This window comes from Phalacrocorax carbo, chromosome 8 (assembly GCF_963921805.1).
Source record: "Phalacrocorax carbo chromosome 8, bPhaCar2.1, whole genome shotgun sequence".
Lineage (NCBI taxonomy): Eukaryota > Metazoa > Chordata > Aves > Suliformes > Phalacrocoracidae > Phalacrocorax > Phalacrocorax carbo.
Genome location: NC_087520.1, coordinates 7,387,496 through 7,441,132, shown reverse-complemented (window position 1 = coordinate 7,441,132; position 53,637 = coordinate 7,387,496). Strand labels below are relative to the sequence as shown.

Genomic DNA, 53,637 nt, shown 5'->3' with positions numbered 1-53,637 from the left:
GGGCCTGGTACTGCCGCCTCCCCTGGCGCCGGGACACCCGGTCCCCGGCCCGCCTCGGGGAAGGGCCGCAGAACCATGACAGCGAACAGGCCCCGGCGTCCCGCGTCGGCAGCTGCGCCTCCTCCAGCTGCCACAGCCTCGGCTGCGCCGCGGGTCTTCCACAGCAACGGTGGGATCTGGGAGCCCCAGGGCCCTGGGCTGGAGAGCCGTGACCGTGGGAGTGATAAACTCCCCGTCAATCCCGACCTTGTGCGGGACTTGCTGCTCCGTCCCTATAAGTCGATGGGGCCTGATGGGATTCATCCGAGGGTACTGGAGGAGCTGGCCGATGTCACCGTGAGGCCTCGCTCAATGATTTTTCAATGCTTTTGGGAGTCTGGAGAGGTCCCGGTTGACTAGAAGCTGGCAAATGTTGTCGTTGGGGGTGGATAAAAGGAGCTTTTCGCGCTAAAGGATTCCTGTGCAGGGCTGCAGCCGTGGCCTCCTCCACCAGAAACAGAAGGAAGGCGGGGGCCACCACCTCCAGACTAGGGAAACACGGGCTGGCTTCCCCTGCCCGACCCCAGCCAGGGCCAGGAGACTCGTGTGGCTGCTTTTCTTTCATAACTTCTGAGCAAAGCAGACGAATGGATCATCTGCCCCAGAAGAAAGGCAAACCAAGCAGGGAAATTTTCTGACCTACCCTGCAAGGGCGAAGTAGTCCTGCAAAGGAGGAGAAAGGCCTCGGAGTTCACAGATCCTTCCTTACCAGCAGATGCTGGTCCCAGGAGCCTGAAAAGAGCAGGAGCCAGCTCCCAGAAAGCCACTGCTTTCCATTTGTGTCACATCCCATCCCAAATGTACGACATGAAGCAGTCAGAGATATATTTCACCCTATAAAAGTGACTTCCTTCCCGCCACCATATCCCTAAATGCTGCTGAAGACCCTCCTTGCTATGCCTTGCAGCTAGAAATATAGTCAGTGGACTGGCATGGGGCCATGAGTAGCATTAGTATCCTTCTCCCCACACACCCCAGCTATTTATAGACTAAGCCACATTGCAATCTGCCAGTTCATAAATCAGTAGCGCAGACTTTTGCAAAATTTAACATGAGACCAGTAACCCAGCACAACAGCCGTCCAAAATAAACTCTACCGAGGGACCCCAGGCATCTGTCCCCAGAGCAAAGGGCGGGACAGGTAATTCCTCTTTTATAAAAAGGTCAGTGCAACGACAGGGTCCTATGCACGCTAAAAGGAATGGCCTTGCTCCCACCATGCAACGGAAGCTCGCTAGGAAAAGCAGTCACATCATCTTCGGCTCAGTCTCCCTGGCAGGGCTCAGCCTGTTCAGTATCAATTCAGTGCAAGGGGAAGGGTCAGCCAAGGCCAGCCGACGTCCCAGGGTGCAGCTCCAGTGGTGTGGCAGGAAATAACCAGAAACACCTCCATTATTTTTCCTGCTACACGTTAGGCTTCTCAACAGGAAGATACTGAAGCCCAGCACGTGGTCAGGAAATATCACCCCCCACGCAGCTCTGCCAGCTCTTCTGAGCCCTGACGTATGGCACTGTCACCTTTCCTGGTAGCCCACAGCCTGCCAAAGCACCTGAGCTGCTCCCAGTCCCCACCATTGCCTCCTCCACCTTAACTACAGTTTTTAAGAAGTCCATTCTCCTTCAAAGGGACAAACAGCCAGGGAAAAAAAAAACAACCAACAAACCTCCCCAAAGCAGACACACAAACACCTTTATTGACCTTTCTCTCAACCTACTCTGAACTAGAGACCCCCCCCCAACCTCCCTCCCTCGATAATCCAGTCTACCAGAGCTCTCCTAAGCCAGTAAATCTCAAAACCTCAAAAGCCAGAGCGGAACAAGCTTTCTGAAGCAGCCCAGCCAACCCTCATGCCCCCTACCCATCTTTCTGACTCTTCCCACCTCCCTCTCTGCAGCCACTTTGTGCTGACCCTGAGCCTGTAAAGGCAGGCAGAGCACCAGGCAGGGTGCAGGCAGCTGTTAGGGATCCACACCGAGTACAAACTTTCTCCACCGCTTTCTCCTTAACCTTTTCTGGCATCTCATGCCTTCTGCTGTCTTCATCCTAACCAGGAAGGCATGGATCCAGCCACAGCCCCCGTGCATCTCCTCACGAGGAGCTGCAGTGTTTTAGCATCAGAAAATGGGAAGAAAAACAACTGGGAGAAGTAGGGCTGTATTTCAGCAATAAATACTCCTAAGAATTAAATCGCTGTCCCCAAAAGGCTACTAAAAGCAATTTGGTCGGCTTTAAAAACAGGCCAAAGTGTGTCTGAACGCCTGCTTCTCACGGCCTAAGCCAGTACATGTCGGCGCAACCAACAGCCACCAGCCCCAAACTCCTGTTGTGCTGAAACCTCCTCTGTGCAGCCGCCTGCCGCCTCGCTGCCCCCCCCGCGCCTCGGCAGCTGCCGCCGGCTCCGGGCCCACGGGTGACTTTGCAAAACCACGTCTTTGGTGGAGCAATGGGGTTAGACATGAAGGCGGCCGGAATGGTGCTGTCCGGAGAGGTCACTGAGAGGGGCCGGGGCTCTCCCTGCCCGGGGAGGCCGGGCGACCTCTGCCCCGCGGCTGCCCTTGGCACGGGAAGGGGCGAGCCCGGGGCCGGTGCGGGGCCGCCGCGGCCGGTGTGAGGCCGCCGCAGCCTCGGCAGCCCCGGGGGCGTTGTACGGGGCCGGCACTCAGAGCCCGGCCTGGCCCCCGAGCAGCCCGGCGCGGTGCGGCCCGCCCCTTCCTCCGCGCCGAGAGCCGGGAGCCGCCGCCGCCGCGCCGCCATGCCGGTGGGTGCCGGGCCCGGGGGGGAACGCGGGCGGTGGCGGCCCATCGCGGCCCTCGGCCAGCCCCGCACAGCGCCGGGGCGCGGGCCCGGCTGGGTGGGGCCGTGTGGGGCCTGTGTGGGGCCGGGGGAGGCGGCGGTGCCGGGCCCAGCGGCAGCGGAGCCGGCGGGGCGGGGAGGTCGCTCCCGGGCAGCGGGGGGAGCCGGCGGGGCTCCCCCGGCCCGCGGGGCTTGGGCGTACAGGCCGGCCCGGGGAGGGGGGACCGTGCGCTGGGACCCCTCCTGCCCCGTCCCCATCCCTCCTTCCCGCACACCGGCCTCCCCTGAGCACGCGGGGTATTTGGAAAATAATAAAAAAAAAAATCAAGAAAATCCTAATTACTCTGGAAAATCCAGATGGGAACGGCTGTTCCCGAACTCCTTTCCCCGGGTGAATTGTGCCGGTGGGGGTTTTAGCCTCTCGGTGGCGGGCAGCAAAGGGTGTTTTTGAATAGAAAGAAACATGGGTTGCAGGTAACAAATTAAAAAACCACAGCTTTTCATTTTTAATGAAAGTAAAAAGCATGTACAAGAAAAGGAAATTAGTATCTGTCTGGTGCCAAAGGTTGAACATACGATTAGTGTTACAGGCAAACATGTTTATGTTGACCCAGTATCTCTCGCAAGTAGTGAAGATAACACTGGGGCCCTGGTGGAGTGAAGGGATAAAAAAATGGCACTAATGTTCCTAAAATTTGAGTTTTGTTTATATTTTTTGAATTTATTATGTTGGGGACCAGCAGCCTTGTAAACACAAGAAGGGTAGGATGGGCAAGCACAGAAAACCTTGCAGACTAAGTCTGGTCAGCAGCTGGAGGAAGGAGGCTCGCTTCTCCTGGGCTCTCCAGGGCAAGTGGAGTGAGTCCAGCAGAGGCCCACAGAGACGGCAACCTCTGCTGTCCCTGAAAATGGCCCTGCTCTGAGTAGAGACCACACAGTCTCCGAAGACCCCTACGGTTATGCTGTGGGGAACAGCACAAGGACACCACAGGGAGAAGTACCGAGAGCTCTTGGTTTTGCTGAGCATCCCTTAGTGAGTGGCATGTGTGGACCTTTGGTTGGGGAGGATTTGAACCCACCTGCCAAAGGAAAAAGGCAAGAGAGGGGGACCAGTGCTCATGGTGTGCTGCCAGCTGCATCCTCCCTGACACCTCATCTGCTTCTTTTCAGAAACACGAGTTCTTTGTGGACATGACCTGTGAAGGCTGCTCCAATGCAGTCACCCGTGTCCTGCACAGGCTTGGAGGTGAGTCAGTGCTGGGTGTGTGACAGCCAGGTCGCTGGAGCAACGCCAGCTTGGGCAGGATGTCAGTGCCCTGGGATCCTCTGTCTTGCAGGGGTAGTGCTGTGGGTAAAAGCTGAAAGTGTCTGATTGGAAACCTCTGCCCCCCGCCCTGCTCTGAGCCTGCTGCTTAGTCGGTAACGAGTTGCTGATCATTCGCAGGACTCAAGTGCCCCTTGGAGAAAGGTCAAGGGAGGGAAGAGGTGGCTGCAGGTGGCTCTGAATCACCAGGGCCTCATCCTGAACCCTCTGGGAACCACACTGCTCATGCTGCTGGAAGGAAGGGAGGTGGATGTCCTGCCAGGCGTTGTTCCCAAGGACACCTGGGTGTCTTCAGCAGTCACAGAGAAGAGCTGCTGATCAGAGCATTTGGTGGTTGCCTGCACAGCCTGTTTTTAATACCACCTGGAAAATTATAACCTGTGCCTGCTTTGTGCTGGGATTACCTAGAGAGAAAGATCTGACCCACACTCCCCAGTTGTGAGGACCTGTCATCCTGCTCCACTGTCTCACCAAGTGAGAACAGTTTTCAGTCACTGAGGCGAAGGCCTTGCAACTTCTTCCAGACCCTGTTACCAGGTTGTGGTCATCCCACTTCCTCTGTGTGTGCTTGTCAGCACTTCCATCACTCTTCAACATGCTGGCCAATATCAGCCTCATGTGGTGACGTGGCAGAGCATTCAAAGCTGATAAATACTTAGAAGTTTTGTGAAAATACATGGCTGGATAGAGACTGCATGTCCAGTTCCTTTCACTTGGCTGAGAGTGCCTTACCCTTATTATCCACTGGGAAGTCCTCACGGGAAAGTGTCTTTTCCCTCCCTCCTACTAACAGCTGTTAGCTGGTGCTGCTGCTGAGGAAACCTGTCCTGACCCTGTCCTAACCCCTGCACTAACTCCTTTGTTAGTGCCTGTCCATGCTAAACCACAGCACAGGCTGAGCTGGTTGGAGATTATAGTGGTTGGTTTAAACTCAGCTCGTTCTGTTATTGCACGAGTGATTGTGTTGCTCCAAGGTGGGGTGAGCAGATTAAAGCTGTTGAAAATTGTGGTTCCTGATGCAGATCTATAGGAGATCTAGCTTCCTTCGCACCACTGCTTGCAGGACACCAGTTTGGTTTTTTGCTGGCTGGTTGTGGTATCAGGGTTTGCTGGCAGGAAGCACACGCACATTTGACTGATAGCCTTGGGAGCACAAATGTGTGAAGGGGAGCTTTCCCCGTGCTTTTCTGCACAGTTTTGCACACTGCTTCTAGCTGTGCAAAATTTTTTTCCTTTCCTCCTAGGGGTCCAGTTTGATATTGACCTGCCCAACAAGAAGGTGTGCATTGACTCGGAGCACAATGTTGACACCCTATTGGAAACCCTAAAGAAGACTGGAAAGAACGCTTCCTACCTTGGGGAGAAGTCCGCGCAGTAGCCTTGCCTGGTGTGAGGAGGCTAGGTACATACCAGGTGTATGAAATGCTGAAGAGAGAGATCTGAGCTTTTTCAAGCTCTCCCAGTAAAACAGGCTGCTTTCTGGGAAGCACAAAGTAGGAAAGATCTGCAGGTCCAGCTTCAGCAAACCCCTCATATTGGAGAAGCAGCTGGACCACATACGGCCAGCACCATTTCTGTGTGGGACCCCTTAGCTACTCTGCAAAGCCCACGTGATCCAAACTATGGCTGTAGTGGAGAGGTAGAACACAGCCTCTGTGCCGCTCGCAGGTGAACCTAGAGTTTGCCAGAGCATGTCATGCATGAAAACAATCCCAAAGACATTCACCAGCTGACCAGAGAGAGTGGTGGCCCCCAACAAAACCAGGGAGGGTGATGAGACACTAAGACCCCTGTGGGTATGTGATGCAGGGGGTTGTTAGCACAAGGGCCTCCAACATCTGATTCTGTTGATGTCGCTGTTAATCCTCTGCTGAACTTGAGGATGGAGAAAGAGCAGCATCCTACTACCCTCATGGACATAAAATGGTGGGTTTCAGAATAGCTCCCAGTGTACACAGCCCCGTAGCCAAATGGACATCTGTCCCAAAGACAGCCTGATTGTCGCAATGTGTCGATTTTCCTAGAGTCCCAGCACTATGAGGATATGTACGAAACACCTTCCTGACTGTGAAATGTTTTTGCAGACAGGGTTCATAGAAAAGAATGAAGTGGGAGGAGAGGGCTGCCCAGTCTCTGCATGTACTGTTCTTTATTTTCCAAGATTATCATATTGCATCTCTTAAGAGCTTGTTTCTGTCAGTGGAGCTTTCTAATCCAATGACATTGTTTTAAAATGATCTAGTTTGACCATCATGAATACCCAGCACAGATGACTGAAACCAGTTCATGCTGATTTAATTCCCAGTCAGTAAATTAAATCAGGGATTTACACCAGCAGGAATTAAACTGATACAAGAGAGAGTTGAGCTGATACCGATGTGTGTGTGCGCAATAGATCTGCATTGTTTTAATAGACTGACTTAACAGAACAGATTGAAAATCTGCAATTGGTATCATTTGAGCAAGCTCTCAATGCTTCTTAGAAATTGTTTAAAATCATAGCTTTAATCAAATAACATTGCTATCTAAACCAGAGAGAAACATGCTCTGAACTGATTAGTGCCTCAGATAGTTTTCAGCTCATAGTATTGACTGTGAGAGTTGTTTTCAACTTGCAGGGACTCGGGGGGGAACTATGTTCTCAAATGCCTGCAAAAGTTAACCCTTACAGCAAAGCCAGTCTCAAATAATGTGGATACATCCCCTTTTTAGCCTGGCCCTGTGTTCTCCCCACTTTCCTTGTATTACATCAAGGCAGCTGGGGAGTCCGCTCAGCTGGCTGACCTGGCAGAACATTTCTCTGGATGCTTTTGTTTTCCTATTGGATTTTAACAGAAGCTTTTTGACTTACCCAAGGGTCATAAGATCCAAAACAAAGGAGAGGGGTGGCTGGACTGCCCTTGCTAGTAGTTTGCTGCTAGATCACTTCAGCTGTCATGGGAAAAAAACACTAAATTTAAGTTTTACAGCACATTTCCCTCCATAGGGAATATTTTTAGGGGTTCCTCTATAAAAGGAAGGAGGAAAGCTGTAAATCACTGGCATAGAGCTCAGGTGGGTGGCCTTCCTTTGGCCTGTGACCGGCAGAGGGCATCTTTGTATAGCGTTATCTCTTCTGTGCCTTGGTATTTCATTTATTTATATATTTATTTATTTTGCAGGAACAAAAACATCACTTCAGCAAAAAGATGGCTTAACTGTTTGCATATCTCCCAACTTGCTCTGTGATTTGGCCTTTACTACCCTGCCAGATGTCGGAAGGCAGAGGGCTGGCAGGAGGAGACGGCTGCTTTAAAAGTGATGAAATCTAGAGGAGGAGGCTATATGTTGTTTCTAGTCCCACAGTAAATCGAGGTGCTGTTTCTGTCTTTCAGTGCATGTCTGTGTGTCTTGTGTGTCTTTGTACTGCTTTAAGTGGTTTTCTATAAAACAGATGGCTCTTAGGGGTTGGAAACTACCCATTACATGCAAGACAGGTCTCCCAGGAAATTGCACCTATCTTTAGAAGTTGAGTGCAGCCTCTGCCTGAGCAACATGTCTCAGGAGAGCTCAGCTTGAATGTCACTTAGATTCAGGGAATCTGTGTTCTTGGCAGATGTCTTTCCATCACAGAACAGACAAAGTTTCCACTTGGGATGCAAGAGCTGGGAAGAAGGGACTCTTGCAGCCCCTGTAAGTCAAGGGTAGCCAAGTGTCCTTTTGAGCTAGATGGAGCCACAAGGCGGAAGTCAGAGGACCTGGCAACATGGTTGAGCTCACAGGCCAACCAAATTGCAAGTAGGAGCAAGGACCACAGACTCAGCCTAAGTTTAGTACAGTGCTTTTTAGGGCACTGCATGACCATATAAATGTGATGAATCATTCCAGATCCTGGGCCCAGGTCAAGACACCTGGATCAGTCCCTTCTGCTGGCAAGTGTACCTCTTGCCTGCCCACCTACAAAATTTCAACGAAGTAGATAATCACATCATGGGGCCCTGATGCTGGGCAGGATCCCCGGGTGCTGCATGCACCCACAGAAACAGTAGGAGAATCTATGTGCTGATGAGAAATGCAGAAGGGATGGAGGAAATAGGCATGTGGGAATCATCTCCAAGGTCTCTATTTCTCAGCCCAGTGACCAGTGTTACGGGCTGTATTGTCGATTTGCCCAGCTTCTATCCATTTAATTCAGGTTTTCAGCCCAGTGAAAAGATTGCATGTGTCCGTCCCAGTCTGCTGTCTTGTTTCACCTGGGGGATACCTCCTATGCCTACCAGTCACATGTGATTTGTTCTACAGAGAGGAAAAGCAACTAAAGTTTGAAGGAAAAGACTATTCTCTGAGATTTTTCATACTTGTACATTGAGATTACTTTTGACATAGTTTATTCTTTCCTAGAAAGATTTAGTACTTACAAGTCCTTCTTTACCATTGATCTAGAGCACAATAAATTGCTGTGGATGCTCTTGCACTTGCAGGGGCTGGAGACTCTTTAAGTAACATGTTGCAGACACTTTTTATTACTTTTTAATTTAAGGGAAGCTAAAGGTTAGAAGTCTAACATCACTGCATTAAAAACATTCTTGCACTAAAATCTCCCAGTGGCAGGAAGTTTCCAGAGGCAAGGTCCAGAACACCAGCCTATTTCTGCTCAGATGCACGGTGTGACCCCTCCGAGGTTCCGGGTGAGCAAGTGAATCCCATTTCCTAGCCCCGCCTTGTTGGTCTGAGCTGATGTTTTCCCATGTTATTTATTGCTTCCAGCTTCCTCCCAGGCACAGCCAGTGCATCTGCCAGCAGCTGGTTGCCCAGTGGCTCTGCTCTGGTGGCAGTGGTCTGGGGGAGGATGTGTGCTGTCGATTTGGCGTGGAGCTGGATGACACATGGTGGCACAGCTGGCCTCGGAGCCAGCAGTCCTTGTGGCGCTTGCTCTCTGCTAGACTGGCAGGTGGGACCGACGATATTGTGCACACAGAGGATAACTCCCAGTCTGACTTACTGTAAACCAGGCTGCTCATCCTTGATGTCTGGGCTGCAGCTTACGCTATCCACAATCCCACGGCTGCTCTGCTCCCTTCTCCCTGCTCTGCTGAACCATCTGTTCTGGTTAAAGCCTGCTTATCTCTGAGCCAGACAAGGGAAGGCTTCTACCCACAACCAGCTGGGTGGTTCATGCAGATGCCTGAAGGTTCAGCACCCGCCTGCAGGGCCGCAGTCTCCCAGGCCTTCCCTCCGCCATGCAGTGCAGGTGGAGGGGATGGACGCTGCTTTAAGCTCTTGACTGCTGCAAAAAGGATGTTGCAGCTTTGGGTGGAAATCGGCTGGAGTGGCAAGCTGTGGTCATGGCAAGCCAGCTGCAGAGTGTGGTGGGAATGCACTCTGCCTGGAGGAGAGAGGAGCGACGCTTCGCAAAACCTGCCTGGAGCTGGTCTTCATCCACCGAAGCACTGATGTCTGGGCTGGGGACTCTTCCCCTGCTGCTTCCTGCCCTGGGCTTTATGAAATGCTTCTAGCTGTCCCTCACAGCAGGCAACTGTACACTAGGCTGCTGTGCTTTACCCTGGCATTAGTGTCATTTACAGCCCTATAATTTCCCTGTGTGCACAGCATGACAGGGGCTGGCCACAGCTGCTTCCCTGAGGTGTCCCTGCCACTTGCTTTCCAATGGAGACACTGTGTGCAGGGTTTGTGGGCTTTCATACCTGATGACTCGAGGCATTTGATGTCCTGCTCCTCACTGAGTGTCACAGAGCAGAGGGGACGGGGGTGACAAGTCTGCAGAGCCCATACCCTGAGGATGCTGATGAGAGTGGGCAGTTGGTAAAGCACCAAGGACTCCTGTTGAGTGCTGCTTCAGCACTTCAGTGGCCTGAGTGCTCAGACCCTCCCATCGCACCCCTTTTCCTTTCCCCAACCCTGTGGAGAAGGGAGGGGAGCTCCTAGGGTTTCTTCTCCAGCCAAGAGGAGGGAAGTGCTGTCATGGTCGAGAACCCCAGCGTTCCAGGCACCTTTAGTGAAAATACCAAAGAACCACGACAGCTCCTATTAGAGCAGGGCTGGAAGATGACGTCCAAGCTGCTGCTGGTTTTCTCCACCAAAAGCCCAGCAGGACAGCATCAAATTTGCTCCCCCATCAAACTTGCAGGCTTATCGGGGGAACAGGGTGTTTCAACCAAACCAGGCAATCTTCAGAACGCTCTCTTTCTGCCTGCTTTACTTTCCTCCGGATAAGATAAGGTGTTTGGGGATGATGACCTGCTGGTCCTGCCTCCAGGACAGTGAGCACAGGAGGCTCAGCACCAGTGCTCCTGAAGCAGTGGCTCTGCAGGAGCACAGGGTGCCTCCCGAAAGGTCACCCGGCCCATGAACACACAGCCAGAGCTGAGTAATAACACCCTGTGACAGTCCTGCTTTGGTGTGTGGGCTGCGTTTGGGCTGATTACAGCTGGGCTAGGGAAGTTAAGGAAGGATGGTTGACTCCGAACAGAGCAGCCCTTCAGGGTGGCTGTCTGAGTGGCTGATGGAAAAGCTCTGGGACAAAACCCAACCCCTTCATAAAGTCTAAACGGTTAAGACAATCAGTACCTAAGCAGAGTCTCTTTGCTCCACCACTGCCTAACTTCAAGATCTTCATTCATCAGGTTGGCCTGAAATTGGCCACCAGGTGGCATGCCGTGGAGAGGGAGCCCAACAAGCCTGCACAGATAATGTGGTCACAATAACTTCCACAGAAAACAATATGCCAGACACGGAGACTGTGAGGCCCTTTTCAGACGAGGAAATGCTCAGTTTGCAATGCAAACAGGAAAGGGCGGCACTTGGAAAAGAAGCTTTCCTGTACCACAGACACCATGGCTCTGCAGGGCATCCCAGTGATCTGCTGGAAGAGGGACGTGTCAGCCCTGCCAGCTGCAGGATGGTGAGGTGCATTGCCATCCATGAAGATGTCCTCCCGGCAGCAGGAGGTCACTTCTGGTTTCTTCATGAGTTTCTCAGCCCAGCTCCAGCTGAATTGTGAGAATCGTGAACTGCGAGAATCGTGAACTGCCTCTAACTGCAGCACCGGTACGAGCTGGGCAAGCCCAGAGGGATGGGCTTTAAAAGTTCGTTTCCCCTGCATCAAAATTATCTTTGCTTTCCCCCTCTGTGGTGGTTCCAACAGAAGGCATCTGCTTTTCTTACCTGCCTCGTTGCAATTGCACCACGGCGCTGCTTGCAGTGCTGCCGTGCTTCTGGGTGTCATTTTTCACCCAGTGTTACCTTCCCCCACTTTTTAAACCAAAACCTGATTTCAGTGGAAAAGTCTACAGCCTCCAGAGCCCAGTCCTTTATCCACAAAAGAAAAAGCTGCCAGAGCCGCCTTAAGCACCACTGGCTTTTCGGCGCTTTCTAATTATCAGATGACAGGCAGGGAATGATTTTAGCCAAAGGAGCAGTTGTACTCAGTTGAACCACCCAGTAAATGAGAGAATTTCCAAAATAGCACTGCAGGCTGCAGAGAGCAGACAAGGGAATGGAGATCCCCCTCGGTGCCTGCAAACGGTGATCCCTGATGGCTTGGAGAGGTAAATTGCTGTGAAATTTCAGGGTGGGAAAGAAGGGTTCAGTTTGCAACAATCTCAGGAATTCCACAGGCGTGGCGTGTCTGCGTGTTAAGACTGTTACACAGGGGTTTTGTTACCAAAAGATGGGGATTTTCTAGTCTTATTTTCCTTTTGAATGTTTGCTGTAAGAAACAACCCACCTTAGGCTTCCACCTTCGCTTGCCTGCCTGCTCCCAACCCAGGCATGGCAGTAGCAGAGCTGGGAGCTGGATGAGCACCATGACTCATGTGTGACTTACAGGCGGGATCATACCCCCATGCTTTTGGGATCAACATCTGCAACGTTGCCCTGCCCAGCTGCTCTTTGAACTAGAGCTGTGCAGCTGGACCTGGAGGTCCCCATTGCACTGGCCTGGGCGTTCATAGTCACGAACATCACCCTAAGTGGTTGTACATCTCTGCTGATGGAGGCCAAGCATGATGAAACAGGCAGATAACGTGGTCCCTTGGAGGGACTCAAGCTCCCAAACTGGTTGGAAAAAGCTTGGTGGGGCGCTCTGAACTAAATGTGCTGGTCTTGCATCTTTTCAATAAGGTTTACAAAGCCCCAGTCATTCGTGTCGTGAGGCCACAGCCAGGCTGAGGCCATTCTGGAGTGGGTGATGCACTGACCTGCCCTGATGCTTGCTCCACTGACATACAGGGCAACACCAAAGGCCCTTGCTGGTTCCTGCTCCCCTGTCAGCACACACAGATTCCCTGTGTGAGCATCATAGGCAGCTTTCCACATTGCAGGTTCCCAAACAGCAAAACACATGAGGACTTGACAGACTCCCCCTCCAAGACTGTGGCAGTGTAAATAAAAATAAAACCCAAACAAACAAAAAACAGGCTTAATTAAGGACTTCAAGAGAAGGAAATGTGCACATCCAGAGCACAAATATTTTTGTCTTGGACCTGCTTTCTCCAAGGGTTCAGCAAGGTGATCGAGGCTGGGTTACAGAGCAAGGGTAGCAAATAGTTCCCAGCCCCTCCGGAAGGCAGCGGCCACAGGACACTGCCGTTCTCCTTCCTTCCCTGGTGCTCCAGCCTTTGGCTTTAGCCTCCCACAGTATATACTGAAGCTATTCAACCATTTGGCTAAAAGCAGATGGGGAGGGAGGGAAAACAAAGTCAAATGAGAGGGAGAAAGGCAGCTTTTGTGCTTCCTCTGTTTGTAAAAGGCAGCCCAAGCCCCTTTTGGGCTAAGTTTTAATTTATTGGACTCCAGAGAGCTGAGGTTCAGAGCCCCACAGCTGCTGGTGGTGGTGGCATTTTGGGGCAGCAAAAAGAGGTAGGTAGGGAGCCGGCTCTCTTGGGTAAGGAGCTCGCTCAGAGGGGCTGTGGGATACATGGGACATGATGCAAGGTCCCAGGCTGGTCTGGGGAAAGCAGATCTGCTCTGTGACTGTTCTGCTACATGTACCTTTCCCAGGTCACCTGGAAGGGACAAGGGAAAGTGGTCTGTATAGGCAGGAGCCTTCAGCCTGGCCCTTCCTGCAATTGTCCCCCTGCTCATCATGGCTGTTCCTGAGTACCTCCCAAAAGACTGCTGGGTGCTACATAGCTGGGTTTGCATTTCCTCTTCACCAGTCCAGGCCAGTAGGTTGCTGTGCTGTCACTGGGGCAGTCCACAGCCAGAAGGGAGATGCTGCAGCATTTCAGAGTTCTCCACATTTCCCTGTTCCCAGCTGGTATGAAGTTCCCAGGGCAGGACCATCTCTCTCAGCCCATCTGATGAGAAAACATTGAAACACAGCTCGTTCCCTTGTGAATGAAAGGAGATGCTTGAATGCAGCAGGAATCCACTGTGCCTGATTACCCTCCTGCCCCATTTCAGATGAACCAAAGTCCCCCCTTCCAAAACCCCTGCTCAGCCGCCAGCAGAGCTTGGCCCACAGAAGCCAGCGTCAGCATGCTGCACAATGCCCGGCAATCACAACGGGGCCGCTGGCTTAATCTGTTGTGCACAGCTTTAAAAAAAACAACGCACATAGCTATTGTCAGGGTGACCCCACAGATTGCATCAGAACTCTGCATGGGACACAGGGCTTTCTCAAAAGCAGCCAGGGCTCAGTGCTGGGGTGCCTGGGGTGCTGCCTGCTCAGGACGGTGTTGTAGGGAGCAGCCCTCATGTCCCTGGGGCTCGCTCTCCCAGGCTTGGCAGACAAGCCACAGCATAGGCTTGTGCTGCGCCGCTGACCTACAAAGAGCCTATGGTCCTTTGGCTTTTGCCTCGCCTTTGTGTCTCAGCTGAGCTGGTGGGGGTTTGTTCTTCATATCAACCCTGCAAAGGCATGGGGCAAAGAGCTTAGGGTTTCCCTTTGATGGAGAAAACCCCAATTCCACTATTTGCAGCTATATTTCCCTTTATTTTTTCCTTCCCCACTTCCTCTGCCTCAGACCAGTGCTAAATGCTTTTGCTGTCCCAGGAGCAGCCAGCAAAGCAGGCGGCTCGGTGGGAACGATCCAATTTCCAGGGCAACCAGGACGGGACTGAGTCCAGGGCGCCCTCAACTCACAGTGCTGCTCTTATTTCTCTACGGTTTCCTCTCCATTTGCTTTCTTAATTCAGCCTCTCTTTTGCCAGGGGAGAAGCCAAAAAAGCAGAGATGTGGCACATCCAGAGTCCTACCCGCTGGCTTTACAACTGCTGGGGGATTTTTAGCTTTCCAGTTTCAGGAGTAGCCCTCCAAGCTTGCTCTGCCCTCAGGTCAAAGTACGTCAAAGTACAGTCAAAGCAAGAGCATAGGAAGCCAAGAGGCCAGCTCTGACTCTTTAAAGGCTCTGCGCTGAGCTGTTGGCTCCTCACCAAAGGTCCATGTGCTGAAGACAGGGATGTGTATCCCCAGCAAAGGATCACCATCCTTTGCCACTAGGACTGGCCACCCAGGGCCACCTCCACCATGAACCAGCTGGGGACAGCTGGAACTACAATTCCTGGTGTGTCCAGAGGAAAACCAGAAAGGTGGAGCCCCTGTACCCCACCAACCATCTGAGCTGAGTGTCTCCAAGCCCCTCCTGCTGTCCACTTGCTTCCCTCCTCCCTGGCAGAGCCAGCCTGCCCACAATTCCTCTAAACAGGGTCTCAGCATGCCAGTGCAGCAGTGGGTGCTCAGCCACGTGCCAGGCAGATCAGCAGAGAGGCTGCATTAGCAAGAAGCCAGCAAACCTTCCCTGTAAGCTGCCCCAGAGCTCCAATGAACTTGGGATAGATACTAGAAGAGTCACTTTGTGGCAAAGGGAGCTGGGCACGAACTGCTCTTTGCTATGGAAAACAATAGTCCCAACCCAACCAAATGCAACCCAGTGCAGGAGGGGTTTAAATTCATCCCTAGAGCAGGATAACACAGAAAACCTCCAGCTGTTATTTCCAGATTTACAAACCCAACGGAGGAGCTGCCAGTTGCTGCCAGAGAAGGAAACTTCTTTGTGTGTGTGTGCGCGCACAAAAATGAAAGCCAGGTGTTGCTCTCCATGCCCAGCATTTTGTCTCGGGCCCCGACTAGGCAGCGGCTCAGCCCCGCAGCCTGTGGGGGAGCGGGGAGGGGACGTGTCCCATGCTGAAATGGGCTTTCCCAGGTTTGCAGAGCAGAGCTTGCTCCCATGTTGGCAGTGAGGTCTGGAGCCTGCTCCCCAAGACGTCAGCCTGGAACCACGCTCCAGATACAGCTGTCAGTAGGTGCAAAAGAATAGGGGCCGGGAGAGGAAATCTCACTCCCTGTTAGACCCTCCGTTCCTTTCTTCCACGCAGACCTCCAGCAAAGTCAGGGGGAGGGATGCACTTTCTGATTCTACTGGAAAAGGTTGAACAAAGAGCGATTTGAGGAGGCAACAGAGAAAGAGATGTCCCTTCCAGCCTTTTCACCCTCCCTTTCCATCCAGAAGCAGCACAGATTCCCTCCGTACCACTCACTATTTCTAATTCCTTGGAGGAAGAACAGCATGGGGGGCCAAACCTTGAGCGAGGTGACATCAGTGTCAGTCCAGGCACACCTCAGGCAGCGAGGACCTTTCCTCTTCAGAGTTAACCAGGGGGAGAGAAGCAGGAAAGGGGCCCTTGGGCACAGGACAGAGCCAAGCTCCCTCGCCTGCTACAGGGCTGCCATTGCTGTGCACGGCTGCGTTGGCCTCTGTGTGTGTTAGAGAAGGAAATAGCTGAACATCCCCGTGGCAGGTATGGTGTGAGCTGCTTGGATCCAGCCATCCAGGTGGTCACCATTATGGTTGCCATCCATAATCCGAAAGCACAGTGTGTTCTCCCTCCTGTTTTGCAGCTGGGTATCTCCAGAGAGGCCAAGAAAATTCCCTGCACCATCCCACTCATCGGGAAAGTTGGTGTTTCCCTAATTTCCCAGTTCCCACTTTTTTAGCTCCCAAAGTGAACAATATATTTTTGGAGATCCATGCCTTTCACAATCCGCTCCGTTAACCCTGACAACAAAGCCTGGGCAAGCTCACTCCCCGGGGTGGTGTAGGCGGGCAGGTTAGCGCAGGGGAGGGGAAGCGGCAGGCACCTTTGGGCAAGTCTGAATCAAGGGGCTGGGGGGTGACATCACCAATGCTAACGTCTCACCTCTGTAATTTTCTAGTTACTCTTTGCAGATACCTGATACGATTAATGTTCTTTAGCAGTCTCAACATCACAGAGAAAAGAGTCCAGGGGCCTCTCCCCAGAGCTCCCATTTCAGGGAAGAATTTTTTCCATCAGTTTTTCCCATAAAAGAGAAGCTTAAAAGAGAGTTCTCCAAATCTAATGTTTTTTTAAACTGTGGTTCTCGTCCCTCCATCTCCTTAAACAGCTACTGATAACAGATGCAGGTCATACAGCATGCAAAACCACTGCTAATTTTAGTAGAAGATCCCGAGGGAGGGACCCAGCTCTGGGCCAGGTGCAGGATGGAAAGTCACAGCGCTCACTTAGGGCCCCACATGACCTCGCTATTTTGGGGCTGACCATGTCCCACCTTGCCCCAAGCCCACAGACATGGTGCAGCATCAGCTCTGAGCCTTCCCGCAGCCCAATTATTCCTGCCCCTGGTGCCGCTCCTGCCCACAATGCCAGCTCCTGCCAAACCCCGGCCAAACTGGATGGTGGCTTTTGAAGGGAAGTAAACAAGTTTCAGGGCTAAATTGAGATCCCCAGAATTCATCATACAAGCAGAGACCAAAGAGGTATTTTCTGCGTATGCCCTCATATGGCAGCTATATTTTCATCCAGCTGAGGCAGTCGTGTCATCTCAGGTTTCTTTTACCCTCTGAACAGTGAAATCCCATCAAACTCCAGGCAGATGAAGCAAATGATTCCTCCATTGACCGGCCCTTGCAAGGAGCAGAATATTTATGCATGGCCATAAAGACCTGAAATTGCTCAAGGTAGGAAGACTTTAAGGGACCTGAACTCCCCGGTGTAAAATCCAGGCTGGGCAGGGTAGCCTATAGGGTTTCAGAAGTGCACTTGGAGATGATCTGGAGAAAGCCAGCAAGCAGACACGGCAGGGAGGTCAGTGCTTTCACTGTTGGTGTTGGCCTGGAGCGGCTGTGTTTGTAAATCACAGCATCATGAGATGCTAAAATCCTCGAGCGCTTGTCAGCACTGCCCCTACCAGCCCAACCTACCCTCCCCCAACAGCCCTTCACGTGGTTGCTCCATGGCAGAGATGGCTCGGTCTCCCAAGACATCCTGCTCCAAGGTCTTGCTGTCAAAAAGCATTTCCTGCTGTCTCCCTGATAACTACTTTGCTTGCTTCCGAGCCTACCCATGACTGGCTTTTTCCTCTCTATGGGATCCTCCCAAACGCATGTTGCCAAAATCAATCCTATTTTGTCTCCTTTAAGGGACACCCTGTTTATGGAGCCTCCAGCGTCTGGCAGCCTGGCTCGTTCACCTGGTATATCTCAAGCTGGGACTTGTTCTGAAGTGAGCTCAGCTCAAGCAGAAAGTGGTAGAGCAGTAGACTGAAAAATGCCAATTCTAATGGTAGATATGTGCAGGCTCAGCCAGGCGTGGCCTGATCACACCAGGCACCCTGGACACCCCCGCGCTGTGCCCTGCCTGCTGTGCTGGGGTGCAGCTGCAGCTCCAGCATGGTCCGATTCCCATCCAGGGATGCTGTAATAGCTCATCCCTGAATGGTGCTAGAGGGGATGTGGCCTCTTGGGAACTCTCTGCACAGCGTGAAGCTGCATTTCCTGGCTTATGCAACAGCAGGATGGCCGGGGCTGTACAGCTGGCAGGGAATGGGGACTGTGCTGGGAACACCAAGCCATACACAGACTGAATTACTGCAAGGCAGGGCTGGCTGGGAGAGGGAAATATTTTGATAGGGTTTTGCCAGAAAGGAGGGTTAATAGGAGGACAATAAAGTCCTGTTCTTCAGCCTCCATGGGGAACTGCTAAACTTTCCAGATTTTAATTAAACAAGCAGTTCAGCCTCCCTGTCACCACCATGCCTTGCCCTCTCCAAGACCATCTTTCCCTGCTCCTCTTTGCCTCCAGCAGTGCACAATCCTGCAGCAAAGACAGCCATCGTTTAAAGCCCATGTTCTCAGCTACCACGCTCCTGCAGCCAGAAAATTATGCTGAGGACAGCATTAAGCCCTGCTGCCTGCTTTGCCTCAGCCGTGATCTCCATCCATGGCAGTTCTGCCCCTTCCCCGCTCAGCCCCACTGGGCATTCACCAGTCTGCCCACTGCATCATGACCCCAGCAGGGAGGACACCTAAATGGGCTCCCAGCAAAGGCATGGCCCAGGAAAACAGCTGATTTCACCCCGAAGATGTAAGGCTGTGGAGCTGATTAAACTAAATTAAAAGGGGTCTGATTAACAGTGATTGCGGAGTATGTAGCCAACTCGTCTGAGAATCAAGATTTTCTAAGAGGACCTTATGCTCATGGCCCAAAAAAGTAGAGGCATCTGACCCCAGAGAGCCTTGTGAACCCTGATATTTGCCTTTCTGGTCCTTTCCTCGCCCGTAGTTATTGCCGCTGCTTTCCAGATGGCATCTGGATGCCCTGGAGCTGGCACAGCTTCACCTGGGTACTCCCATCAAGGCTGCCTTTTATGAGAGACTTTTAGGCTGTGTTTATCCATGCAAAAGAGCTGCCACTGCAGCCCAGGAGCTTCCCTCTCCCTGCATGTCCCAGGGGCTTGACAGTGGATTCCTGTTTATTTCCTTAAGCAGCTCTATTCATAGCCTTAAAAAGCTGCCAAGCCGCATCTGTCAGGCCCAAGAGGACCCGAAAGTGCATCTTAGGTAAACACCAGGAGCAAGGTGGGACTGCCCAGAGTTAGTGGCATTTGCTCCAGTTCTCCCTCGGAAGCTTTACTGCATCTTCTGCAAGTCATATGCACATCTCCAACGCAAGGTCTCCAGCAAAAGTGAAGTCATGCTGAGACACCAGACTGTAAATCAGGCACACAACATCCCAATGTTCAGGATTAATAGAGAACAGCCCCCTGTAGCAAGGGAGAAGTCCTTTTAGAAAAGGCAATGGGGTCCTTTGGATATTGGAGGTATTGGACTGGGACCAAGCTCAGCCAGGCTGGATGTGCCCAGACCACACATAGGAGCTCAAAGTGACTGAAGACCTGCCCTGTCTGCTGCGGCCTGGTGTGACAGCTCCAGGCAGTTCTGTGGGGACTCTGCTGCAGAGCCACGGTGAGAGGCTACAGCCAGAGGGGTTATATCTACCCCCGTGTGTAGGTGGGGGCAGGCACAGCTGTGATGGGCAGACCTGATGCCCATGAGAGGCATACAGGGCAGTGTAGGGGTAGCTGTGGCACACAGAGCTCCCTGCTTGCACCACAGCTGAGGAAGGTGATGGATTTTATTTTTCCCCTGCTACTTTGGGCTCAGTTGGGTTTCAGGGAGGACAAATGGGCTTCTCCCAAGCCTGCAGCCCCACATGTTTCCAAGCGAGTGAGATGATCATTGCAGGGGTAGTTTTAAAGAGGTGGGGGACTGATCCCTTGCATGAAGCATGGGAAGTGTCTTCACCAGAGACCCCAGGGGACAGCTGTGAGAGCCCACGCACACCATGGAAAGAGCAAGCCATCCCACAGCAGGCTTGTCCTGCCTCCTACCTCTGCAGCCTGCTCCCAGGTTGTGACTCACCGCAGAGCCATGTACAGCTGGATATCCACCCCCTACCCCGCAGACCTCTGGTTTACAGCTGAAAGTCTGCAATGACATCCATTGCTCCTTCTCCATCTGCTTCTGGCAGAGCCAGCACCCTGTTTGCCTGCATCACTCCATTGGCCCAGCTCACAGCCAGTCTATCTGCAGAGCACTGAGGCTCGGACTCTCCTAGTCCAGGCACTGGAAGAGACTTTGGCTGAGTGTCAAACTGCTCCATCTGGACCAGGCACCAGTTCCCCTGCGAGTCGAGGGGCAGAGCCCATCCCACCGTGGAGAAGTCCCTGCCCCATGTAGGACAAAGACAGCCACACTCGGGCAAGTTCCCAGGACAGCTTTGTTCATCCTGCCCTGTGCAGGTGGTGCTTCTAGCGGCCATGCATCTGCTTAATATGAGTCTAGAGAGCACAGCCGATCTGCTTCTGAAATGGAAAAAGCCAGAAACCCTCCCACAGGGCCTGCTGACACACTCCCAGATAGCAGGAGAGCTGGGACATTCCTGGAATAAGCAGATTCCTGTCTGCGCTGCACTTACTCGTCTCACTTGCCTTTCCTGAGCTGGGTGCTGGGTTCCCACCCCAGCAGCCGTTGCCTTCCCCCCCGCTGTCCTGTGCCTGTGAGGAGCTCAGCCTCCCGCCACACACCCGGCGATGAAGACCTAGTAAATGACATTCCCGCAGCAGTTGCAGGGCATCCTGTTTATTTATATGCATTTTGGGTTCATTGTTTTGTAGCAGCATCCACCAGCAATTAACATAGAAACATCCTCTCCAGAAAAACTCGTTAGAGAATCCCTCCCAGAGCAGAGGCACGGAAAGGCTTCTCAGACGGACAGACCTGTGAGTAGGAGACAGAAGGATTATTAATCCTCACTTGTATCACTTCCACCAAGCTGCTCACTTGTATTTCTCTCCTCTTGCAGCAGAATTGTTCCCTTCTTGGAGAGCACTGGGGTTTTCTCAACTGCCCAACCAGGCTTCAAATGGGATGAAGAAATCTGGATTTTGAACTGGGGTTAGCTGGAGTTCAAACCTCAGCCTTGCAAATCTCTTGGCTTTGCTGTAAACTGAGCTCAAGCCTCTAGGGGTCTTGTCCTGTTTGCTGTTTCCATCACAGTTTGAGCAGTCACTTGAGCTGGGAGCAAGTGCCAGGAGCCCTGGGGTGCATCAGGTGTGCCTGAACCACCCTGCTGGCATGTGGTTGGAGAGCCAGCACTGGACCTGTGAGTCTGGCAGCACTGCAAGGGCTCCCAGGGCTGATGAGGGCCCTTGGGCAATCTCCTGCCTATCCAGTGCCCCACATGGCATAAGAAGACCTTCTAAGCATGTGTGAGGTCCAGTTTTCCTCCTGGCAGCCTGACACTAAGATCTCCTCTTTGACCACCCCACTAGGCCTTATAATTGTGGAGAGGACTTTTCAGGACTTCCTCTGCAAGCTCTCAGTCACTTCTGGAACTTCTTAAAGCTGCTGAGATTAAAGTGTCAGCCAGTTGCTCCAGGCTCTTGTTTCCCTCTCCGTGCAGTCCCTCTCCAGCCCACTGCTGACAACACACACCCGGGCCTGGCAGTGTGCCCCGCACAAGATGCAGGACCCAGCTGTCCCACCATGTGCACGGAGGACCATGAGGACCCCTCACTCCCACCCACCCAGCGCTCACCGCCGTGAGCTCGGGGGCTATTTCCAGATGTGACTGTATCACTGCGGCAGGCTGCTTTTTGTTTTCGCTCAAAACCAGTGTGTAAGCCGCCACGTATGTAAAGAAATCCCTGTTATAATTATCTTCCTGGCACTGTCATTTGTCTAAGCCTTTAGAAGAGGGCTTAGCTTCAGGCTACAGTGAGGAGCACTAAGCAATTGCCACGTTGTCAGTTAGAAAAGACGTGTTTTCTTTTCTTTTTTTTTTTTCCTCCCTAAAATTTTTTCCAGATGTCTTTTTTTTTTTTCCTTAGAAGAAGTACCAGCAGCTGTATGATTTCAATGTGAGCCATGACTAATCCAACGCAGAGTGCATTCAGTGAGAGCATTCAACTTCTCAGAGTGCAAATCAAGGAAATGTAACTTTGGCTTAGGTGACGTGTGACCTCTGGAGCCAAACTGGACCCATGAATGGCACTGAGCTGCACGTCGGAGCTATGGACACTTGTGGTGGGAGGAGAAGATGCTCCAGATGCTCCAGGTGGTTGGCTGCATTAGAAGGCTCCATGGGGTCTTAGACACCATCACAAAGCTGGCCTCAACATGGACCCGAAAGGGTCGTGTAGGGTGTTTATGGGTGTCTCTGTAAGTGATGTCAATATCCATATATCAGCACCCAGGGGTGGCTTTTGAGTGGTGTGTAGCCAAGTAAAAAAATGGGTGAAGAAGGCTTTCTTCTCTCACTCCTTGCCACCAGCCTCCCAAGATGCCTGCTCACAGAGATCGACCGTCTCACTGGGAAGTGATGATGGTTTCTCACCACCCTCCCCATCTTTCCCCTCCCTTCCCGTTCTGTTTTTTTTACTTTTTGTTTCTTGTTGGCCATATGGATATTTAGTCTTAGCTTGGTTTCTTTCACAAGGAGTGAGCTGATAAAATCACAAATCCCAAAGTAACAGACGTCCTACAGAGCAAGGAGCCAGCACAGCCTGGCAGGTTGTGAAGGCCAGTTCCTATGTTGACATCTAAATCCTCAGCAACAGCAGTGGGAAGAGTTAAACACCCAGCTCGGTGTCTCAGTCCCTCTCAAAGATAGCGTGTAATCATGAGGAATGAACCCAAACACCACACAGCCAAGACAAAACACGATGTTGCATTTTGTTATGGTCTTGGGTGTCCTTCACCCAGCATCCACCATCAGACTGCTGGTGCCCAGATGACTTGGCCTCAGTCCTGCTGGCTACACGAGCCACCATCCTTCCAGCAGCCCCTGGAGAGCATTCTTGCATCGCCCTTGACCAGGTGAGGGTTGGTGACACAGGTGGATCACAACCTGCAAAGAGCCGAACTACCTGCAGTGCTCAGGACAGCCTTCTATGCCATGGAGGGACTCTACAGGGACACCCAAATTCTAGCAATCTGACAGCCTCGCTTTTTGGCTGCTGGTTTCACATTGCAATGCAGCGCCATGGCCATGCTGGTGCATAAAGATGCTGTCCGGTTCTGCCAGGGGAGCAGACGAACCTTGAATCCTCTTAGTTGTGGTGAGATGCAAGGAGAGAGGAGCTGGGTTTTCACCCTGAGCATAGAGGAACAGATGGGAAAAGTCAACTGCAAACAGCTTTGCTGTCTGGCTGCCTCTGGCTGATCAGCTGCCCCAGCTGAGTTATGATCTGTAAGGTCAAAATACTTAGTGATGTCCAAAGAGACCATCAGATTCAACTGACTGGCAATTTCAAATGTGGGTTTTGCTCAGTCAGTCCAGATCTGCTGGACGATGGCCACAGCAGAGAGGCCAAGCTGCTGAGGGTCACATCTACCAGCCCAGCATTTCTCTGCCTACTTGGAGCATATTTCAGACATGTCATAACTCTCCACATTCTCTGGATCATTCTTTCCTCTCCCCCCTCGCAAGGCAGTCCCAGACGGCAGCAGTGTTAGGAGCGAGGATGGAGGAGGGAGGACTCTCCTGCCTTCCTCTGCATCCCCCTGATGATGGGAAACACCAGCTCAGGGACTGAACTACCCCATTGTGAAATGACAGCACTTAACATTTTAATTGCAGTCAGCCAGGGTGCTAGGAGGTGCACAAACCACGCAGAGAGGTGGTGTTCCTCCCTGCTCTCCCTGTGCTGTCAGTCCGAGAGAGCAAGAGAACTGACAAACTCATGGCAGCAGTGCAGGCAGCTGCTGTGAAAATGACTCTGCTGGGAAGGTTGCGCTGTGGGCTGATCTGTCCCTGCAAGAGACCCCCATGATCTCCAGCCCCGCTTGATTTCTCTGGTCTATCCTTCAGACCCAGGCTGTGCCTCAGCCTGTCTTTCGGGCGGGTGGGACTGCCCACTGGGGAGAGAGGGAGAGGAAGAGACCGATTTGGAAAGATAGCAAGGAGGAGGAGGAGAGGCAGTGGGAAACCCAGCCCACCCTTTGGCTTCCTCCTGCCTCCTTCTAAAACCTGCAGATTCCTCCAGCCTGCCCAAGAGCCTGAAGTTTCCTCAGCCCTGTGGTCGGGACTGTGAGGTATGGCCCGAGACCTTCGCGTTTGCCTTTGCTGTGCTATTTCTCCCGGCATGGGGGTCCCAGTAGCCCCAGTCGCGGGGGTCCCTGGCCTGGGAGCCGCTCTCCCGGCCTGTGGCGTGCATCCGATGCTCAGCAGTACATCGCTTGGGGTCGGGAGGTGGACGCTCCCCACCCCAAGCAATGGATTTAGAGACCCCTCCTGACTTCTCTTTCTCCTCTTTGCAGCATCTCCGCTCCTAAACTGAGTCTGTTACTGTATCTCACTGCCGGATTACCAGCTTTAAAACTTTGGTGTCATCTGGCTGTAAAGCTTTAACCTGCCCTAATTTTCTCTCTCCTCCCTTTTTCCCCCTCTGGCCTTTCAGTTGTGGGGTATTTCCTTAGCAAGATGTGTGAGACCAACCTCTGGGCACATCAAACCAACCGGCAGAGCAAATCAGACCTAGTTACAAACCAGTCCCAATTACACCCAGCATGAGGTACGTTGGCAGGTGTTGTTTACTCACCAGAATATCTAGAGGAAGAACAAAAGAGCTGTTGACTTCATCTCAGCTTTTTCTTTTTAATGCAGCCACTCTTATTTCTCCTTATAAAAAAGGAGGAAGACACTCAGCTTTTTGTTCCAAGCAGACTTTGAAACCATTTCAAGTCCTGCTGCCCTGGTTTGCTTGACTGCAGCTGATCAGCTGTTAGAGAGATGGAGGTTGCAGGAGAGGAGGCACAAAATTTTTGGTTTTGTTTTTGTTTTTTAAGAACTTGGTCTCAGTGAGGCACAATTTTTAGGTCCACGCAGAAGAGCTGAGGGCCTGTTTCCTTTAAAGGCAGCCGCTGTCCTTCCCATCCCGTCCGGGTGACGTGCGTGTCAGTCTAACTCTGCTCTTTGTGTCCCTCCTCTGAGAAAGCTCCACTCTGTCGCATCCAGCCAAGAAAAGGAAACTTAACAGGATAGGGGCTGAATTCCCACCCAAACCGAAAGGCAACAGTTTCAAGTTGGAGTGAAATCAGGGGCACTGGGAAGGTTGCCAGTACCCTAAGCCCTCAGTTACCACTAACTTGAAACAGCCCTAAAACTCAGCAGCCCCGCAAAAGGACAAAAGTAAATCGCAGCTGTTTGTTAGGGTCGATCAGGAGAGTTTTAAGTGGAAATAAAAGGCTGTCACGTTCTGCGCAGCAGTTAAAGCCAAGCTATTGTCTGCCACATAGGCAGGAGCAGGGATGCGGGCGGTGTTGGGAGGGGGAAGAGGAGAAATAAACTTTGCAAACCCCTCCTTCCACAACCCTCTGCTCTTCCATGACTCAGCCCCAGAGGAATGTCGGCTCCCATGGAAACCCTTTCTAGGTCCTCTGGTCGGAGAGATGTCGGGGCTGCTATCGCTGAAGCGGCTGTGGCAGGACGAGCCTAGGGAATGCTTTGAAGATGGTTTGCATTTTTGCAGAATATTTAGCGGACGGTTTCTTCTCTCTCTCCATTGTGGAGCTGTGCGAGATCAGCTTTCTGTATCCGCCGGGAGCCAGAGGGACCGCTTGAACCTGGCATAGAAGTATCCAGGCTGCTTTTGGCACTGCCCCATGTGCAGTCCAAACAAAAGAAAAAGCTCAGGCAGGACAGCAAAATGCTGTATCGCCTGCCCTTCTGACTGAGGTCTGCAAAGGGCTCGGCTTTGCACAGCTGCTTGCAGCCCAGGTCTCATCCATGCCTTTTCTTCCTGTTATAGATGCAATTTGCAACCTAGAAAAAGGATGACAGCTTCAAGCCAGCACACAACTAGAGCGGCATATAAACTTGTGCCTTTATATCAATAAGGTCTGTAAGATCTGGAGCATTTAACAAGTGCAATCAGAGCTGCTCAACTCCCTGCAAGGGGAATGGGGTAATACAGTGTTGTGGTGTAGACGTGTCTTTAGTGACTCTGCAGGGACAGATGTGGTAGATAGATAGAATTTTTTTTTCCTGTGTTTTACTGGGAGTTTGTAAGTGTATGCATCAGCTAAAGGGAATTTCACTTCTATCTAAACCTAGCTTGGCTTTCTGAGCCTGTACACTGCATGCAAGGGGACTGTGCAGGTGGCAGGACCCAGGCTGGTTCTGCCTCGTCCTCTGCTCCTGCCCTGCTCCCCTGGGACCCAGTGCAGCTGCAGCACCTCTGCGTGAGCTGGCACCCCCAGCAGCACGGCCCTGACATGCAGGGGACCTGAATGGGGATCACGCAAACAACTCTGACTTCAAACTAAATTTTAGCTTGGGAGTGGCTGGCTGAGTAAAGCTCAGAGGTTCTTGCTTGCATAGGGAGGTCAGGGCCAGGCAGCGGGGTCACAGCCCTTGCATTGCATCTCTGTGGTGGCCACACTTGGTCACCCATCTGCACCTTGAAAACTGTGTCCTACAGTGGGGTCTGTAGGCAGAAGCTTCTTCTGGACTGATTCTGCCTTTGCATTCAGTCTGAGGTGCTGGGACATGCCAGACCCTGCAGAGCCTTGGAAGAGCAATGAGCAAGTGGAGGGTGGGCGCAGGAGACCCTGCTGCTCGGGCTGGCTGCCTCCTGCATGGCTCAGCTGGGGTGCAGGTGGGAGGCCGAGACATGGGAGGGTTTTTGCCCAATGATTACCCACTCCTGCTCTCGGCTGCTGGCGATGGGAGGTAGCAGCAGGGCCTCTTGCCCCGGTTAGTGGTGGAGGCAGATGGGGTTATTCCAGCGGCCTCAGGGAGGAGCTGTCAAAGTGGCCCAGCAGAGACTCCTCCCCACGCTAACGTGGCATCCCAAAAGGCTTATGCAACACTGGCCAGGGCCAGCGCCACATGGGCCACGCTCCACCATCCACGGACCCTCCTCTGGAGGTTGCACCCGCCCGGTTCTTGTCCTCCCGCAGCCCACAAAGGCCCCAGACTGGGTGGGAGGAGACAAGAGGTCCCTCAAACAGACCCCAGTGGCACAGACTCTCCTCCATGCATAACTGCAGGGTATTTTCCCCAGTAGGAGAAACTTATTATGGTGCTACAGGATTGGGGGAGGGAGGTAAAGAGCTTGCCAGAGTAGCCTGCTTTGAATTTATGGACGTGCTGAGGGTTAGTGTCAGACCTCTCTACATCCCGTGGCCCTCTTGTTAGGGACATGGCTGCAAAATGCAATGAGCAGCCAGTGCTGAGGGATAGCTTGGGCCATGCTAGAAAGGCAAACCATCCAGAGGGGTTTAGGGGAGCCACAAGACTGTGTTTAGACAGAGACTGGGAGCTGAAGTCCCCACTTAGGGTGCAAGTCAGGGCAAGCATTAGAAAGGCAGTGCAGGCCATGGGTCCTTCAGCCCATGGGTGCCAGGCGCTCTCCTCCATCAGCAGGAGGTAGGAGGGCAGGCCTGAGGAGGGGGTGGTGACTGTTGAGACTTCTCTTATTTTATATTCAGCAGCCCTCTCTGTGCCCACAATGTGCTGGTTTCCAGCATGCCTTGCAAAGTGCTGGCTTCTGTTGATTCTGTTACGATACAGAAGGACATAAGTCCCTGCTTGCTAAAACCTCTTTCCCCGCCCTGTTTTCCTCTCTCCAAGATGACTCCCTGCTGTGCCCCATTGCTCTGTCCCTCATGCTGCCCTCTGCCCTCCGTGGGGCTCTTGCAGAGCAGTACCAGGCATTCCTAGTGCAGGGCCCCTCACTGGGATCACCCTGAGCCCCTCAGGCTGGCAGATGGATGCTGACCTCATGGTATGGCCCAGCTGTCAGCTCCAAAGAGAATCTGCTTGGATAGCAGGACCATGGTGGGTCCACAAGGAAACCTGCATGAGTGACTTGCACTGTGGGCCAGGCTCTTCTGCAGGAGCAGCTCTGCGCGCAGGGCGTCTGAACCGTTATTTCAGGACTTCTGGCCACCAGGCATTCAGGAAAGACCATGCCTTTGCAAAACAGCCAGCGGCTCACAGACGCTGCAATGTCTGTGCACAGACTCTGCCTCCAGGATGATGTTTTTTTCAAATAAACTGTTTTCCCATTTCCAGCATGAGACAGCTCTGCAGACCTTGTTTGCTCAGACTCTTTCGTGCTCCTTCTTCCTCCAAACACAACACTGGCAGCTCTCACTGTCTGCTGGCTCCTAGCAAGCATGTAATTCCCTGAGCCCAGCTCACCGCATGCCCAGACTTTGAAATTCAGGGTTTTTTGGGCTTGGGAAAATGATCTGAGAGGGCCTCGGTCTGGGCTTGGGTTCTTAATGCCATCTTCCACGTGTACATGCACTGCCCTCTCTTCCAGGCTGGGCACTGCTGTGTTTCTGCCCAACAAGCATCACTGAACCTCAGAGCATCTTCCAAAGCAAACAACTCCCTTGGGAGAAGCCCAGGAGGAGCCTTTACAAGCCAGGGGATGGCAGCAAGGGAGGAGGTGGCCAGATTCACCAGTACTTTTCCACCTCCCCCGCAAACCATCCCTCCAGATGTGAAGAACCAGTGATCTTGCCTGGCAAATGCCAGGAGAGGTCTCAGCAGCCTCCAGAGCAAATAAAGGCAAGGGGAAGGGACAGCATGTACGGAGCAGGAGAGGGGGGAGCTGCTCAGCTGCAGCCTTGCCAGAGGAAATGGGCTCATCTCATCCATCCCCACCACAGCCCTTCTCTCCACAGGTCTTCCATCCCACCATGGCAACCAGCCCCACGACTCCATGCTCCCAGCTCTCTGATGTCCCTGGGAAGCTGCCCTCCATGCCCTGACACCTATTTTGCATGGGCACCCCGCCGGGGTTGGGTGAGGTGCTGAGATTGGAAGGAGGATTTCAGCCTCTGAATGTCTAGACCTTGCTAAATTAGGAAGCACAGCACAGCCTGGCTGGTGCCCTGGCAGCGCAGCATTGGCATGGTTTTATACCCAAAGAGCTGCCATGCACAGGGAGGAAGGGAAAGGATGGACTGGCAAATTCGATATTCATCCATTCTTGCTGGGAGAAAAGACGACACCTTCTCCAACACTTTCTGTCCCATCAAAACCATCCATCCACCCAGCCCCAGGGAGCTGGTGGGATGCGATGCCCCAGCCACACAGGTGGAGCGGAGGAGGGTGAGCGGAAGGGAGACAGCGGAAGCCTTGGCAGGGGGACAAGTGCCCTCTCTGGCAGGAGACAAACTGGGGGTGTTCTGCTCTCCCGGCAGGCGGAAGGGAGCAGGCAAGCAGGCAGCCCTCACTGTCAGGAGTGGGGTGCCACTGGCATATTAAGCAGACAGCTGAGCTTCTCTCTGCCCTCACACAGAGGGGCTCAATCCTGCCAAACAGGAACCGGGGAGGACAAGGACAGGGTGATTTCACCAGCTGCGCTCTCCTTCTGGCTCACATTGTGGCCGGTGTTAGCTGGGCTGCCCGACTTATCCTATGGACTCCCTGCAACAGCCCAAATCGGGAGGGTGCAAAGGGCTCCTGGAGCTCATCTCCTGGCAGGACACAACCCCAAGGCACCCTGGGTCCCTCAAACCCAGTTTGGGGACCCTCAGGTCTGAGCAGGAAAGGGAAAAACTATAGCAGAAACCCCAACATTTGGGGGTGCTGAGGACAGGGGGACTGGTCCCTGCCAACCCTAGAGATGTCTGTGTCCATGTAGGAAGGGGTTTTCTACAGGATTTAATTCTCAAATGTCCCATCTCATTGTCTTTCTGTTCTCTCTTTCCTTCCTCCACTTTCATTTTTTATCTGATTGACATATAAAATAGTAGAGTTTCATTGCCTGCACCTGGGTCTCATACCAGGGGCTTTTAACATGAAAAATAGGGGTTTTGATCCAAAATAACTCTGTGATGGAATGGGGAACTGCCATTTTGACTGCAATTTTTCTAAAGGCATCCAGGAAAACAACAGAAATCTAAACCCCCACCATCCCATTTGGCAAAATCAAAATCATTTTTCTTGGAAACATGATTTGGCTTAAGGTTTCAGCTAGAAAAGCAAGCATGTGGGGCTGTAACATTGAACAGATGAGGCAGGAAATGAAGAAAACACCCTTTTCTAAGTGTCTGACTGCCGGCCGTGAGCTCAGCCTGGAGCCGAGCGGCACACAGTGGCCTCCTTCCTCATCCCTCCTTTTCCTTTCCTTTATTCAGGGACTGCTGAAAGATGAGGGCCTGGGTTTTTTTCCTTCTCTGCCTGGCAGGCAAAGCCCTGGCAGCTCCGGTAAGTACAGGAGACAACGGAGCCTCTCTGCTGTGGGGGTTGTCCATCCAGTGTATCTGATGGGGATTTTCTTTTATAACAAATAAATCCTTGAGGGATGGTGGCAGTGGCGGGACTGTCCTCCCCACGGGCTCCAGCTCATGGTCATTTTTCCCTGCAGCAGGAGGCTCTGCCCGATGAGACAGAGGTCATTGAAGACCCCACCACAGAGGTAGGTGACTCTGCTCCTCCTCGTCACCCATTCCTTGCAGCACCCATCGCTCTGGGAAGAGCATCTCCAAAGCACAGGGGAGCAGGGGCAATGGGGGGGATGCTCTGTCCCCCGGGAATGAGGCCCAGCTCTTTTTGCACCTCTACCAGACACACTGACCTCTTTTGCAGGAGCCCGTGGGGGCTAACCCCGTCCAGGTCGAGGTGGGAGAGTTTGAGGAACCCACAGAAGATGTAGAGGAGATCGTCGCAGAGAGTAAGTTGCTCTTCCCCTTCCCTCCAGCAGGCAGAGGTATCATCCCTTCCCTGGATGGGGGAGATTTAGCCACCTCAAACAACTAGGGACTTCTTTGGGAGGGGCTGTAGCACAAGGATGATGCCAACCTAGATACACACTTAAAAGCAAAAGAAGGAGGTGCATGACCTCTTTCCAGCACTGGATTCTCTGTAACACCTTTTTTTACAACAGAAAAGTAATTGTGTTATTGTGCAGAAAGGAGGCCAGAATTAGCCCAAGAGCCAACATGGGCTTCTGGAAACCCTCACATCTTCCCAGTGCAGGGAGAGATGCTCGGGGCTGTCCCTGGTGAAGCCTCTGTCTTCCCTCCATGCTGAGATGCCCCAGGCAGCCTGTGGGAGGTGAGGATGGGGCAGGCTCTGATTTTGCTCCCTGCCCTCTCTCAGACCCCTGCCAGAACCACCACTGCAAGCATGGCAAGGTGTGTGAGGTGGATGACAACAACTCGCCCATGTGTGTGTGCCAGGACCCCTCCAGCTGCCCAGCCACCTCTGGTGTCTTTGAGAAGGTGAGGACAAATGCTGCCTGATGGACCGGAGCAAGGAGGGACCTCTCACGGGACATTGCCAGAGATGGTGGGGAGACAGTCAGAGTCAGGGTCAGGGTGGCAGGTCCCTATCCGGCCTTGGCCGGTGGTGACCAGGGAGCTGTTGTTCACCCCAGGAAAGAAGTTAAACATCTCCTTTGGAGGCTCTCCCTGCTCACCCCACAGCAAGGCTGGCCTTCGCTGTCCCTCACACAGCATCTCCCCATCCTGAGCAGGTCTGCGGCACTGACAACAAGACCTACGACTCCTCCTGCCATTTCTTTGCCACCAAGTGCACCTTGGAGGGAACCAAGAAGGGACACAAGCTGCACCTGGACTACATTGGGCCTTGCAAATGTAAGTGGAGCCATTCCCTTAGTCAAAAGGACTGCCAACCTGAGCACAGCCCCTCTGCCCATGGGCTGACGGAGAGCAAAGGGCTGAGGTGGGAGGGTGCTGGGGGTTTGGGGCTGCACATCCAGGTGCTGTGCTGACCACTGTATATGGCTTCCAGTCATCCCTGCCTGCCTGGACACAGAGCTGACTGAGTTCCCCCTGCGCATGCGGGACTGGCTCAAAAATGTGCTGATCACCCTGTACGAGCGTGATGAGGACAACAACCTGCTGACCGAGAAGCAAAAGCTCAAGGTGAGGGGCTGAGTAAGGAGCCTGGGAGCTCACCTCACCAATGGAGCCCAGCACATATGGGGAGCCTGTCCAGAATGACCTGTGGACAACCCATGTAAAGCCCCTCCCAGGGAGCCCCCTTGCACCCCATTCCCCTGCTGACAAGGTCTCCCTGGCCTCTCCTACAACAGGTGAAGAAGATCCATGAGAACGAGAAGCGCCTGGAGGCTGGTGACCACACCGTGGAGCTGCTGGCCCGTGACTTTGAGAAGAACTACAACATGTACATCTTCCCTGTGCACTGGCAGTTCGGGCAGCTGGACCAGCACCCCATCGATGGGTGAGTGTCAGCAGAGCAGGATGGAGGCCCCTGCCCTGCCCTCTTCCTGCCTGAGGACCGGGGTGATTTGGTGGCAGAAGGTGTCAAGGCTGGAGAAGTGACACAAGTGGGTGGCTGGTGGCAGAGGCACAGGCAGAGCCCTGTGGAGGCACAAACCCTGCACACATCTGGCAAGGGCTGGAGCAAACCAGGCTAGAGTAGAGGCAGTTTTACTTTCTGCAAATAGGTCTTCTGCAGAAAGAGGGGCCTCCCCCAGCCCCAGCTGCTCCCATCTCCTTTGTGTGGGGTTTCTGACTTCTCAGATTTACTGTCGTATGATAGTTCCCTAAAATATCTCAGTCCAAAGGCCCCAGGATAACTTCAGCAGCTGAAATAACAGCTGCTGGCTTAGCTGTGAGCTGGAGACGAGCATGAGAGTTAGCACACACACAGATATACCGGGTGGGGGCAGCCGGTGAGGCCCCCCAGCTGCTGGCTATTTTATGACTAGCAGAGCCGGTTGCAGGAGCAGATACCAGTCCTCGACCTTCATGACACTCAGTGTTGATACTGGGAGGGCACTGGGCCAGCAGCTAAAGCAGACGGGATTGCTGGGGCCAGCACCTTGCCTTGCGCTGGCCCTCACACCTGGCAGAGCATCTCCCCTCCTGTGGGAGGGTGGCTGGCGGTGGCGGGCAGCGCGTTGACCGTGCGGTCACCTTGGCAGGTACCTGTCCCACACCGAGCTGGCCCCCCTCCGTGCCCCCCTCATCCCCATGGAGCACTGCACCACCCGCTTCTTTGAGGCTTGTGACCTGGACAACGACAAGTACATCGCCCTGGAGGAGTGGGCCAGCTGCTTCGGCATTAAGGAGCGTAAGTACTGAGTGAGAAGGAACAGGGACCCCATAAAGCACCCCCAAAGTCCCCACTTGGGATGAAGCAATGCATTACAGCTGGTCCTGGGGAGGGAAAAGCAGGGGAAAGCGGGGAGGCGGGGATCACAGGAGCAGTGGGACCCTGGCAGCATCCGCCTCCTAACCTCGGCTCTCTCTTTTCCTTCCACAGAGGACATAGACAAGGATCTTGTGATCTAAACCCCCAGCTTCCTTCTCTGCTGCCAACTTTGTCTTGTTTTAACCTTCCCACTTCCTTCGGTTTTTAAGCCGCTTTTGTTTTGTTTTTCCCTGGGAACAAGGTGCTAATATAGATCTAAACATATGTAGTAACGGTGCTAAGAGAAATAACAGTCCTCATTCATAGCCTAATCTATCACCACTAGATTACTCACTCGGCTGTTTCCACATGCTCTTACCAGTCCTTTCTCTCTCTGACATGTCTACCACTGACTGACCCTGTTCCTCTCCTAAATATCCACTCTGTCTCAGTATCCGCTCTCGGATCAACTTCGCTTAACTCCTTGCTAACAGCATAATCGTGGACACACAAAGACCTCTCAGCTGATTCACCGCCCCCAGTTACAGGCCGCCAGCAAGGGAAGGCAGAGCCAGAGGATGTAGGAGGACTGGGCTTTTTGAGCAGAGCAGCTGTGGATGACGTTGTGGTCACCCAGCTCATGGTAGGGGGGATGGAGAGAGGGGAGAAAGACATAGAGTGGCAGGATTTTGTTTTCCTTTTTTTTTTTTCATTCCCAGGGCTTGAATTTAACAATCATTGGGCACAAAAGAAAAGGGCTAATCAAACAAATAGGGAAGTGCATAAAATTTAAAGTAAATAAAAAGAAATGCATACCATCCTGTAAAATCACCTCAAAAAATAAAGGTTTGGAAGTGCTACCTGCTCTACCATTGCTCAGTGACTGCTGTTGTGTTTTCTGTGCTGCAAAGGGAGATTGGGTGCGGCCGCAGGTTCCCCTGGGGTGCGCGTGGCTGACCTTGCTGTTGCAATTCTGTTGTAGCTGAGGTAAAGCTCTTGGCTCTCCCCAGATCACAGTGCCCTTAAGCACTTCCCACCTCTGCCTTGGTTGTGCTTAAATTCCAGCCCTGCTCTCCCAGGGAAGCTGTGTCAGGCTTAGAAGGGACATTTCTGCTCAGAAAGAGGCGTGCTTGCCACACACTCGAGGCAAAGGCTGTAATATTTTTTTCCTGTTGTGGATTTTGGGGTTTAAGGGATGGGTGGGAGGGAAAGGAGAAGGTATTTGGATTTTGCTTTATAGAGAGGGTCCTGACAGGAGTGAAGCGATGGTTAAGTCTCACAGGCTGAGAACTCTGTTTTTTACCTCTGAATGTTTCCTGTGCCTTATATTATTAAATTTCTGCCACAGTGTGAGCAACCTGATGAGTCTCTGTAATAAAAAAATCATGATTTGAAACACTGACAATAAACGAGCTTGCAATGTTCCTCTGTTTCATCCCATCCCGATGAGGGGGATTGCACACACATCACCAACCTCATGCATGCATTCAGGTTGTAATGCAGGCACCCCAGCCCCAGGGAAGAGTCTGGGCCAAGGTAAGCTGAGGTGCTTCTGCCAGTCACAGCCCATCACTGCACTGTAAATGGGTTTGCTGGGGCATATTGGATGGGTAATGCATAGACAGATGGAGCTGGAGCAATGGAGATAGACAAGGCCACTGCAGCAGCCACTGCAGACTCTCGCATGGCTGTAAGGCCCTCGCTTTCACAAGCAATAAAATGCCTGGGAAAGGTGAAAAGGCACAACAGTAGAAAAATAAACACCCCCATTTGCTCAGGCTAAAAATATCCACGTTGCAAGGGCTCTGGTTAAGCTGTGAGGTTCCCCTGTTAACAGCCACTTGCTGGGTGTGCTGTGCAGCAGGTGGAGCTGTAGGGTCAGATCCTGCACAGGTCGGACCCTGGGCATGTCCCATCCGAGACAGTCACTTTACAGGTGCTTTGCCAAGCTGTTTGTAGCCAGTGGGAAAGCTGGTGCCCAGAGGGGCCAGGCAAAGGTTTTTCATCCCTGCCTTGAACCCCAGAACTCGTTCTACCCAGCCACACTGCTTCCCAGAGCCGTTACCCAGAGGGGGATTTCTCAATGGAGTCACAGCAAATGCCTCCTCATGTCGGGGGGCTGCCACTGCGATTTGGTAGACCTGGCACAGCAAGGGGCACTGCTGCCCACGACCCCCGCCTGCAAGATCCAGCAGCCGTCAGCTGCCAAAGCACCTCTGGGCCAGGACAGCTGGCAAGAGAGGATTTGGGCAGGGGGGAGGACAGGAAGACAGGCAGGACTGAAGGAGAGCAGCTGCCCTGTGCAAACCTGCTTTCCAGTTGATCCCTCTCAGCCAGAAACTCCTGCTCGCGCCCTTCTGCCAAGACACAGCTACATTCCTTCCCACTCCAGCCCTCCCTGCCAGCACCGCCGGACAGACACAGGCAGCCTCACTCCTGTGCAAGGGAAAGCTTTCCAGCCCTCCTCTCCTCTGCCTTCCCCTCTTGTGCAGGAATCGGCTCTAAATCACAGCAAGCTCAGGAAAGTCAGCAGGCTCTGCCAGGAGACCCTGCTCAGGAAGGCAAAGGGATCCATCTCTAAGGCCGTGTCCCATCCCAGGGGACAATACTCATGTCCCAGCAGTCTGGCAGAGCCCGAAAGACTCAACTCAAGGGTATTACAAGTGCAGCTGTCCCGGCTTTAACTGAGCATCAAAGTGAACTCAGGAGGTTCATCTGGGCCTCCCTTAACCCTTCAAAGGTCGCAGCCTGAAGTATCAAGTTGCTGGAATTTCACTGCCTTGGGGCAAATGCCATACATGGGGTTACATCAGGACTTGAGGAATAAGCTGGCCTTTTTAAGCTTTCAGACCTAGATGGTCAGCAAGGGTGGAACAGAACAGCCCTTTCCCTGTTACAGCCGAAATCAAGCCTTCCAGTGCCTGCACAGCAGTAAAGAAACTCGCCTGTACTTTCCAAGTGGAAATTCTCCCTGTGGTTAGTGCTGACTGAGGACACAGTTTGTAAACTTGAAAAAAAGAAAAAATAACGGAGAGATCTGAATCCAAAACCAGCCTGACACAAGCACAATCTGACCCAAGTGCTACAGTGCATCTGCAGGTAGAGGTGGCTAATACTGCTGTAGTTACTCAGGGCAGCACCACAGAACAGCTTACTGAGCATTGTCCTGCATTTAACAGAAAAGATGGGAAAGTCAAAGATTTGTGTAGAGATTAGTGCTCTTCTGTCTGTTTTCCTGAGCCTTAATTTTACAAAGAAACAAACTGTGGCATAAATGCTGCATTAAGGTTTGTGGCTTAATTATTCAAAATGCAGATTATGCAAAAAGGTGGTGAGCCAGGAACACTCTGACTACTCCAATCACACAACTGGAGACAGCCTGGACTCCAAGGTTCCCTATTTGCAAGGTGTAGCTGCACCTGGAGATGCTTCTGCTCTAGCTAACAGTGCCACTAGAAACCTACGAGGTTAAACCCATCCTGCAACATGCGTGAAGGCTTGAGCCTCGTTAGCTAAAATCAGTTCTGCAAAGGAAGATATAACCGAGAGCTCTGACCCAGATTCTGCTGGCCCATGGTTATGGGGTTGATGGGTTCGAGCCCAGACTTGCTGCTGATGGGGATCTCATCATGAGCCGCTGTGTTTGGCGCGGGGTGGGTCCCGCAGCACTTGGCCCGGATGATGCCAGGACCACCTCCACCCCTCTGCCCTGCTCCGGTTGTCGAGCAGCTCCTGAACTGTCCCTATCCACTGCAGAGCCCTCTTTTGGCTTAAACCAGCCTATATATTTCAAAGATGGACAAACTCAGTAAAAACAAGCCCTACCTAGTGACGAGACAACACCAGAAGAAAACATGTCAGGGGATGCACGTCCCTGCGGCCGGCCGAGAGGGAGAGCAGGAGGGACACAGACACCCCTCTGCCCCGCTCCCGCCCAAGCTGTGGGAGGTGCCGCCTCCTCCTCCTCCTCCTCCTCCTCCTCCTCCTCCATCCCGGGCCGATGTCCATCCCCCGGCGCGGCGGCAGCGGCGCGGCGCGGCCGGCGGGGGGAGCGGCAGGGCAAGGCACCGAGCCCGGCCCCGCGGGGGGCTGCGCCGGGGCCGAGCGGGTGCCCCCGGCCGGGGAGGGCGGGCAGGTAGCTCCCCTGCTGGGGCAGGGGCTGCCGGGGCACAGGGCGGGCGGAGGGACCCGCTTCCGTGGGCGCATCTCCCAGCCCAGGGCTTTGCCCTTCGCAGCGGAGCAGCAGCAGCGAGATGTGGTCTCTCCAAATGCAGCCCTGGTCCCTTTTGGGGCTACATCTCCACCACGCTTGGCCATCCCATCCCGAGCAGGGACCACTTTTTAGCCTAAAGGACACATGACTTATATGATCCCAGGCTTTGTGTTTTGCTGATCAACCTGCCTGTCGCAGTACCATTCCCTCTAATTTTTGAGCCTACTGGCTAGTTTTGACTTGATTTGATGGGGCATAAAACCTCAAAGGCATCACATTCCTCTGGGTAGCATTAGGACAGAGTGAGGTCATGCACATATGGACAAGTACTTCGCTGCACAGTGACGCTGAACTCTAACAGGAGCTGGGCTAGGTCTGCTGCCCAGATGCTCTGGTGCCAAGGTAATTGCACAGTAAGTAATTATTTGTGTTGGGGACTATCCAGTTTCTGCATTGGCCATGGAGAAGTTACATTATTTTCTAGTTCATGGCCTACCACATAAACCATGGCCATTTCCCAATTAAGCCCACTTGCTGTCAGACTCAGTATTGTGCTCCCAAGAATCACAGGATCAGAGTTTCCATGATTCTTGAGAAACAACTTGCCCCAGGACGTATTTTTATGTGCATTCCCTACATTTTTCTTCATTTCATATTCCTTTTGATCACTGCTTCAGTTGAACCTGAGCAACTATACAAGCGTCTTGTTATTTCTTGTCCAAACACCTCGCTGATCATCTTTACTGCCTGGGTTTTGGAGACTTTGCTGCCGTCAGCTACAGGACCAAAATTCCCCATGCACAAAGCCAAGCCTGACCGCAGCATGATGGTGGCCATCTGCGGCCTGCCCAAGGCAGCCATGGCACCGCAGCCGTGCCTGGCGCGACACTCCCCAGTGGCTGAGGCTGTACTGGCCGCTCATAGGACATTTCACAGGTAGGAAGAGTGTAAAAACAACACAGGACTTCTAAAATGAGTATTCAGTGCTGACCGGCCCCATGGTTCATTTTTCCTCCCATGAAATGAGGGGTCTCCTGGAAACTGAAGGCTCTTTCTCCCCCAACACTAATGTCCCCAGAAGAGCTGCTTTGGCTGAGAAGTGCCTGAGCTAGACACTGGCTGGAAGCTGGGTTAATATCTGGGGCAAGTATCACCACATGTCTGCTCTTCCTGAAGCATCTGCTGTTGGGTGCAGTGATGAGTCAAGGCAGACCTTTGGTCTGACCCAGTCCTGCTGCTCTTCTGCACTAACTGCATCTGCAATCATGTTCTGTCTGCTTGGGCTTGAGCAGCAGGATGCATCCTGCAGGATTCCTATTGTTTCCCCTTGATCACGGTGTCCCTAACGGTATCCTTACCCTATCTATCATCAGATGATTCCTCCATCACTTGGGAGCCAGCTCCAGGTTTTAGCTCTGGTGCAGATTTTCATGCCCTTCAAAGAGCCGTTCCCTATTCTGAGCACTGCCCACATGAAGTCTGTTTGGTGAGCCTTCATCCTGCTCCACAGGAATAATTTCCTTTTCCTTTACAGCTTGCTCATTCAGGTTGGACGCTGGAGTATTTTTCTTAACATGTCTTGCTTGCATCCTTCTCCTTAGCCTGGCAGCTGGCATCTGATGAACTACCTGTGGCAGGAAGAAACATGCTGTAATAATCAGAGGGGAAATCTGGAGGGCCCTGGTTCACTCCTCCTCAGAGGCAGATGCCCATATCCCTTGCACGTTTACCATAACACAGGGCCTGCACATACAGATGTTCTCAAGCCAGTGCTGGCTTCAACCCCCAGCCGTGGAGGGTTAATTCCCCTGGAGATCCTGGCACACTGGACAGACTGGAAGGAGCATGAAGATAACATTCCCCCTCCATACACAAAGGGCAGAAGAGCAGGGGAGGAGAAGACCATACTCCTCTCCTTGGCTGCCTCTACCTAAAAACTGGCAAGGGTGAAAGTGCTCTGCATACAGCTCACACCTGCAAACCCCTGCCCATGCTGCTGCCCACACGGGAGGAGCACGCTGGTGAGTGCCAAGCAGCCTCTGCAGCCCCCAGCACTGCTGGGCTCAGCCCAGCACTCCCACGCCTCTGTGCCCATCCCTTCTCCTGCTCCCTCCACCCTGGCCTCCACACACCTATCACCACCATGTAGCTGCAGTGCAGTGGCAATGAACCCCTGGCAAAATAAGCCCTCCACCTCTGGATGGTTCATCTCCCCCAGGATGCTCAATCCTGGCTTGAAAAGCCAAATATAAGATGAGGAGGAACTCTTCTGGAGAGGACCTGTGATGGGAAGGCAGGGTACGTGTTGCTGCTCCAGCTGCACCAGCTGCACCAGCAGCCAGACCCCCTTCCACAGTCATTGCTGGGTGCAAGTGCTGAGCTCTGGGCTCTGCTGATGGCTCCCCTTTTCCTCTGTGCTGGAGCTGTGGCTGGCTTTCCCTGCTTTTTGCCTCCAGCTGTACCTTTAACATGTGTGGGCAAACCCAGGCTCTTGAACGCAACTTGGTTCAAGGCAAAGGTGTTGGGGCACGTTCCGTTTGGGAGAGGAGGAATGGTTGAATTGCTGGGGAAAGGCCAGCCTTGGGCTGCCAAAGCTGGGAGAAGCCTGGCTTCCCAATCCAGCCCTGTCTGGAGAGGCTTGTGAGCAGACTCAAGGAGGAGCCAGTGAGGGATCAGCTCTGCCTAGCAGGCACAGGAGCAGAAGGAGCAAGGTGGGGATGAGGCAAGACCCGTGCTGCAAAAGGTTCCTTCTACGAGAGTGCCAAAGGATTTGCAAAAAGAGTGAATGAACCCACCTTGGCATCCCTGCAGTTGCTTCTTTGTAAATGTCTCCTTTTTTCTTCCAGGTGGGAGAGCAAAGATTTTCCCCTTGTGTGCAGACAGAATGGAGACTGCATGGCAGAGCCATGCTTAATACGCACATGTGCACACACACAGAGACACAGGGTTTCTTGGGTTGTCTGACAAGTTTCCTCTTCCTCCTTCTTCTGCTCCCTCTCTTGCTTCTCCCTGGGCACAGCTCTTCCTTGCATAGCCCCTTGCATCCCAGTTGCTGTTACACCAGAGTAAAGCTGAGTCCAGGTGGTCCAGGTGGCTGGGACTCTTCATGACAGCCCCACAGAGAACAGGAGCTGGGCTTGTTAACCTGAACCACAACCCTGTGGGTGCCTCTGTATGGGAGTCATCTGTTCAAACCCTGCAGCCAGCCAAAACCCATGCCCATTTCTGCAGACCCTCTCCCTGTCTCCCTTCCATCCCGCTGAGCCGGCTGCATGGGGCTTGGGGAGGCAGCTGCCCCCACACTGCCCTCTGCGCAGGGCTGGAGAGCTCCTCTCAGTGCCTCAGGCTCTGCGGGGTTGGACACCCATCTCTCCTGCCCGTTCCCCAGCCTGCCTTCTCCAGAGCCCACAAGGCTTCCCAGGAAATGCTGGAAGGGATTTTCTGCCTCTGTCTGCTGGGGTTTCTGGGAGCCAGAGCAATCTCCCCAGTATCTCCAGATCTAAATCACTGGAGATGTGCCACAGTCAGTAGCCACCCCAGGTCTACTCCCGGCTCTCTAAAGTGAAGTCAACCTTCCCCCAGAGCTAAACAGGAGGCTCTGCTCCCTATCTCTTTGGCAAGCCTGTTGCTCACCCACAGGCCAATGTCAGCCTTCATTGTCCTGGCCTCATCAGTCTCTTCTCCCCCTCTCAGCCACCCAACAGATGCTGGGAAGGAGCAGGAATTGATCTCTTGGGCTTTCTCCTACAGGCACCTGCCTGTGACCTCTCGCTGCCTCTCCCCAGAGATCTGCAGAGGAGCAAGGGTGAAAAACCTGAGCACAGGCCGAAGGGTCTCAGCTGCCTGCCTGAGTCAATTTATATGCAGGCACCCCAGGAAAGGGATTAGCTGTGGAGTTCAGAGCTCTTATCTAAGAACTTTTAGTTTGATCCGGAGTTGCCTCAGAAGAGATGGGTGGATTTCTTGTAGATTATTTGGGGGATCAGAAGTAGCCAGGCAACAAACTTTTTTCTTCCTTGCAAAACTCAGAATTAAGCCATGTGCTGCTTTGGAAGTGGTGAAATGATGATCACACAGGTGATCGTTTGCAAAAAAAAAACCCCAAAACCAACCAATTCAAAACCTCCCACTGGCTTTTACTTATTTCCAGTGCCTCCCAACTCTCCTGACTCCAATAAAGACAAGAGCAATTCCAGCACAGGGAGGCATTGATTGACCACGTTCTTCATCCTTTTGTTTACTTTCTCATCCACCCACAGGTGGCCAGGCTTTGATTCTCTGAAGAATCAGCCCTCAGCATTCTTGGAGACTCATCTACAGTGATAATCAGCACAGATGCCCTCAGCAGGGTTGAACCATTTGCAGGAGGGAGTGCTGATTTCTTGGTGGGAATCCAATGAATTATCTCATCCTAGAAAGGAAGCCAGAAATCACCAACTCCACAGGGCAAATCATGGCGTTCGCTGTCAACTGCACAGACAACCCCATGCTCTCTGCAGATGGTCCGTGGTGCCTCTCCACCCCTCAGTCCCACTAACACCTCCACCTCCACATTCTTCAGCTTCAATTTCTTGGCAGAAGTAGTCAGGACTGCTGTTACCACTGTGACTACTATCAGAGCCACTGTACCACCAAACACCAAGTGGACATCAGGCAAGCTGGCCAAAGAGTAGAAGAAAACCAATTCAGTGTTGGAGAAGCAAAACAAGCCCCAAAGAGGGTGGCACAAGCAAGCGGTCTGACTGACAAGGACTCAGTTGTCATGTGTGATGTGGTAGATACTGCTGGGCTAGAGGCAGATCGTGCATCTCTGCAATGGTCCCATCCCTGCACTGTCACTTCCCCATTTCCCTGCCTTCATGGTGGCAGGGCTGCCTGGCCATCATCTACAAAATCAGGTGCTGTTCTGCACCTCAGGTATTGTCCCAGTCCCCTTCTTTCCTTGGCTGTGGGACTATCAGTAAGACTTTCCTGTTGCCTGCTCAGGTGGTAGCACATCAGTGGCACCATGTTGGGGCACCATGTCTCTTGTGAAGCACTGCAATGACTGATCTTCCCAGCTCACCATATACTGCTTTAATTTCTCACCTGAGTCCATGCCACCTCCAAGCCTGTGCCTGTCTGCCTCCCAGCTGTGTTTTCTGAAAAGGAGCCTTAAGTCCTCTCTTCACACTTAGGAGCTGTCCAGGTCTTGCAATGGTCACTCAGCCTCCATCACACTGCAGCCATAGCTCTACTTTAGACCAAGCCCCCAGTCTTTTGCTTGCTGACAGAGCCTGCTAACGTCCTGGAAGCAATGAGTGAGAACACCCTGCCAGGGTCAAGGAGAAGGTAGGGAAGAGATGTGGTTTGTGCATGTCCACAGACACCCATTGCAATGCTTTCACTGCCAGCAGGTCAGAGGCTTAGACTGGTTAGGAAGATATTGCTCCTCAGGGTCCCTCACTGATCAGCTACCCAGGTGCACCCTCTGCAGCAGGGATGCCCCGTGGTGAAGTGGAGCCTTCCTGGTCCTGGCCCACCTGGCCCCCTCACACTTGTTCATCCTCTCATCTTTGTTCTCGGAAACATTGTGATCTCTTTTTCCCCCTCCACTCCATGTCTCCATCCAGTCCTCTGGCTTTTAATTCTAGACTCTGTCCCACATTCACTGTTTTAATTCTCCATTCCGATGCCTTTTGCCACAGCCACCCATTCCACACGTCTCATCTATTCTATTTCTGTCACTCACAGGCATATCCCTCACCGCCTTTAATTCCCTCTCTGGTTCCACCCCAAAAACCACCTCCACCCCCCTTCTGTCTGGTCCCAGCTGCACTCTCTGCCCACCTCCACCCACAGCTTCCGACAACACTGCCTACCTCACAGGTGGCTTTCCAGGCCCTCGTTCATCCCTCCCATCTTCAGGCTCTCCAGGAAGGCATGGAGCCAGTGAAAAAGGTCTACCCCTTCAGAGAGAGATCAGCCTGCCCAAGATCCCCTTCCATGACTGTAAGAGCCAGCAGGAGGGTCAAGGTACTTGAGATGGGTGCCTCCCTTCGGTGGAAGGAATTGGGGTCCACAGGCAACGGCTTTTTCTCTCCTGGGCTGGAAAGCCCTGTGAGACCTCCTACTCTCCCTGCCTATCAGCTGCTTTTTCCGGAGAGCCCAGGGTACCCCCTGCCAAATGTGGTGCAGCTCCTTCTCTTTGTTTCTATTCCAAACCTTTGCAATACCTTTGTTGACTGCAGATTTCAAATTGCTGAAAGATTTATAAGACCGCAGTAAATCGCAAGATGTAACACCCAAACGGGGCTTTAATTATCATCACAAATGTATTAAATGTACATCCAAAAAGAGAGGGGGCTGCTCATGTCTCCGTGATGTGTTTGGGTACATCTCCTTCCCCCCACCCTGCATATTTGTATACCAGTGCATGAATTCATCTTTGAAGGCTTTACAAGAATGTGTAATCTCCCTCTTTTATGTGCTTCCATATCTCTTCTCATCTCGATTAGCACGAGTACTCCCCCTTAGTCATGTTCGCACCATGCCATGAAAGGCATCTGTGCACATACATGGAGAAGAGCATAAACTGGTGTTTACTAACTCAAGATGTACTTCCACATAAATACGTTCTGCACAAATTTCTGCTTTAGCACCTTACAAAGATGTTTTAACATATGTGTGCTCATGTATTTATTCTAGGTACCTAAACCCACTCCGTGTATGCACAACTTTGTTGTTGCTTTCTGTACCGTTGGTGTCATAGGCTTGCATCAGTACTGTTCCCCTACGAACCAACAGCAGATGCCTGAGCCTCTGCATGCTGGCTGCCTAGCAGAAGATAAAGCAGTGATATGAAGTCCTGGTGTATTTTCCAGGTCACTTGTTTTATTTACACCACCTACCCTTGGTTAACACAAGATGCCCAACCAGCTTTGAAGGCAATCTCTTGATCCTGAAACCACCAAAACACCTATGTTCTTTCCCTTGGAATTAACTCTGTCCTCAGAATTGGCTCTCAAAGGCCCTGGCAGAGAGCAGACTTCCCCCCACCTTCAGTTTACTATCTCCTGAGCCTCACACAGGTCCACATGTCTCCCTAAGAATAAAAGCTTCCTTGCACACTCAGAAAGGTCAACTCTTCTGTGTAACCACCTGCTGCCACTTTGCCTTTACACTCTGTTTACACAGTCCATATATGCATAAATCCACAGAAGAAAAAGGCTTTGGCCAGGTACATCACGTTAAGAGTTTACAGGGTATTTGTCCATCTGGTGCTCACGTGCTTGCTGAAAACCCATGCTCTAATTGCCTTGCAAATGCTGCTCCATTCCTGTGTAAGCAAGAGCAAGCTGTGTCCATGTTGTTGCTGTTTCTGTGTTCCCTACAGCCTTTCTGTGCTCGGCTAAACTTGGACAGAAATACTTTGGAAATTATAAACCACAAGGTAATATAGAGGGCCCTTTCACTGCTGCTGGCAGTCAGATAAGAGGCTTTCTTTTCCTTGTCCTTCATGATCTCAGGCATTTAGAGGAAGGAGATAAATCAGAGATATCAGAGCTCATGAGGATCCATGTATTCTCTGGTTCTGCCAGCAAACAGAGAGCAGACGAATTTCAAATCCTGTAGCCAAGCAGCAAATGCACCCCCATAGGCTGGGGGGCTGATATCCATGCACGCATGCTATGCTGGATATGCCGAACCACATTCAGCCAGAGCTTCAGAGCTGAGCCTGGCTGGCTGGCTGCTGCAGAAAGCCCCCTGGCCTGCCCTGATCTTTACTAGCACTGCAAGCTTTGGCTCAATGCACATGTTTTTGGGAACTGGGGCCTGTCCTTCACTCTACACCAGCCTTGGCCCAAGGTGCTTATGCTGATGGATGTCCTGCTTCCCAGGATTCACAACCAGATCCACAGTGTGGGCCCAGCACAGTCATCAAGCACCTGGTTTACCCCTGAAACCACATCACACACTGGGAGGGGAGTGTACCCCAGCGGGTAGTTTCTGTCCACCTTATGCCCCCTGGGCTGGATAATTTAAAGCAACCCTGAATCAGGCCCCTCGGGGATGCAGTCCAAATAGATGGTGGGCTGGTGGTTCTTCCCCTCACCTGAGGATTTAGTCACAGGCAGCGATGCCCTCACAGGTCCCAGCTTTCCTCAGTCCCAGGAGCTACAAAGGCTGATCTGCCCTGGGATGGGCTCCCAAGGGTGTAAAGAAAACTTTACAAATCCAGGGTCCTTGGGTCTCCCTCTTCCAGCTCTGGGGACCCCTGAGCTTGCCTGTACCCCAGCCCCAGGGAGCTTGCACAGGTGCCTACACGGACACAGCATCTAACTCTGCTGCACTTTCATGTATTGCTCTGCTGCCCTTTCTGCCGCAGAAGTACATTCACTGCTAATCCCTTTATAATTTCTCCCATTAACACAGAGTTCTGCTTTTGCAGAAGGAAATCCTTTCTGAGTGCCTAACAAAGCTATGCCCCATAATTTCTATTCACTGGGGAATTCTGCATGTTGCTGGAACTGGTACTACGATGAGCTGTGCTAAGGCAGGGAGCGCACGGTAGTGTCTAAAGTAGAATTTCTTCTATAACCAGCTTAGGGAGTATTAAGAGGACAATAATAGCAATCTGGGCCTGTTTAAGGATCAGCCATTGCTGATCCACATCTGAACACCTCATGTTGCCAGACTACTCAGCAGCAGTGAACAGCAGAGCCAAAGTGCATCGGCACGATGGGGTGTGTTCCCAGCTGCAGTCAGTCTGGGCTCCTTGCACCCTGGGGCTGTAAGTGTGAAGTTCTCCAGACTTAAAACTGGATGAAAACCTTGGCCTCAAGCTTATCTGAGAGCAATCCTATGTCTGCTGCTGGGAGAGCCACAGCTCCTTTGTCCTTGGCACAGTTCCAACCAATGCTAAATGAAGGGACAAGGGGTGGCTGATGGACTGAGGACAGGCACCTCCACCAGCAGTCCATCACTTAGCCAGGCACACCCTTCCTTTCTGCCTGCGACAGCAGTGCAAAAGATATAGGGTGCAGGATCTGTCCCCCGTGCCTGGAACAAGATATGACATTAAGCAGCACCGTGTGCCCTGCATTGTGCTCCCACAGCATTGCTCAAGTGGGACTTCCAGCTGAGCAGAGGCACAGCCGAAGCACTGGGACACCTGAAGAATTATCCCTCCCTGGTTGTGCAACACGTTTGTGATTTGCATAACAACAAACTATTGCCCAACAATCACATTTAGGCTACTTACAGTCATCCTATGTACACATAGGCCAAACTATGGCATTATTGGCCAATAAATATTAGAAGACCTCAACCATCCATCTCCCTGCCTACATGACTGCAAAGCTTGTGCTGAAGCGAATCAGGAGGCGGGGTTTCCCATGGTCGGTCAAGGAATTGGTTATTTCTCAATTCCTGCTCTCCTGGTGCTTGGAATTCCTCATTTCAGGGACTTTACCCCTCTGATTTGATACCCAGGATGTTCAAGATGTTTGCCTGCAGCACAGATGGATACATGTCTAATAAAGATGTCATTTGCCTCCTGACCAAAGACAAGTTCAGACACTAGTGTTCAGGAATAACCTTATGCTTTGAGGATGCAGGTGACCCTAACAGGGTAGCTGATTTATCATGGGAGCAAACCCCAGATTTTGTCCTCCTTTCCTTTCCAGAATTACTTATTGTCCATTAAAAGAAACAAACAGCAAGAAAATGCAACTGAAAGGAGATGCTCTCCAGGCACCAGGGAAAGGCCCTCAGAAGGCAGAATGAACCCCGTGGTCAGCTCAGCCACCTGAGGCACAGACAGCCCCTCCAGAGCCCTGGTGTGTAAGCCCTTAGGTTAATTCCCTGTTAAAAGCCACCTAGTACCTGATGACCTCTCCTCAACCTCAGTGGCAAACCTCCACCCTCAGCTCAGGCAGTGATGGTACATAACGTTCATTTTTTTAGTGCAGCACTGGGCCCCATAGAGCTAGACCCTCCCCACGAAACCATGGAGAGAAAAGGCCCACCAGAGTCTGGAGGAGTTAGGGATGTTGAATGAGAAGATAATTTATGCCAACATACCAGCCTAGGCTTTAAACCTCAGCCCAGGATGATCTGGAGCCTTGGCAGATGGTTCCTTTGCTGCTTCAGTGCCCTCTGCAGAGCTCATTTGCTGGCACCCACCTGAGTCACCTGCAAGTCAGCGAGGCACAAACCCTCCTACTAATGCACAGAGTGGGGCAATGCATGCTTTACAGCAGAGCTTTCTTCAGGCAAGTCATTAGGTGTCCGGGAAATAAAACCCAGTGAGAACTTCGCTCTGGGTGGCACCCACAGGAGATAATTGCTGCTGGATAATTGCCCGGGGCTAAGGAGAAGTTCCTACATCAGCACAGCAGAGCTGCGCCCCAGGTACCCCCTGCTCCTTTACATCCACATTTTCCCCCTCCAAACTGCACCAAGGGAAATTTGGACACATCATGCAATTGTTACAAGAGTGTCCAGCAGCCTCAGAGGCTGGTCAGGCGAGATGGGTTAAATTGCAGTGCCAGCAACAGGAGCCCATCGCCTGCAGGAGCAGTCCCCTGTACAACCCTGCCCCACCTTGCCTGGTGGCTCCTGCCTTTTCCCGCTTCCCCCAGACGAGTCCCAGTTTGTCCTGAGGTTTGCTTGCTCACCTTGTTTATATGAATGATAATTTTGGATGTGGTAACGGCAGAACTGTAGCAACATGCCTCCCTCCCGCCCCTCGTCCTCCCTCCGCAGCGTAGGGCACAAAGCTGCGTGCTGCCGCAGCCTGGCCATTTGGAGTCCCGGGAAGGACCAAGCTCCTTGCAACTCGTTCCCTCGCATCCCCTCTTAATCCCAGGTCCCATCAGCAGACCACAGACCCCATCGTGGCCAGCACTGCGGGCTGTCCATGGAAAGCCTCCCTGCAGGCTGCCGTGCTCTCATAGCCCTCGCTGCGGTAGCAGGGGTTGAAGCAGCTCAAGGGCATTTCAGGGTTTGACCTGGTTTATTCCATGAGTCTTCTATGGGCCTGTCCCACACTGGTCTAATAAATCATGAACAAGATCCTCTCAGAATAATATTAATGGCAATGTTTATAGTCAGCAGATTGCAGGAAATTCCCTACCCACACCTATCAGTGTCAGATTTATCATTTAACTTTCAGGGGCCCTGATTTTATTGGGACACTTGATTCCTGTCCAGAAATACATGAGCTACAGGTCCCTTGCCCCAGAGATGTGTATCTGAGATTAATCCCCTGCAGTTATTAAACGTGTATTACCATAGCACCTTGCAGCACTCGTCCTGGGACGCGTCAGCACCAGCTGCATGCACGTGCACACATCTGCCGGCAGTGCCTAAAGGATGGTGCACCAGCCAGGAGGAGGTTGGGAGTCTTCTTCCCAAGCCCAGAAGGCAACAGCCCATTTCTTGGTGTCAAATAAGGGATGCTTGGCCAGGTGGGATAAGCCATGATGCATCTTGAACGTGAAGGCAGTGAGCTGAGTCTGATGTGATACAAGGTGGGGACAAACAGGCAAGTGCATCAGCACTGTCCTTTAGGGACCTGTTTCCAGATCAGATACAGCTTTGCTGTCGTCCAGGTCTCTCTTTGGGCAGACTGAATGGAGCCATCAGTGAGGCCCAGCAATCCTGGCCGATATTCGCACCACAGCCAAGCACGGAGCCTGAGAGGCACCTCAGAGCACAGCTCCGCATGGGACAGCGCTTGGGTGGGCTGACTGCAGTCCCCAACACCTGGGTCCATGCACCAGTACTGCCTTTTCTCCATGTGCTCCCAGGGCAGGAGGCTGTTTGATTATTGGCCATAAGGCTGCTCTGACCTGATAGGGACTTCCCATCCCCCCAGTCCCATCCAAGCACATGCTCACCAGACTCATCCATCACATCAGCTTGTTGGGGAGCACAAAGCAGCCTTACCCTCAGCTCCCAGCTCCCTTCTGCCAGGACCCAGTAGTGCAAAAATTATTTTGCTCCAAGTGAGTAATACTCGCCGTGCTACAGAGTGCACCAAAACAGACAGGTCAAAGGGAAAGACTCAGCAAGTAGCTTTCTTTTAAAACTGATGTCATTGCCACAACTTATATTTATTCTGGTAGTTCTTAAATTAGATGTCCTTAACTGCTCTGGGCCACTGTACAGCAAATGCAGACCACAGCAAATTAAATAACACAGCAGAAAGAACACAATGAAAGCTTGTTCCCTCCACTCAAAATGCCACCCACTGCCCATCAGAGACGACAGCTGAGCAGTCAGGATGGTCCCATACCAGCTCCCCAGCTTGGAAAATCCCCAGCCTCTAGCTCCAGAGAGTGGCTGTGGGAATCAGCAGAGAGATAAGCCCAGCATCAGCTCAACACATGACAAAGCGGACGTCCTCTCCTTGGTGGCCGTGTCCCAGCTTGCCTGAAGCATCAGCAGAGAACAAGCCACCGGGCCAGAGACAAGCTGCAGCTCATGCAGTCGGAGCAGGGCAGGCACCAGCTGCTCTCTGCTCCAGGAGGACAGATGCCGGGGTGGCCTGCAAGCCTATACAAGAGCAAGCAAACACCACATCTCCCTTGACTCTTTTTCCTCTGCAACCCAAAACCTGAGCATTGCATTGCAAAGCGGCCCTCGTCCCAAGTGCAGGAGGAAGGTTTTCTTGCCAGTGAATTCCCAGCTGCGTTCGCCGCCTTCTCTCCTCTTGTTCCCCTTCCTGCTGGCAGCAGGCAGGGCTGGGTAAGCCACTCCTGGGTGATTCACTCCCCACCAGGTAGAAATGCTTTCTTGGATACACACAGCTGGGCACAGGGAAGAGGCGCAAGTCCTCTGATCCCAGCTGAATCACTGAGCCCCAGATGAGCTCCTGCATGCAGGGACATGGCTCCCACAGAGGTCGTGGCAAGGTGAGTATTGCAACAGTACAATGCGTCACTCACCGGCAGAGAAAAATGCAATTTGGGGTAGGAATCAGGAACACAAGGAGGAGAGCAACCCGCCGGGGCACAAACCAGGGGTGCAAGTCACGGAAACACCCAGGTCTATCCCAGGGTGAAGAGGAGAGCAAACTTGTGCAGAGCAGTGAGAAAGCATAGGGAACGGCATTGGGCCAGCGAGCCTGCCTTGGGAGCAACACACCTTGTTAGGCTAATGAGGTTTGTGCATCAGAGTCCCAGCTGAGCTCAGGTGGAAAAGATCCTCCTCCAGCCACAGTGCTGAGAGCTCTTTCTTCTCTTTCAGGATGGAATCTACCCACAGAAGTCCCCACACAAACAGGATGGTCACATAAGGTTTGGGCTGGATGACGCCAGGGTGCATCTTGCTGAACTCTGCCACGGAGCCAGGCTCTGGAAGAGACACACCCACACTAGGCTGCAGCACTGGATGGGCTCTGGGCAAACCAGCCAATGGCACCTTCTTCTCCGCCCCTCCACAGGCCCTGGGGCGTCAAGGGTAAGGCCTGCAGCCATGCCCCAGCAGTGAGCCAACGTCCCCGGCACCTGGATGCCTCCACGGGCCTTGCTTTGGGTAATTCCAGTTGCATGCCCTGCACCTGCCCTACAGGATAACAGACTTTTTCCCACACCCATGTTTTCTTGCTTGTCCCTGAAGGCAAGGCAGCCTTGATCAGCATTTCCATTTAGTGTTGCAACAAGACACAAGCTTGCTGAAATCAACTATCCTAACAGCTTTGCCAGGGGCAGCAGGAAAAACGGGCAGAGGTTACCCTTAAGGTGACAAGGCTTTCCTAATCCCTGCTAGGAAATGCATGTCCCTAGTCTGGGCACAGTCTGGTCCCTGTGGGGAAGGTGTCGTCTTGGAGCACTGATGCTGAGATGACAACAGTCATGGTGGAAAGCTGTCAGGCTGTCCTCCTGCACCCCTCCAGGCCAGCTGGATTTCTTCGTGGGGACTGAAGAAGGGAAAAGGAGTGCCCACAAATCATTCACACTCAGGCTAGCAGCTGAGGCTCCCCTGTGTCCCTTTAGCAACTGCAGTCCTTGGAAGATTTCAGGTTGATTAGGCTGAGTCATTAGCTTAAGCTACAGCTCCTTGTTCCACAGGGCCCTAGGACTTATTCTGCCATAGGGCAGAGCCCACAGCATTTAAGAAGCAGTGAGCAGGCATGTCCCCAGACCGGTGGGAGTCCTCGTATGTATGACAACAGCATGTCAGGGCAGGGGTACGGAGCCAGAGCCCTGTTGTGCAAGGTGATGTACAAAATGAGGAACAAAACGAAAAATTCTATCTATATAAATAAACCAGGTGTATCTCCACTGGGAATTTCTAAAAAAAATCATCACCTTTTGGGATGCAAAGCAGCTAGGCCTGGAGAGCAGCTAAGCATCATTATTAAATAAATTAATTAGCTCAGCAGAGCCCGCCAGGTACTGAACACTTTCCACTTCCAAGCAGGTAAATGAGTCCGTGGGAACAGAGGCTGCTTCACGCTTGCCAGGCGGTGCAAGCTGCATTTTAATGGTAATGCAATTTCTGCAGCTCTGCCTCTGGAAGCAGCACACCAGGGTGCCAAAGAGCCCCCTGCTGCCATGGGCCACAGCCACCTCCCTGTGGGCCCTGACGCAGGAGAAAAGGTTGGTGACAGAGGGATGTCTGTCCTCAGTGTAGCCCAGAGCTTTCCCCCTGTGGGGAGCAGCGCTGGGAGCAGCAGGTCTGGAGCCAGCACCGCGGTCGGGGGGAACCACTAGCAGGGCTGGGAGGCCAAGGTGTGCCTGCTGTGCAGAGCTGAGCATCGCCTTGGAGAGCGCAGCCCTGGCTTTGCATCACCAACTGCTTCTGTAGGCAGGCAGGACGCCTTCGATCCCCTCCCCAGCCCTATCTTGCTGCCTTTAAAAAACAACTTTCACCACCCTGGGGTCTGGAAGGAGTAGGTTAAGCAAACTCTCCTCTCCCGCACTAATTGTGGCCGTCAGACGACACTGGCAGGCACAAGTCAGGCAGGCAGCGTGCAGGGCAGGCGACAGGGCAATGCTGTCCTCCCTGCCAGCACCATAGGTGTGAGCTTGGCTTTCATCCCTGTTTAGGAGGAGGTGGCCCAGGGCGAGGCTGTGGGTCAGAGCTTGTCAAAAGGATGCAAAGGAAGTTGAAAACAGGAGCTGGGGAGGTAAGGCAGAGGGTGGAGGAGGTAAGAGGGGACTCTCCTTCCCTCCATCCTCCCTGTGGACCAGGTCCATCTGCGATGACCCTTCCTGCATCTCCCTTTCCAGAAGTCATGCAGCAAAAGGTGTCCAAGTCCCTGTTGTCCTGCAGCAGCTTAGCTAAAACTCTGGGGATTTCAGTGGGACTTTAGAAAACTCACTGAAAGACACCAGCACTGCTCCAGCCTCCATTCCCAAAGCAAGTGTTCACCAGGGAAGCAGGAAAGTAGATCTCTGTTGTAAGAGGAAGTTCACAATTACAGTACAAGTCGTTACTGGAAAATAAAATTCCCTGGCATGTTGCAAATAAAATCTGAATTCCCCAGGCTGGGGTACAAGACAGCCCACAGCATTCATTCCAAGACCCATTTGAAGGAGAAAATGAGACAATATTTATGATGGCGGAGACAGATAAAAGTTGGTAGGGGAAAAACTGCAGGAGAGCATTTCAAACAATGAGTATCATATCCAAAACAGCACAAGATCCACTTGCAAAAAGAAGTCCCCAGTCAACATGCATTGCTGACAACTCCTGAAATTAAATCTCTGCACACACATACCCCCCTGTAATCTGAGCAGCACTATTGCAAACAGCTCCAGAGAGCACTGTCATGCTGTTTCTTCCTCTGCTCAGAGGAAATAGAATTATTCAGACCCTGATACCCTTGAAATAGCACTTATGTTTTGCCCACAGGTGAGGGTAGCTGTTCTGCAGACAATAGCTTTGTCCAGAGCATAAGACCAGCAGCAGAATTGGGACTGGGAGGGGGTGGGGGTAGGCTCTGCCTTGGCTCCAGCACCAGGGGACCAAGACTGACCCACGAACAAGTAGTCAGCCCTCTTCCCACCCAGCAATGGATGACCATTGAGCCTTATTCCTTACTGCACCCTGATCCCCACCCTGTATCAACTGCCAGCATCCCCCCACAGGGGCTTCCCTCAGAGCAGAACATGCCCACCCCTCCCAAGTGCTCCTGCCTGCCCATGGAGATGTGACTGCACGTGCAAACACATCACCTGCCCCTTTCTCCCAGCCTCCTCCAGAGCCACAAGAAGCCACATGAACTCCCTGACAGGCTGCAGAAGCATCTCATGTCACCCCACAATCCACAGATTTGCCCTGACTTGGGCTGGATTAGGCAGAACTGCTGCTAGGCTGAGCCACCCAGGGAGGACTGATTTTTTTCTGCCAGGAGCCTGA

General features: G+C 52.5%; 2 protein-coding genes across 2 annotated transcripts; both read left to right on the top strand.

The window, feature by feature from the left end:
- Nucleotides 1-2,591: 2,591 nt before the first annotated feature.
- Nucleotides 2,592-7,535, top strand: ATOX1 (antioxidant 1 copper chaperone). The gene is made up of 4 exons (XM_064458508.1): nt 2,592-2,798; nt 4,004-4,079; nt 5,402-5,559; nt 7,319-7,535. The coding sequence occupies exons 1-3, from the start codon at nt 2,793-2,795 to the stop codon at nt 5,533-5,535; spliced, it is 216 nt and encodes a 71-aa protein (XP_064314578.1). The 5' UTR covers nt 2,592-2,792; the 3' UTR covers nt 5,536-5,559; nt 7,319-7,535.
- Nucleotides 7,536-23,861: 16,326 nt separating this feature from the next.
- SPARC (secreted protein acidic and cysteine rich) lies at nt 23,862-33,951 on the top strand. Its single transcript, XM_064458507.1, has 10 exons — nt 23,862-24,016; nt 30,083-30,152; nt 30,313-30,363; nt 30,534-30,618; nt 31,047-31,168; nt 31,423-31,543; nt 31,701-31,834; nt 32,005-32,153; nt 32,860-33,008; nt 33,201-33,951. The coding sequence occupies exons 2-10, from the start codon at nt 30,096-30,098 to the stop codon at nt 33,227-33,229; spliced, it is 897 nt and encodes a 298-aa protein (XP_064314577.1). The 5' UTR covers nt 23,862-24,016; nt 30,083-30,095; the 3' UTR covers nt 33,230-33,951.
- Nucleotides 33,952-53,637: the final 19,686 nt, after the last annotated feature.

What these genes read in the sequence shown, in the direction of transcription:
- ATOX1 (XM_064458508.1), top strand. An exon ending in TGTCCTGCACAGGCTTGGAG is followed by an intron (nt 4,080 to 5,401) that starts GTGAGTCAGTGC and finishes CTTTCCTCCTAG; the next exon opens with GGGTCCAGTTTGATATTGAC.
- SPARC (XM_064458507.1), top strand. Translation starts at nt 30,096, where the DNA reads ATGAGGGCCTGGGTTTTTTTCCTTCTCTGCCTGGCAGGCAAAGCCCTG. An exon ending in GCAAAGCCCTGGCAGCTCCG is followed by an intron (nt 30,153 to 30,312) that starts GTAAGTACAGGA and finishes TTTTCCCTGCAG; the next exon opens with CAGGAGGCTCTGCCCGATGA. An exon ending in CCTCTGGTGTCTTTGAGAAG is followed by an intron (nt 31,169 to 31,422) that starts GTGAGGACAAAT and finishes CATCCTGAGCAG; the next exon opens with GTCTGCGGCACTGACAACAA.